This window comes from Rattus norvegicus, chromosome 1 (assembly GCF_036323735.1).
Source record: "Rattus norvegicus strain BN/NHsdMcwi chromosome 1, GRCr8, whole genome shotgun sequence".
NCBI classification, from domain to species: Eukaryota; Metazoa; Chordata; class Mammalia; order Rodentia; family Muridae; genus Rattus; species Rattus norvegicus.
This window is the reverse complement of record NC_086019.1, coordinates 47,454,366-47,526,454: the sequence shown is the minus strand read 5'-3', so window position 1 is coordinate 47,526,454 and position 72,089 is coordinate 47,454,366. Positions and strand designations below refer to the sequence as shown.

Here is a 72,089-nt window from a genome sequence, read left to right as displayed (position 1 = left end):
TTATTAACACAAACATTTTAAATCTGATCAAAATTTCAGAACAGTTTTAAGTTCCTAGCAAAACCACCAAGAGGCAGGTTCAGAGGTATCTTTTCCTTCCCACAGACGGCCGGCGTCCCTCAGGCCAAACCCTCGTTTCTAGAGTCTGCTGCAGACCTCGGCTCTCAACTGCATCATTTATATCAGGCTGTATGTTGGTGTGCGTCCTGCAATTTTCAGCAAATGTGCAATGATATATCATCATAGTTCTAGTATTACAAAACGATCTTCATTGCTTTAAAGACCCTCTGGGCTCGCCTGACACTCTCTCTCACTCTCTCTCTCTCTCTCTCTCTCTCTCTCTCTCTCTCTTTCTAGAAGAAAGTCTTTTTTCACCTTTAATGGACTTTTTTAACTTACATTTTAAATGTTATCCCCTTTCCCGGTTTCCCTTCCAGGAAACTATCCCATCCCCCCTCCCTGCTTCTATGAGGGTGCTCCCTCCCTCACTCACCCATTCCCTTTCTGACATCCCCCTACATTGGGGAATCAAGCTGTGACAGGACCAAGGACCTCTCTTCCCACTGATGCCTGACAAGGCTATCCTCTGCTACATATGCCGCTAGAGCCATAGGTCCATCCTGTGTACCCTTGGAATGGTGGTTTAGTCCCCAGGAGCTCTGGTTAGTTGATATTGTTGTTCTTATGGGGTTGCAAATCCCTTCAGCTCCTTCAATTCTTTCTCTAACTGCCTCGTTGGGCACCCCATTCTCAGCTCAATGGTTGGCTGCAAGCATCCACCTCTGTATTTGTCAGCCTCTGGCAGAGCCTCTCAGGAGACAGTTATATCAGTCTCCTGTCAGCATGCACTTCTTGGCATCAGCAATATTGTCTGGGTTTGGTGGCTGTATGTATTTGGGCTGTATCTTCAGGTGGGGCAGTCTCTTTCCTTCAGTTTCTGCTCCACCCATTGTCCCTGTATTTTCTCCTGTGGGTATTTTGTTACCCCTTCTAAGAAGGACTGAAGCATCCACACTTTGGTTTTCCTTCTTCTTGAGTTTCATGTAGTCTGTGAATTGTACCTTGTCTATTCCGAGCTTTGGGGCTAACATCCACTTATCAGTAAGTGCATACCATGTATGTTCTTTTATGATTGGGTTACCTCACTCAGGATGATATTTTCTAGTTCCATTCATTTGCCTAAGAATTTCATGAAGCCATTGTTTTTAATAGCTGAGTAGTACTTCATTGTGTAGATGTACCACATTTTCTGTATCCATTCCTCTGTTGAAGAGCATCTGGGTTCTTTCCAGTTTCTGCTATTATAAATAAGGCTGCTATGAACATAGTGGAACCTGTGTCCTTGTTATACGTTAGAGCATCATTTGGGTATATGCCCAGGAGGGCATAACTGGGTCCTCAGGTAGTACTATGTCCAACTTTCTGAGAAACCTCCAGACTGATTTCCACAGTGGTTATACCAGTCTGCAATCCTACCAGCAATGGAGGAGTGTTCCTCTTTCTCCACATCCTCGCCAGCATCTGCTGTCACCTGAGTTTTTGATCTTAGCCATTCTGACTTATGTGAAGTAGAATCTCAGGGTTGTTTTGATTTGCATTTCCCTGATGACTAAGGATGTTGAACTGTTCTCTAGGTGCTTCTTAGCCATTCAATATTCTTCAGCTGAGACGTCTTTGTTTAGCTCTGTAGACCATTTTCTAATAGGGTTATTTGATTCTCTGGAGTCTAACTTCTTGAGTTCTTTGTATATATTGGATATTAGCCCTCTATCCCAGGAACCTAGTCCCTGCCTCCAAAGTTAACGCTTCTCTGTGGTGCTGTCCCCTTGGAACCACAAGGTATACAGATATTTCATGCCACATCTGTTCACTTAGTGTTTAGCACTCTGTATCTTAGCATAATATCCCATTGGCTGGACACTCCACAGACATACTTATTTCCTGCTCACAAAACCTTTCTTTGTTTCTTTCTGGAGGATTTTCCATTGCTTCCAGCTTTCAAAATGTTAAATCTTTGCACAGACTTTATTTCATGGAGACATGGATTTTCAACTAATTCGAGTAAATTGTAAGGATCATAATTCTTGGATCATTTGATAGGAGTATATTCAACTTCATAAGAGATTACCAGCACTCAGGAGGCCGAGGAAGGAGGATCTTGGTTTTGAGACCAGCCTGGGATACAATTGGAGGAGAGCTTGGGCCAGCCTTGGCTACAATAGGAAAAGAGGTTGGACTAGCCTGGGCTACAGGAATAAGGTTGAGGACATAGCTCATCAGGCAAATGCTTGCTGTGCATTTGTGTGCACTGATCCTTTTAGTGTTTATGAAATTGATAGCAGTGTTCCCTTACGTCCTCAATATTAATAATTTGTGTCTTTTCTCCTTTTATCATAGTCTGGCTAGAGGCATTTAAAACTTTATTAATCTCTACATACAACAAGTTCGTATCAATTAATTTGTTCTGTTGATTTCTATTTGTTTAATGGATCTCTGTTTTTAGGATATATTACTTATTTCTCTACTATAGATTTCATTTAGTTTTTGAAAGTTCTTACATTTTGCTGAACATGTGTCAGTTCTCCATATCAATGTGGATCACCACGGTTCTCCTATGTAATCATTCGAGTCCTGACCACATCTCGTCTCCTTTTCTCCACCCTACTCCATGGGCTCTATAAATCACTGTAGCACACACAGGTTAACTTGACTCAGAACAATGCAGGTTTCCTAGGAGTGTTTTCCAATTACGCACCCCACAGAGTGCAGATAGCACCCCCAAAGACTTCACAGCAAGGCCCTCATTGCTTGAGTCATTCTTTCCTAATGAATTTGCTAGGTCTCTGCCTCTCATTTTAAGCACTGCTTCAGCCTCATCTCATAAGTTTTGATCAAATGTGTTTGTGTTTAAAAATGCTTAAAACATTGTGAGACTCGAGGCCAGTGAGTTGATTCACCAGTAAGGGTGCTCGCTATCAAGCCTGACGACCTGAGATCAAGTCCCAGGTCCCACATGGAAGAAGAGAACTAATTCCCACAAGTTGTCCTCTGATCTCCTCACATACTGTGTGGCATGCACATGCCCCCATACAAAGTAAACAAATGTAATAATTTAAAAGTTTGAGACTTGCTACACACACACAGCTGTTGAGATAGAACTCTGTGTAGCCCTTCCTTTCCTACAACTCACTCTGTAAACTAGTTAGACCCCAAACTCAGAGATCCCTCTGCCTCTGCCTCTGCCTCTGCCTCTGCCTCTGCCTCTGCCTCTGCCTCTGCCTCTGCCTCTGCCTCTGCCTCTGCCTCTGCCTCTGCCTCTGCCTCTGCCTCTGCCTCTGCCTCTGCCTCTGCCTCTGCCTCTGCCTCTGCCTCTGCCTCTGCCTCCTGGGTGCTGGGATTAAAGGGATTAAAGGTGTGTGTAAATGCATATCATATATGTTTTTGGGAATTTCATACACTGTATGTTGATCACCCTCACCTCTACCTGGAAGTCCTCCCAAATCTGACCTGTTCTCCACTGACCCAACCTTACATCCTCATTAAAAAACAAAGCAAAACAAACTCACCCAGTTCAATTAGCATTCGCTGCATACTCCTTGGATCTCCTTCTGGCTTATCTTTTTATTCTTGGATAATTAATTTGCTCTCTAAGCACTTTGAAATCTCCAGTTCTCCCTCTGTCCTGATGCCTAGACTGGTTGTATGCTGTTTCACTCTGTTCGTGTGTGTTTCACGGCACAGGGTGTGGTCTGTGAACCCTCTTCGTAGACACAAGATCAGTGTTTACTCTGCTGTTACTGGCTAAACAGAAAGTGGTTGATCAATCAATGGTTTGTTGAACAATGGTGCTGCTGAGTTAAACTATGTCTTTGCTCATTTTCTGGACACCCCCTCCCCCCACTTGTAACCAAGGAGAATTGATGTCCCCATGTCAAAGGTAGATTCTTTCATTTGTCCTTACAGATAAAGCAGTTTTGGCCTTGCATGCTTTGGTGCACTCGATCCATGCCATGCACATTAAAAACGCTTATTTTTTTTCCCGGGTATTGACTCCTTCATTGAGTTTCTGCTTCCCCCATGGTCACTGCTCTGGACGTTGTTCTGTGTGAAATCAACAGCTTCACATTGCACTCCCGTTAGTCTGGGACATCTTCTCTCCATCCCTTTACCTCTAATCTGTGTGTAGCTTTATCCTCGATGTGTATTTCATGTGAATGACATGTGAGTTTTTTAAATGTCCTGACACTTTTTCTTTAAATTGCTGTATTTAGACTCCTGATCTTTGAAAGTTATTGTCGCTTTAGTCAGTGTGACATAGGTCACTTGTTGATTTTTGTTTGTCATTCTTAGCTTTGTTTTAAACTTTAATTATACACAAATGCACAGACATATACACATATACACATATGTATACACACATATATACATACATATATACATATGTATGCATGTGCAGGTGTGTATATGTGTATGTGCGCGCACGCGCGCGTGTATGCCTGCATGTGTGTAGGTGTGTATGTGTATATGTGTGAGAGCAGGTGCTTGCAGAGGTCAGAAGAGAACATGGGATTCCTGGGGTTTTTTGCAGCTCTACTTAGAGGAGGTTGTGAGCCACCCAACGTGGGGCCTGGGAACCAAACTTGAGTCCTTTGTAAGAGCAACATGCGCTCCTAACCACTGTTCTGACCTTTTCCTTCCAAATTTCTCTCTTGTGGTTTTGCTGAGTATTTTATTTCATTAGGTTCTTTTGCTTTATGCTGGATCAGTTGTATCTTAAACGGTTTTAGTGGTTGTCCCAGAATATACAATACATATTTATACCACACCTGAGTCCACTGTCTAGTTAGAGCCCATCAAACTACCCCAGATAGCTTGAGTCCCTCAAAATAACAAAGTAGCCACAGTTCCTCCCTCCCAGGCCATGGATCCTGTCTTATGGTATTTTTTTCTAGATACATGGAGTGCAATGTGATTTTATATGTACTCAAATATGTTATTATCTTTTTACCTAGCTTAGATAATTTTATATAGGAATAAAAAAAATCATATCATTTCTTGTCTGATGTTCTTTTCATATTGGAGTTTTATGTTCCATATTTTTTCTCCCCTCCCTTCTCTTTCTGAGTAGAATTCTCTGAGCATTATTCCTTGGAGACTCCTGTGTTGGCCATCAGCCTCTCAGTGTCTGCTGGCCTGGGAAGGTCTCATTTCCCCCTCACGTCTGCAGGGCAGTTTCTCAGGGCATGCCACTCTGGCCTGGCCTTCTCATCTCTCAACACTGTAGATACTTCATTCTCCTCTCTTCTCGCACAAATAAAATTGTGAAATCTATCCTTGCTTCTCAGCATATAAAGTTTCTTTTTTTTTTTTTTTTAAATCTGGCTTCTGTCTATATTTTTTTCTTTGCTTTATCTATAGTTTGAATATTATAAATGCATGTTGAGGAATTTTATAAAAAAGCCTCTTTTACCAGTCAGTTTAAAGTTACCTCAGGGCAACGTACAAGACGAGTGACTCACAGAAACAAAAGTACTTAACAATAGTTTGTGTTTAATAGCTCAGCGTTCTGAAGGTTCTCGGGCAAGGTCGACTTTGGGCCCTGAAGAAGGCAGTGGATAGTGTCATCGAGCCTGTCTCAGAGCGTCCTGAGCCAAAAAAAAACAAAGAGAAACAGGGACCAGGTCCCAACTGATTTGAGAGCACACTTTGAATGATCTAATAACCACCAACCTGACCCCACCTTCCAAAGATCCCACCAACTCGTAATGGCACCGGTGTGGAGACCAGGCCTCATTTGGGGACATTCAGCCAAACTGTAGCCACCCTTCTTGGTTTTCTTCAAGGTCCTCCATCGATCTGTGGTTTGGTATTGAGTGTTCATTTGGGAAGTGCACAGGCCACAGCTCTCACTAATTTTTGGCCCCGCCCCTTTCTCTTTATCCTCTGGCATCCCCATTGTATACAAAGCATTTGTCCTTGTTGTTGCTGCTGTCATTGTTGATGTTGTTGTTGTTGTTTTGGTATTTTATTCATAAACACATCATGCCACTGGGGTTTTTTTTTGTTTTTTGTTTTTTTTTTTTTTCCCTTTTTGACTTTCTGCTTTGGAAGCTCTGGTTAAAACCGTCTCTAGGTCAGAAATTCTGTGTCTAGTCGCCTAAGGAACCTGCCTCCCTCTTTCGTGGTGTTTCTGAGCTGCTGCCCCCACTCTGCTTACCCTGCCCACCTGTTCTTAAAAGCTGCCTACTTTTTACTCATTATGGCCCTTGACACGCAGGTGAGTCCTTTTTGCATGGCTATCACAGGATACCCGAGACTGAATAATTTATAAAGAATCGACATTGAATCTCTCACAGGCTTGAAAGCTGGCAAGTCTAAGGTTCAGGCACAAGGATCAGGTGAGGCCTGATGGCTGCTTCACATGGCAGAAGCTGCATGAAAGTGAACATTGTCTGCAGTCCCAGTCATTGCATTCATTCATTCAGGGGCACAGCGCGCCCCCACCCTGTGAACCCAGCACCTCCCATTAGGCTTCACATACCCATACTGTTGGACATGAATTTTGGGATGGATGTAGAAGTTAACCAATAGCGAAGAATTAGTCATGGTTGTTTTGAATTCCCTCACAATCCTGCATCAGTATCAGGCTCTGGTACTTCAAGTCTTCCAACTGGGTTCTCCTGTATGCCTTGTGGTTAGGTAAACAGGTCTTTAGCGAGGTAGGGTTGGGACATTGGAGAGGACAGGACTCCTACAGTTCTGTGAGCATATTTTCATTTTTTTCCTGAGCCTGTTAAGCTGGCCCCTGAAACTTCCAAGTGCTTCTAAGTCTGTCCCTCACCCCCAGTGGGGTAGGCTGGCCAGCATGGGATACTGGGTCATTTCTTTCTTTCTCGTGGGAGTGCAGAAACCCAAAGCTCTGGGATACTTTAAAAGGGCTCATTGCCCACTTCTCAAAGCATACGGAGTTTCCCCCTAATATTTACTGCGAGAATTTGAGGGAATAAACCCTTACAAGCCTGGAGTCCCCCGTAACTGACCTTCCCAGAACTTTTAAAAAATTATTTTTTTTATTTATTTTTACCCCTCCCCCCTCTCTCCTTCCATGCACACGTGTGTACTCACGTGCTATGGTATGTGTGTGTAGGCCAAAGAGCTGCTTCTCTTCTTTCCACGGTGTGGATCTTGGGCAGTGAACTCCAATATCTGCCTACCTCAACACAGGTCTCTGTCTAGTACACCGTGGTTCTCTGTGTCTGATCTTCCCTCTTGCTAAGTCTAGGGGGCAGAAATACATCCTGTGACTTCCCCTACCGGACAGATCTGAAAGGGGCTGTGTTTTTTCTCATTTCATTCAGCTTTTTGCGGGTTGTTGGCACGGCGACAGCTGCCAAGTGTCTCACAAACCAGAAATCCCAAGTCTCTCAGACCTTTTTATCTCCATATTTAAGATGAGAGCAGATGCACATTATCTGAAGCAAAATGCAATTAGTTTTTGTTTACAACCTACCTTGTGCGCCTGCGTGCACTTGTGGGTGCTCATGCACCCCAGCATGTATGTGGCAATCAGAAGGTGAGAGTGGACACTTTCCTGATCTTGTGGATTGAACTCGGGTCTTCACACTTGGCGGCAAGCTCCCTTCCCCACTGAGCCATCTCACCAGCCCGGCCCTAGAATGCAATTTAAAAATTATCATCTACTGCTGGGCCTTGACTAGGAGCTCATTAGGTATAATGCTAGCTTGGATTAAAACAGCAGAAAAAAAGGCATCTTGGATAAATTAATTGCTACAGGAAATAATCAAACTTAATTCATCAAAACAGAACAAAAATAAACTGGGTAAATTTAATCAAGTACATTTTACTGAGAGCCAAGAGTATTTAGACCTGGTAAAACATTTTTCATATTATTTTTTTTTGTGTGTATGTGTGCTCTAGTATGTGACTTCCAAAAATATCTCCATATATCCTTTTTATTTTTTTGGATTACAGTCATCTACTTATCAGCAGCCAGGTTGGACGGCTACAATAGCTGCAGACTCAGCATTTTGTCAGCCTCCCAAGCTCATTCTGTCTCTCTCTGTTTCTCTCTGCTCTGTCTCTGTCTCTCTCTGCTCTGTTCTCTGTCTCTCTCTGCTCTGTCTCTGTCTCTCTCTGCTCTGTTCTCTGTCTCTCTCTGCTCTGTCTCTGTCTCTCTCTGCACTCTGTCTCCCTTTGCTCTGTCTCTGTCTCTCTCTGCTCTCTGTCTCTCTGTGCTATGTCTGTGTGTGTGTGTGTGTGTGTGTGTGTGTGTGTGTGTGTGTGTGTGCGTCTTCCTCTCTTATTTTTAACTCAAAGGTCTCTCACTTCATAGAATCTTTGCTCCGTTGGACAGAAGTGCTGCCTCATGCTGCATTTACGGTAGTTGGGTTCTTCGCATGTACGCTGCTCCAAACATTATTACCCATTGTTTCACCCTGTGTCGCCCCTTTCCCGACTTCCTTTCCAGGGTGAAAAGTTGTAGTTTTTCTCCACTGGGAACTTCCAACACTGTGTTTGTTACATTCAGGTACTTTGAAAATAGGATATGACTTTATCATATAAAATGTTAACATGATGTAAGACATTTTTGCATGTTAGGAATATTTAATAAAAATGTCTGGTATGAAAGGAGACAGAAGCATCTCGGATCTTTACTGGAAGTCTAGGATGCTCAGCCAGCAGTAGGTATATGACGTTCGTATGCCAGGGCGTTTCCTGTGCTGTCTGTGGAGGTGGATTGCACTGTAAGCAGACATCCACACCTTCGGAGGCCAAAGAGAAGTGCATTTAGCATGATAGAAACATATGCATGTATATGAATATATACACATTATAAACACATAGGTATGTAACATGTGCATATAAATTATCATGTCTGGAATTTTTTAAACCTTTTATCTCCCTCCCTCTGCAAACAGTTTGGTTGATAAAGTCAATGCAGAGACTTATTACCAAGGACTGAAGATCCTCTTCAACAGGAAGACTTACGGGGGTTTCTTGTGGCGGCAATATTTCTACAAGCCCAGCAAGCTTATATTAAAATATTATATAACGCACATAACAGAAATGTTATATTTCCACTTCCAGAGAATCACAGCGACAGCCAGTAATTCGTACATGATTATGTTAAGCCCCATAATCCGTACTTCCTCTCTGGCGTCTCTGAGTTGTCTCTCGGTATTTTTACTTCCCCTGTTTAAAGTAACGCTGGCCACATGACTGCCCACGGCTCTGTTAGGTATCCATGTGAGGCTGCGTGGGATTGGGTACTGGCCAATTTCTCTTGATGGAGTGTCTAGAAAAGACTCCTGCTTTTCAAAATTGGGAACATCTCATCTTCAGTTCGTCTCATAGGTCAGAGTGGATAGTCGACTGTCTTCCCCAGAGGGCTCTTTGTAAAACCGACTTGCCTTTACCTTAGAGGCAGGAATCAAGACACTGCATTACTGAAGCTGGGGAGATGGTTCAGTCAGTAAAGTGCTTGCTTTGTGAGCAAGTCCGGGGACCTGAGTTCAGACTCCAGCACCCATAGAAAACACTGAACAGCCCAATGTGTACCTGTAATCCCAGCGTTCAGGGCATGAGACAGGTGGATTGCTCGAGCTTATTGGCTAGCAAGCCTACCTGAAGTCATGAGCTCCAGGTTTAGTGAAAGACCACCGGGTCTCAAAATAAATTAGATGGAGAGTCATCCAGGGATATACTCAATGTTGACACACAAACTTGCATATATACCACATATTAAAAACACACACACACACATGCACGTATACACATGTATACACACACGTATGAACACACATGTATATACACCAAATAATGCATATACGCATATACACACATGAACACCTACATATACCATATAACACACATACCATACAAACACATGCACATGAATATGTATGCATAATGCATCTCTCTCTCACACAGAGAGAGAGAGAGAGAGAGAGAGAGAGAGAGCACTAGCATCACCAGTTTCTATTTGGCTTGGCACCCAGAGTCGCCTCATTTGCTCATATTCCAGGACTCCTTGGTTCTGAGGAGGCCCATCTGAGAAGCCATAACTAAGTTTATGAAGGACTGAGGTGCTGGCCATCACTTTAAGCTTCTCCTTGCAGGCCTCTGCATAGAGCTAAGAGAAACTTGCCCAGGCTACACATATGGAAGAGAGGAAGGGAGGGTAGGGAGAGGACATGTGTAGGGAGAGGAATGGACCGCACCTCTCCCATGAATCTCCTCTTCTGCTTGACAAAGACAGGTGAGGACAGACATTCTAGGTAAACATACACTTTGCAAAGCCCAGTGACATAGTAGCGGATGGTTCGCTTTGTCCTATATGATAAGTGTGAGATCGTTGAAGGGTGTCTCTCTGGGTTTCTACCTCTGCCTCACCCCAATAGTGACTTTACCATTTACAAAGTGTACAGTTGCTGGCTGGCCCAGCTTCTGGACCTCGCCCTTCTGTCGGTTGTGAGGACTTGAGGAGTGATGGAGGGCTGCGATTTCCCACTTAGCTGTACAGCAGCTACCTGTGGCTGAATTAGGCAGACTTGCCAAACCACAGATTGTGTTTAGCAACAGCAGATAAATGGAATGCACAGGGTCAAAACAGTGCAGACCTACACATGCACAGCCCCTGTGCTGACTAAGGCACTTCCACGGCCAGACCCTCTCCCCCTCCCTGCTCCCTCATGCCCGGACCTAGGCACGCATGGCCCCTGTGATGACCTACACACCTACACACGCACGGCCCCTGCTTCAGATATTTATGGTCTGAAAAATATCAGAATGACATTGTTCTCCTCTCGCCTCAATCTTTTTTCTTTTCTCACATCAATATATTTTCTGTATAAAGATGCTGACATGGGAGAAATGTAGTTCTGATAGAATGTCCATATTCATTCAGTAGATGACTTTCACTCTCTATGATGTAAGCGATGGGGGGGGGGAGAAAGAAGAACTTGTCAGGGAAGACTCTCTCTCTCTCTCTCTCTCTGTGTGTGTGTGTGTGTGTGTGTGTGTGTGTGTGTGTGTGATATTAAGATAAGTCACTTTTTATGTTATCCTTCCCATTCTGTGATGTATCAGTCTGAAATCCTGGATGATGAAGATGAGGATGAGGATGATGAAGATGGTGATGGTGGCGGTGGTGGTGTTAACGATGATGATGATGATTTTCCCCATTTGTCTCAGAGCCCTCAACTAGTAAAGGGACTGGGATCCAACCTGGCCCTTGCTTCCTATCCTACTCTCCCACCATTCTCCTACTTATTTATCACCTTCTCTGGGCCTTGACCTGTTCTGTCATGGGCACAGAGTGGAGCACATGTCCCCTAGACATGCCAAGGTCCAGGCACATGTCTCACCCCAGCCCAAGGCTTGCCTCCCCTTCATTCTGAAGGATCCAGATGGGCATCAGCTTTTAATTTTTTTTTTTTTACAGAGAATGAAAGGTCCACCCTCAAAGAATACATTTCTTTCCATTTTGGGGGAGACACTGACATTCTTCTTTTTTTTATGGAATATTTATCTTACAGTCTGGTGCTGATTTCTCTAGTCAATGTTGCCTTCAAAGTTTTTCCCATGAGGCAGAGAAAATGAAAGAGATGGAGACAGGAGGAGAGGGAGAGGAAAAGAGGGGGAAGAGGGTAAAGGAAAGGGAGAGAAGGGGGAGAGGGGGAGGAAGAGGGAAAGGGAGAGAGAAAGGGAGGGGGGAAAGGAAGAGGGAGAGGGAAAGGGAGAGAGGGGGAAAGGGAGGAGGAAAGGGAGAGGGAAAGGGAGAGAGAAAGGGAGGGGGAAAGGAAGAGGGAGAGAGAAAGGGAGAGAGGGGGAAAGGGAGAGGGGGAGAAGAAAAGAGAGAGGGAGGGAGGAGGAAGGGTGGAGAAGAAAAGAGAGAGGGAGGGAGGAGGAAGGGTGGAGAAGAAAAGAGAGAGGGAGGGAGGAGGAAGGGTGGGGTGGGGAGGGGAGGAGGACGGGGAGAGGGAGACTGACTTTGCAGGATTGAGAAGATGAACACTACAAATAATTCTACAAATGTCCACCACCAACCATGCATTACCCTGGTGAGCACGCAAGCTGTTACATCTAGGACTGAGTTCTCAGGAGCATCTGGAAGAAAGACGAGTCTCATCTGTACTATGTGTGGTGATGTCAGTGCACACGTGTATCGAGCATGCCATTCCAGTCTCATTATCTGTTTCTCAATGCCAACCCTCAGCTCATGTATGCAACACGTGAGGAGGCTACACCTGCCATGTACTGGGCCTGCATTCTGTGCTGGGGACACAGAAAATCTGAACCTGACCTAAACAGCCTTGTGGCCTCCAGCCTTTAGATAGCATTAGAATTAATTTCTTCATACCTGCCCATCATTTCCATGTAGGAATATTGCTAAGACATGGTGCCTCTGGTTTTCACGCTAAAGAAGAGTACGATTCTGAAACACAGAGGAGAAGCCATTCAGAGGGGCACCGATGTGGTGTGTCTAACAAACATTCAAAGTTTCTGTATCTGGTAATTTGCAAATTACAAGTTACTCTGTAAGCTTATTAAAGTAGATGGTTAATTTTGATATCATATACCTGTTTTGTACACAAGTGCAGTGTCTACAAACACGTGGGTCATTTGCGGAAGTTCTTTTAGTAGGTAGCATGTTTGCGCTGTGGAGACCGGGGTAATATCTTTTCTGGTTCCTGTGTTTTACTGAGGGGAAATGAAGCAGGGTGAACAGGCTGGGTCACCCCTACCTCTGCTTCAGCCAGAGGGGTGTAATTGAGATCAGCTCAGGCCAAATGACCTCAGCACTGGCTTCAGCTATAAAGGGAAATTGCAGAGGAAAACTAGATCTTGGAAGAGGCTAGGCTGTCTCTGGAGAATTGGTGGAGCGCACAGCCTTGCTCTCTAGGAAGGCGTGCAGCAAGAAACCTGTTAGAGAGCCATTGCTTGAGAGATGGCATGCTGGCGACTTCCAGCAAGGCAAGACAGACAACTTTGACACCTTCAGAAACAAGCGACCCGTGGGCAGTGCTCGGACTCCACTGTAATGATCGCAAGCTATCGGGAGGGATTTTCACCACTGAAGAATTAGCTCTAAAAATATTTTAGAGAGAAAGACAGAATTAGTTACAATGCATTTATAAAAACCCAGGTACCCATTTCATCAATTCTAAGCCAAAATTGATTCTAAATGCCCTGCTACTTTCTATAGCACCAAGAAAGCAGTCATTGCTCATCGAACTATGATTTGATGCTGTCTCCTTCATCCAGAGTGTATTTTCTGCTTGTTTAAAGGACTCTGGGAACTTAGATACAGCTTTCTCTCTTTCGCTGTTCTTCTGCCTGCAAAGAATTTAAAGGAAACAAAAAGGCTGCAGTTGGTGAAAGCATCCTCCACTTCTCTGCACCTACAGCCAGTTCTCGTGTCTCCACTTTTATTCCTTGTCCACCGTGGCTATGATGTTGTATGTATTTGTGCTTTTAAAGACACCATGGAATCTATGGTTCCTCAGAATCTATGAGTAGCACAAAGCCTAGGGAACCCAGACCCTTCCCTGGCTGGAGCTGCGGAAGGAGGGAATGCACTGAACACCCTGTTGCTGCCTCCTGGCATCTGCTTCCCACAGCTGCGTGATTCTGAGTCTACAGCATCTCTATTTCTCCAGGAGTTTTCCTCTCTAGCTGCTGATACTGTTCATGCCTGGAAGAGACCCTACCCTGATCGACATGACTGACAGAGACAGTCAGAAGCCAGCAACTCTGACCCATCCTGATTTTGGATTTCAGATTTATAGAAAAAGAAAAAAAACCTGAAAGAAATGTGTGTCCTCTGGATGGACGGCAACATGTCCCAGGCCCTTTGGCTATTAGACTCGTTTAATTGCCAACAAACTAAGTCAGCCGCTTTGCTGTATTACCTTAAGTGTATTGGAGTTGGGTAGAGCACCTGCCTGCTGCCGTCTGGGGTCAGTGTCCTCTGTGCTGTGTTCTCAGGAGGCTGGCAATCTCTGAGATCTTAGTGGTGCTCCTTGCACAGGGAATTCTGTAGTGACAGAAGCCTGGCAGATGCTATGCAGTGCTTTCTGTCTTGGAGAACACAGTATCGGTGAACGTATTTAGTCCCCTGAAAAGTCCTACAGTGAAGAGTGAGCTTCAGATGTGTGCTTGCTGTTTCTTACCTCAGCTGCCAGTACTTACTTTTAACCCCTATTCTATGCTCATGCAACCATGGTATGTGTGTATATTGTACGTGTGTGTGTGTGTAGTCTGTGTGTGCTTGTATGTCTCTGTGTGTCTCTGTGAGTGTCTCTATGTGTGTCTCTGTATGTGTGTTGTCTATGTGTGTGTCTCTCTCTGTGTATTATCTGTGTGTTTCTGTTTGTCTATGTGTGTTGTCTGTGTGTTTCTGTCTCTGTGTGTATGTCTGTGTGAGCTTGTTGTATGCATGTGTCCTTGTGTATGTCTGTGTGTGTGTTATGTGTGTGCTGTATGTCTGTGTATGTCTGTGTATGTATCTGTATGTGTTGTCTCTCTGTGTGTCTGTGTTCATGTTTGTGTGTTTTTGTATGTGTGTATTTGTCTTTGTGTATGTCTGTGTATAAGTATCTCTGTGTGTTGTGGGTGTGTGTTGTATGTGTGTGTTGTCTGTGTATGTGTCTGTATGTGTGTTATAAGTGTGTGTGCTGTCTGTGTTTTTGTCTCTGTGTGTTGTCTCTGTTTCTGTGTGTGTCTCTGTGTAGTTCTTTGTGTTTGTTGTATGTGTGTGTCTTTGTATATGTCTGTATGTATGCATCTCTGTGAGTTGTAGGTGTGTGTTGTGTGTGTGTGTACCTGTGTGTATGTATCTGTATGTGTATGTGTCTGTGTCTCTGTGTATGTGTTTTCTAGCATGTTCTGGTGCTTGGTCCTAGAATCCCTGATGTTTGCCATCCAGCCAAGCTTCGTAGTTAAGCTCTGGGTCAATGAGAGCCTCCATCTCATAAAGCAAGGTAGATAGCATCTAAGAAACAATAATAGAGTCAGGGGCAGTTCTGGCTTAAATCTGAAATGTCCCTGTAGGCAGGCTCATACTTTGAATGCCTGCTGTTCCTTTGGTGGTTTTATTTTGGGAAGGTCTGAGAACACTGGGAGGCAGGGCTTACCTAGGTTGGCTCTTGAAGAAATAGCACCCAGACTTCTTCCCATGGCTGTTTCATGGTCTTTAGTGATGTGGATAACTCCAGTCTAGACTGCACTCCTACCTCCAGGATGATTTCAAATGCATGGAACCAAGCAGCTGTGGGCTGCATCTCCAAACCGTAAGGCAGACTCTTCCGATCTTTAGGTTTCTTCCATCACAAATTTTGGTCACAATAGTGAGAAAGAAGACCCTACCTTCTCCTTTATTTTTAAATTATCAGTGGTGGTCCTCAGGGAAGGGGTGTGTCCACAGAAAAGCTGACAAGCCCTGTGAGGTTTCCCCAGTTCTCAGGCAGCATTTATTAAACACCGTCCAAGCCTCTTTTCCCGGGCCAGTTTCTTCTGATGTTCCTGTCAGAGATGTTCCTGGGTCCATCTCAGCCTTATCAGGCTGGTTCCTCTGCTCGACAATGGAGGCTTCCGTTTGCATCAGTCCTCAGTGATAAGCTGCATGTTATCTGGAGCTAGGACTCATTGGGGACAGTTGTGTCAAATGAGTGACGAATTGCCACACACCCATGTGACACGTGTATTACTATCTTGAGGTGTTCAGAAATGGACTCAAATTGCTATATCTCCTTAGCTCACTGCTTCTAAGTTCACACTGTCTTAATGAATGAGCATCAAGTAGTTGTGGGTCCCACCAGGCATGAACCGTCCCTGCCCTGCTTGCCCACTGGCAGCCATCTCTAACATAAACTCATGAATCCCCAGGCTGGTCCCTCCCTTATTTGCCCTGTTCCACCTTAATTTGGATCGTCCAGCTTTCCGGCAGGAATACTGGCGTCCTTGAATGCTCCTCAGTGGTCCTCATCTCACACCCAGCCTTCATGCTTCTTCATCATCAAGCCAAGACATCCCACCTCTTAAACAAATCTCCCACTGAAGAAATAGGTTCAGCATAACCCTGCGGGAAACCTTTAAAGAAACAGGTTAGAAAAAATGTGTATATGTTTGATAGAATACTGTGCAACCTCTTAACAATTTGCCTTTAGTGTGTTATCTCATTACACTTCTATTGTATTACATATTAATTTATTTTGTGGGGGCACATATCTAGGTACATATATGGGTACAGGTATGTGTATGTGTGTGCATAGGTATTTGAAGATTGCTTGTGTTTCTCAGGAAGCTACCTGTCTTGTTTTGTTGAGACAGGGTCTCTCATTGGGCCCAAAGCTTTCTAAGAAGGCTGGGTTGACTGGGCATTGAACTCTATTGACTTCAGAAGAGTTGGGATTACAAGCTTGTGTCACTATACCTGGCTTTTTAAAGGTGGTTTCAGAGAATCAAACTTGGGTCTTCATGTTTATACGTATTTTCCTGACCCAGTTATTCTTGTACTTAATTAAAAAAATAATGGTTTATGGCATCTTTTAAATTAAAGAAATTGGATTACAAAGTTGTCTGCATTACGTAAAGTTCTTTAGGGAATACATATATATTTCATGTGTGTATTTATCCAAACAGTTCTGGGAAGGTCCAAAGTACCAAAGTTACTTATCTCTTTACACTGGGGGTTGAGGGATTTGTATTTCTTTCTTCTAATGAGCACAAATATATACTTTTCCAACTGAAAAAATAAGAATTATAACTGAAAAGCTTGAGTCCCAAGGTCATCTGTCCTGTGTGTTAGAATTCCAATATCGGATCCCAGGGAACTCACAGCCTGTTCATCTTATTCACACTCAGGAAGCCAACTGAGCTGTCCTGAAGTGATCTGCTTACCCCATGTCTGCTCCCTGTGGTGTCAACTCTTTGGACCAAAGACCACCCCTTATTCTTCTAACCATGTTTCCTCTGGTCTGGGCCCCAGTGAGTGCTCAGTAGTCTGTAATGATGACCAAAGCTGGGTTTTGTGTGTAGAAGATGGTTATTAAGGCCACCTCTTTGATGGTGTCTCTGCTGACACACATGTTTTGTATACTTGCAAACCTCCCGACATGGCCTGTTATAGGCATGGTGCCTACATGATCCCAGAGGTAGGTGTGCACGTTCCTGCCATCAGGGGGTGGAGGAAGACTTGAAGTTCAGTAAGTGGACTGAACAATGAGCATCTCACTAAGAACCCCAAACAGGTGACTCACTAAAGGGCCCCGGGATATTCGTCAACTGTCTGTTGAAGGGAAGACTGGGGATAGTGGAAGGTAGTCCCATATCCCAGCTGCAAAACTTTGGTCAGGGTTGGTTTAATAACAGAGTGTAACCAAAGGTTCTAGAGTTAGCCAGAAGTCATGCTTGCATGATCTCTCTCTCTCTCTCTCTCTCTCTCTCTCTCTCTCTCTCTCTCTATCTCTCTATCTCTCTATCTCTCTATCTCTATCTCTATCTCACACACACAAATATATATACAAATACACACACATAGATAACCATAGACAGAGATATACACACAGATACATACATGCAAATGGACATACAGACACACATAGAGACACAGATACCAGACATACAGACACCTACACACACACACACACACATACACACACACACACATCTGGACACACACACAGGCACACATACACACCACACAGACACACACACATACAGACACACACACACATAGATTTGTTAGAGTAGTTATTATATCTGGGTTTATTAGAGTTGTTTACAGGATATGATCCATATAGTCCAACAGTGGCTGCCTCTCATTGGAAAGGCCAAAGATTTGATACTTTCTTCGTCCATGAGACCTCCTGTCTCAGCAATCCCAATCTGGTGATAGAGTCCTGGGTAAGTTCTCAGATAGGCATACACACTCAGACACACACACACACACACACACACACACACACACACACACACACTCAGATATATACATATTCAGACATACACAGATACACACACTCAGAAATACACACTCTCATACACATGCACAAACATATACACACTCAGACACACACATACTCAGACACACTCAGACACACACATATTCAGACATACTCAGCTACACACATACAGACATACACACACTCTCAGACACATGCACACCCACACATATTTAGACATACTCAGATACACATACACTCAGACGTACACACATACATACACACTCACACATACACATTCAGACACACACATACTCAGACACACTCAGTGGTGTCAAGTTCAGGTTTCCAGCAGTGATGAGAAGGCAGCGTGCTGCTCTGAGGTTGGGCGCTAGCCTCAGTAGGCGGCACTGACCTGTCGCCAAGTTACCTTCCACTGTTTTTTCCAAATTACATTCTTGTTGCTCTTGCCTGAGAGTGAAAAGACAGATTCGTGGAATGTAGAGGGTATTTTAACTGGGGTTTTAAATCTTGCTTGTTTTACAGGGGACTGTGTCGAATCTGCACAGCCTGCCATATCACTGCACTCTCTTGCCCTTGGCTGATTTGTTCATGGTTTTAATTGTTAAAAAATATTTAGCTCAAAACTCCTGGTTCTTCCTACTCTTATGCACACCCACGTGAGGAGCTCCGTCAACGTGAATTATTGTATCCAGCAAGACTGGCCCTTGCTATAGAAGTTGGCAGTTTAGGGAGTAAGTTGGGTGCTAACAATGTCATTGAAAGTCACACAAATCAATTGGGCAAAATTATTTTCTGTGATTATCTTGTTTTTGCAGTTGTGTTTTTAATTTTGACAGTTTAAGTGTACGCAGGGTTCATGGCAGTTAAAGGCCAAGTGGAATGTGAGTCAGGTCACCGTTGAGATTTCCCACTGCTGGGCTAATGAGGCTCGCTTTAGATGCTTGGTGTCATTTCCTATCATTAACATTGAAGAGCAATACTTTAGGACAAAACAAATGAACAAAATATATGTTGGGCGCCTATGATATGCAGGGCCTGGATTGTGGAGCCCTTTCTTTCCTGAGTCCCTCTAATCAAGAACAAATGAGTAGTAATCAAAGAAGGATTTAGACCTTGTAGGAAAAGGGTCCACAAAGTGGCAGAAGATTAATTGTTAATAAATTATGCACGTGAAAAGTACTTGATTTTGGAGACAAAATTACAGGCTGTGGAAGGCCCTTTTATTCTATGGGGTATTAGTTGTTTTTTGTTTTTTGTGGGTTTTTTTTTTGTTGCTGTTGTTGTTTTAAAAAAAATTTGGAGGAATAGAAAAAGAAAATTCTAGAAGATTTGAGGAGTTGGCCGGAGAAAACAAAAGATACACTTAGCAATCAATGAGCATAGTTTTTTGGAAATCTATGAGTATAATTTGGTTTTGAAAGCTTGCTGGCTTTGTTTGTTTGTTTGTTTATATTGTGAGACAGGTTCTTAGGTAGTTCCCTCTGTAGCACTCTTCCTACCTCCGTGTCCATGGTGCCGGTATTGCAAGTGTACACCACCACATTCAGTTTATGTTGTCATTGGGGACAAAATCCAGGGATGCACGCATGTCAGGCAAGCAGGATGTCAACCAAGCTGTAGCCTCACCTCTGGAAAAGCATTTCTGGCAGAACCGTAGGAAACTTCTGGAGAGTTCCATTCCACTTAATAAGCATTCACTTTCACTGTTGTGTATCCTGTCGGTGCAAATATGAAAAGAGCAAGCCCCCTTCCTTCATCGTTATCTTCTGCGGCTCAGACATGCACATGTCTAATATCTAATACAACTGAGCTCTCTGCTTACACCACTGAAGTAAATCAGTCAGCTAGCTATACCTGAAGGTTCTAGAAAGACTCCATTTCCATTTCATTCCGCTTAGGGACAGAACTCAGGTCCTTGCAGTTGTAAGTAAGCTCTTGGTTTTGATCCCAATTGGCCAGGGAGCCCTCTTCCTCCCAGTAGACCCAATCTGGCTCTGGACACACAGTGCCCTCCATATCAGCCACAGAGAACCTTCGTCAGCTTGTACATCTCTTACCTTGTCTCCTGGCAACAGCTGTGAAAGCTTCCCTGATTTTAAAGGTGGTATGTGATTAACTGGGACCTCTCACATAGGCTTTCTTTTGATTAATTTAGGGTCAACTGATTAGCGACCTTAATTACGTCTGGGAGACCTTTTCTGCCTTGCAGTAAATAGCAAGTATCCTGGATGTGACCGGGGAGGCTGTAATAATGGCAATCAGTCAGCGCTGTTCCTGCTATGTCAAACCTACAGAATAGTGCTACAATGTCCCCTCCTGTCACCTCAGACCTCACACCTTGGGAAACATGTGGTGGAATTTAGCACTTTTGACAACTCGCCTTTATTTTCAATCAAATGTTCCTTTTTATTTCTTTTTGGAAGAAAAAATGAACCTTTAAAGAAAGGGCTTGGATGGTCTTCCATTCATCTTTCAAGGTTATCAGCATGTAAAAGTCTCCTTATGCCCCCGACATCTCTTGACCTAGATGGGATAAGGGAACAAACTTGAAAGGGAGAGCAAAATTCCACCAAGGGTGTGAATGCTAGTCAGAAAACCTTCTCTTCTTTGTGCTAGCCCTGGTCTCTCCATGCTTACCAGGCTTTACCAAGAGTCGTGGTATTCCACAGAAAGGGCCAGACCCCATTTCAAGGCCGGCTCAGTAGAGCCGGTGTCAGAATTTAAGGAAGAATGTTAAAGAAGAAAAACATTAACTCTGCTTATAACTAAAATTGACCACACTAGTGGTATTCTCTGGTTCAACACGGGCACAACATGTTGAATCATTCAGGGAGAGAAATAGCTTTTTATTTATGACTCTCTCAGTGAGACATTCCATTCACGCTGAAACTTGACAGCCATCTGAGTGGGCAGCAGCAAGGGGGGAGGCTGAGTGTATAGCACAGCATAATAAGAAAATCTCCTTTTCTTTCTTGGACAGTGTTATTGGACTCATTTGTCCAGGCAGGGAAGCCGGTTCCTTGCCAGCAGAAAAAGCACCGCCAGTCAACACATTCCCAGCACCCTTACCGGCATCCACAGAGCACTGAGTGAAGAGTTTCTGGTTTCAAAATGGTCCAGTTCTCGTTAGACCATGAAAGCCAGCCCTTGTCTTTTCTGAGGATTCTTCACTTTATTTCAATAGAACGTTAAGACTTTACTCATAATCTGTGAATCCTGTGCTCGTGGATAAATGCAAATATTGCCATCACCTTCTACTGACAGAAGACTCCGGTGTTACCATGGAGAACAGTGTTAATCCTTTTGTAATTAGAGCTTTATTTCAGTCTTCGTCGGGCAAGGATGGAGTCGGATTTTGGTAAATTAACTTTGAAATCCTTTCCTTAACCCTCACTTTTCTTTTACCTTAAAAAGTAACCACTGCATAGATAACCGTGTCCTTTTTCTTTTTACCAGTAATAGAAGACCCGGTTTATGTGCTGAGATGGATCCAAGCCAGACAGAGAGTGATCGTGAGGACCGAAAAGTGACTTTGAGGACCAGGTAGGTGGTCCTGACTATGCCAGTGAAGGAGACAGAAAGTCTTCAGCAGAGGATGCGCCATGATCATACCGTAAAGAGTAACTATTGCTTTTATAATGTACACAGATTATATTGATATCCCCAGCAATAACGGGGAAGAATATTTCTTCTGTATCCCATGACATCTTTCACACAAATGGAAAGTCAATGTAATAAGTTCTAACAAGAAGTGAGTGTGCCAGTGAGTGTGTGTGTCAGTGAGTGTGAACTCGTGAACATCTACCCTGTCAAGGATGGTGTCACAGAAGAAAGAAATCAACAACAAAAGAAATTTTCTCTCTTGGGTGCAGCGTGCAGTTGGAATGCTTTGTTCCATGTGTGTTACGTCAGTTCAGAGGTAAGAGGCAGGTACAGGGTGCAGAGGGAACCTGGGTCAAATTCACTGACGGCAGACCTCAGCACACACAGTCTAGGGAAGTGGGGGCCTGAGGAAGGCAGAGGACTGTCAAGAGCAAAACAAAGTAACAACATTGTTACAGTTGACAGCCTAATACAGGCACAAAGACAAAGCAGTGAGAGGTGGGGGTCTGGGGTAGTGTTTACACTGAGGAACCATTGAACCGCTTTGCCTTTCAGTTCCTGATACATGAAAACCAGTAGTTAAGAGTTGTAAGAACGGATTGAAGGACTGGGAAGATATAGACTGTTTTACGATGTAAAAATAGCTATCAAGGGTAGGGATGTCACTCAGTTTGCAAGGTGCTTGCCTAGCACGCACGAAGTCTTGGGTTCAAGTACTACATAAAGCAGAGTGTGGTGGTTTCTGGGGGTATTCTCAGCGTCTGAGGGCGGAGCAGAAGGATAAGAAGTTCAGGGTTGTGGTGGTTTGGGTGAGAAATGTCTTCCATTTGCTCGGGCATGTAGACACTTAGTCCTTGGTTGGTTGAGCTATTTGGGGAGTCTTTAGAAGGCTTGGCTTTCTGCCAAGAGGCGTGGCCTTGAGGCGTGGCCTTGCTGCGGGGGGTGTGGTCTTGCTGCAGGGAGGCTTGGTCTTGCTGCAGGGAGGCTTGGTGCTGGAGCAACTTTTGAGAGCCTCGCCCTGCCTTACTTCCAGTTTGCTGTCTCTGCTTCAAGCTCACAGTTGAGATACCAGCTCTTTGCTTCCTGCCCTGCTGTCCATACCTGATGATTTCTGCCATGCTAGACTATTTCTGTAACCACAAGCCCAAACAAACTCTCCCTTCTATAAGTTGTTTTGGTCACAGAGCTTTATCACTGCAACAGACACTTAACCAATAGAGAAGCATCAGGAACAGGAGGGGAGGCTGCTCTCCATGAGGCCCTGTGTCAATACAGAAGAAAACAAGAACAAACCCTCATTGAAGTGATCAGCCCAAAGGTTAATTTAAAAGGCAATAAAAGTCATGGACCTGGAGAGATGGCTCAGAGGTTAAGAGCACTGGCTACTCTTCCAGAGGTCCTCAATTCAATTCCCAGCAACCACATTAGTGGCTTGTAGCCATCTGTAATGGGATCTGATGCCCTCTTCTGGTGTGCAGTTCTTGCTTTTACGAGGCCTGGTGCTACTCCACATACCATACAATTATTGAAAACAATCGGCATGTCTTATCTCATACGTGGGAACATTCAACATTATTTTCACTAAAGATGCCTCCCCTTTATTAATTATGCTAATACATGATAACGGGTACCAACATGTTTGAGTAAATAATCAGCAGCTTTTCTGGAATAAGAAGGTGTAAAGTTTTCTATAACAAAACGTGAAGAGAGGCGAGAGTAATATTACACACTAATGTTTATAAGGCTCGTGTGAATCTGTATTAGGTCTGTTTGTTGATGGTTTTAGAGTAGTCTCAGCAGACAATCAACAAATCCATGCAGAGCCCAGTCATAGGCTGGAGTCTCTGAATCTCAGGAGTGGCTGATCTTATACAATGTAAAGCATCATAGAAGATTCTATACAGACTCAGAACAGAACCACAGCTCTTTGATGTAACAGATGGATTACTTAGACCCTGCTGTTTCCTGGTTTGCACTCTCTTTGGTAAAATGGGCACGGCATCACCTGTTACCTAGAGGCTGCTGCTCAGTCTGCAAAACACCCAGTACAACCCCTAGAAGTGGAACAACATGGATTATAATAACTGTGACTATTATTTTGAGATATATGTGCAAGAAGATACCAGCCATGAGGAATACAAAGCAGGGGTACAAACAATAATTGCACATCTGATTCAGAGTGGGGAGGGCTACGAGTGGTGTGCTCAAACGTGTCTTTCTGAATCCAACAAGGTTTCAATTAGTGATTTTTCTCTGAGCGGTCTCCAGCAAAGTTTAGATATCTGCCAGGAGCAAGCCTGACAGGGTTCCAGAGTCAAATCACTGTAGGCGCCACTGGCTAGAAGATTCAACAGATTCTCTCACTCTGAGAAGTCTCGAGACCTTTTGGTGACACCTCCTAACTGTCCCCAAGGATGGCTCAGCATGCACCGTGTGCTAAGCATACTTGCTCTCCAGCTGTGGGAATGGCCCTCCTCTAGCTGAGGCTAGGGCTCACTCAAGCTGAGGGAGTCAGGTCTTTGCTTTGCAGGGTGAGCAGCTCGGCTTAAGTGAACTCTGATAGGTAAAAGCTGGTGACTGTGAGAAGCTTGGGAGGAGCAGTGTGCCATCAGGGGTCAGATGAAGAGGTAGACCGAGGACCACTGGGAAGACAGGGCTGGTCTATGTAAATAGTGAAACGAGTGACGATATTGTTCTGAAATGGAAGCTTCTAATTTCTTTGGAAAGTTAGTTATGTCCAATGATAGTTTATTGGGGCACACAGGCGAGAGGATCTCTTGCTAAAGCAGACATGTGAAAAGATAAACACCAGTGGGGCTGGAGAGATGGCTCAGAGGTGAAGAGCACTGTCTGCTCCTCCTGAGGTCCTGAGTTCAAGTCCCAGCGACCACATGGTGACTCACAACCATCTGTAATCAGATCTGGTGCCCTCTTCTGGCCTGGAGGCACACATGCAGGCAGAAAGCTGTACGATGTATACATAATAAATAAATATTAAAAAAGAAGACACCGGTGAAAGGATGTTTTCCTATAACAAACATGTGAAAGGACCTGTGACGAAGGAGTTTAACCCCACAGACAGTGGGAGGCAAGCATTGAACATTGGTTTGGTTTGCTCCGCATAGATATTCTTCACTAAGGACATGTATGAAATGGTTTGCCTGACATAGGATTGTTGATCTCCACTAGTGGTGACACCAGAGAGAAACTGGACAAAGAACTTCCCGTGAGGTTCCTGTGGCAGCTTACTGCTTCCTTGGTCTTGCCTCAAGCCAGTTAGCGAGCCTATTGGTTTCTTCAGGATTGAGCTGCATTGCTGGTTCCTACCGGCTGTCTGCCTGCAGAAAGGACAGGATTGTAGCTCCTGTTCTGGGTGTGGTATCTTCCTGCTTAGAGGACTGGTCTGCAGCTGCTGAATTGTATTTGGTGTTTGCTATGGGACTGAACTGCTGAGAAAGAAGATGGAGCTCGCCCCTGAAGAGCTATTGCTGAGCTTGTCCACTTCCCCCATATCCTGCTAACCTTGTTCTTCTACTACCTCTGCTGGGTGGTGGGCTAGAGAGGTGAACTCTTATTTAAAGTAAGTTGCAAAAAATGTTCTGCCTACAGTGTTTCATTGTGGCTCTGTATTTAAATAGCATGAAAACAGAACTACCTGTGCTAAAACTGAGGATAGGAAAACTTCCTGTCGGTCTAAACACTGGATGAGCAGGCACCTTCTCAACACCTTTTCCAGCGAAGCCATTCCCAGATCTACACGAGCTTCCCCCTGATGACAGTGTTCTGTACTGTACCCTGGGTTCCTCACCGCCACGTGTTTCAGGAACCCAGCATCTGTTCCAGGTCTCCAAGGCAACACCTTCATTAACTGACAGATAACTCCTTCTAACATTTCCTTTGTTACATCTGCCTTTTGCTTCAAAACCATTCCTTACAGGACAGGCTAGTAGGCTAGGCATGAGGCTCAGGGCCAGAGCTTGCCTAGTACAAGCTTGGTCCTAGGTGTCTTCCCCAGAACTGAAGCCAAAAATCTGGAAAGTGCGGGGGCACATGCTGATGCTTGCCTCTTGGTGCAGCTTTTCTCATGAAGCACTGGCAGGAAACCACAGCCTGTCACAGTGCGTGTCTGCGTGTCTGCCAACTAAGACGCTTCTCTAGAGAGACTGAGAGCTGACCGAGCTGGTACACAGCCCTCTACCTTTCAGGATCCTTCCCGTTTGAGTTATCAAAGAAGCAGAATGTTGTGGCATACATGACAGTTAAAAAGAATGTGTGTGTGTGTGTGTGTGTGTGTGTGTGTGTGTGTGTGTGTGTGGTGTATGTGTGTGTGTAAGTATGTGGTGTATGTAGGGTGTATATGTGTGTGTGTAAGTATGTAGTGTGTGTGTGTAAGTATGTGGTGTGTGTAAGTATGTGGTATGTGTGTGTGGTGTGTATGTGTGTGTAAGTATGTGGTGTGTGTATGGTGTATATGTATGTGTGTAAGTATGTAGTGTGTGTGTGTGTGTGTATGTGTGTGTGTTTACATGAATCTGAGTATTTGCCTGCACATGGTTACACATGCATGAAGAGGTGAGCTTAATGTCAGGTGATTCGATTACTCTCCCTGGTCTACCACCTTTATTTACTTTTATGAAATAGAGTCTCTTTGACTGAAGATCACAGATAGGCTACTGTGACCGACCAGATAGTACCAGTGATTCTCCTATATCAAACCCTGCAGGACTGGGATTATAGGCGTGGGGATAAAGTATGATGTGGGGGGGGGGGAGAGAGAGAGAGAGAGAGAGAGAGAGAGAGAGAGAACAAACAAGACAGAATGAGAGAGAAGACAAAAGAAACAAGTACACACACACACACACACACACACACACACACACACGAGCACGCACACACAGAGATGGATGGGGCCTTTTAGAAGCAGCACTTGATGTCCTTAGTGGGTGCTGATGTAAACAGCTGCCACTAGGTTCCTGAGGGCAGGCTAGTGAAAATGCCAGATTGCTAACAATGGCTGTGAGCCCAGCTATTTTAAGTGGGTGTTGGAAATCTGAATTCAGATCCTCAAGGTTGTGTGGCAAACTCTTTATGGACTGAACCATCTCCCAAACCCTGCTTTCGTCCTCCCTCCTCCCTTCCCTTTCTCTTTTCCCTGGCTTTCTCCCCTCCCCAGGTTCATAGACCTCTGTGTTGAGCAATGGTTGGCCACACATGTTCCTTCTCTTTCCATCATGGCCTTGACCTGGACTCAGATAGTCCTCCTCCAGCAGAGGATTGCCTGTCGGGTTTGCTGTTTGATCACAGGCTGCTGTTTGGTAATTGCATGTATGAGTTGCTGTTCTAAACGGTATGCAGAGAACACTTTGTATCTCCCCGTTTAACAAATGAGGGTGAAATAAAGGAGCCGCGATGAGCAGAGACGTTAAACGGAAGAAAACCAAAAACCCGATCCCAACCAACCACAAAGTCCATCCGCCTCACAGCCAACAGCTGCCCCATAAATGTCACGTGCACTTAAAGCAGCCGTGGTCAGTGACAACAGGGTGGGAGGCAGCTCAGGTCACAAATCCAGAGCAGGAAATGTATTTTCATCTCGTTATTTATGACCGAGCCTTAAAGGAAAACAGATGGCGCTGTTCTTAGAGCTGTTTTGCTCTTGTTTCAAATGGCTAATTCAAATCAAACACGGCATTCTATTCTTAGTCAAGGCAGCTGCTGCATTGTCTGAGCTGGGCTGTTTTTACCAACACAGCTCCCCCCAACCCCCCTCCCCGTTCCCCCGGCCCCCAACAGAATGGCCAGAGAAGACCAAGGCAACTTAGTTCAGGCTGTCACCATTGCTCAGGCTCAACAGCCCTGAGGGAACCGCCCCTGTCTGCAGCAGCCAGGCCGTGTCACCTGGTTCAGCCTGCGGCTGCAATGTGGGGTCCCCTGACTCCCACTACTTTACCTCTTGCATTTGATCTTGTCAATGGGCTAAGTTTCCCTTTGAAAGCTAGGATCTATTCCAACTTTAGAGTGACCTCTCAGGGACTCTTTGGGGGGCAGGGAAGATCCTGCAGCTGGGAAAGGAAGTCAAAGCCTTCAGACCGGGCGGAATGTGGATGCTCCTCCCACCCAAAGCAGATAGCCTAGCGGTTTAAGAGCTCTCTGTCTCTAGCTGGGTGGCCATGTCTTCCTGCAGATTTGCTTTAGTCTCAGGGTCTAGCTCCTGACAGCTTCACTGACAAGAAAGACTTAACCCTTTAGATAATATCAAAATTCATTCATAATAAAATACATAGACTCAATTAAAAATATTTCCTTTTTTTTTTTTTTTACGTCTTCATTCTGTCAGGAATCCTTGTGTTTGTTCCACCCCCGGCTCCCCTCTGACCTACCAGAAGACACGAGTTCATCAATCTTATTGTTAAGAATGACAGGTGTGTGCCTTTTCCTTTCTTGTTGCTTGGTACTGGGGATCAAATCCAGGGCCTTGCCAGTGGTTGGCCAGTACTGTACCAGTGAGCCTATATTTCTAAGAATGATGCCTGCGTTTCTGTTTTAATTTAACTGTACTCTTCTCCAATGATAGTTGAGGAATTAGCCTGTCTACAATTCCCTCTTGGGAACCCACTCTCTGCACTGAATTGTAGCATGTTCTTGGTGAATTATCTGACAACTTTTACATTATTATGAATAGGTAAGTGCTTTATATTTGTAAACTATGTGGCACATTGTTATTAGATTTTCTCTCTCAAAATTTTTCCTGGAATTAGTAATTATATTATTTTTCATTTGCTTATTTTTATGTATTTCTTTAAATGTGTCTGTTACAGAATTAAAAGTTTCTAACTGCTCCTCTATAAACCTTTAAAACCCCCACAGGGATCTTGAATTTTCTTTTTTTTTTTCACTTCTCTTCCTAAATTCATCTTTCTCCCCTATCTCTTTCTACTCTGATCTGTGAGATACTTCTTTTGATCAAGGCTTAATCTAGAATTTTTCTATTACTTCTCCCTTATATCAGTTCACTCAACAAGGCTCCACATCTTCTGATAGTATCTTCAACACAAATGTATTAGAAACAACATTTTTTTTATTCCTTCTGCACTGGTGACTGTTTTTATGATACTCTAATGAAATATATGAGGCTGGGTATTGCATAGAGAAAAGAGATTTATTCACTTCATAGTCTTAGAGGCTACAAGTACAAACAGCAGCACACTGCCTTTATCCTTCATCACAATGGCAGACACGTGTGTGAGAGAGGGATCATGTGACACAAGAGGAAGACAGGAGTGAGTCAGTGATGACCTTCCATTGGCCTCTACCTGGTACAGGTCTCTAAATCTCTTGCCAAGCTTGGGAGACCAAACTGCCAACCATGAGCCTATAGGTGCACACTCAAGCCACAGCACCTGGCCTTCTTCAGTGATTCGAATTCTACTTTCCTTACACCATCACCGTTGTTATTGCAGCGGCAAGAAACCAAGACTGGGAAACTTGAAGACATGCCGGGGGAGACTCTTCCACAGGAAATGCAGCCCTACATGTAAAGCGAAGCTACAAAACTCCCGGGAACAAATCAAAAGAGGAAGAAATCGCTGTGATCTTGGGTTGGTCCAAGATTTCTTAGATCTTTCACCAGAGGCAGGCTTCATTGCCCAACAGACTCCTAAGCGAAATTGACCAGTTTGGGTTTTCATTACCAGCATGAAATGAAACCATACAGCTTAGAAGGAAATGTTTACAAAATACTCATGTGATAAAGAGCCCAAACAAGCTGCACAAAGAACCCTCAGAAACACACCACTGAGAAAACAATCCAATTAAAAAAAATGGGGTCGTAGATATCGTTACCAAGGAGAGAAACCATCCAGCTTTCTTTGTTCTTCATTGACTTAAAGACCCCAACTCTGGAGGTCATACACCTGGATAATGCATTATTAGTGTTCTCGGACATTGCTGAAGATAACTCCTTTGATGCGTGGATTATGATGCCAACAGTTGCCTAGGTTACTTTTCAGAGAGAGAAAGAGAGAACTGTGCTTACAAATTACTCTTCTTGGGCTACCGGAAAAAGCCCTCCCTCCCCACAGTACTTTTCTCATAGATGTTGATCTTTGTGAAGGACGTGCTTCCTGACCTGGGTTGGATAGCCATATGAATAAGTAATTTACTAAAGAAGACACGTAAATGGCGAATAAAGACGGGAAGTAAACGCTCATTGTTGTAGTCACCAACAAGATGCAAGAAAAGCTGCAGGGGGAGGATGCTTCCTGTCAGTTAATGAAAAATAGATTGACCATATCAACTAAAACTAGAGGAATGGCGGTCTCTGTTCGCTGCTGTTGGCAAAGTAAGATGTTACAACTTCAGAAAGCTTTCTTGCTGTTTGCTACAAGGTTAAACCCACTGAGATTGCGCAGTGGCTGGTACTTACTGCTCAAGCATGAAGACCTACATTCAGACCCCAGGACCCAATTAAAAGTCAGTTGTGGCAACAGATGCCTGTAACCTGGGTGCTAGTAGAGGAGGGAAGAGACAGGGAGATCCCTTCTGATGGCTCGCTGGTAAGCCAGCCTAGCTGCAAGGGAAACGGGGAGTTCCTGACAAGATCCAAAAGCAATCAAGAGGGAGATTCCAATGTCAGGCCTTGGTCTACAAATGTACCCAACATGCACGCATACATGCTTACGTCATCACACCCAGATAAAAGCTCAACACTCAACCATCCAGCTGACAAGAAGAAATACATCCGTGCAAAGGTCGGAACTAGAGGGTTCTGAGCACCCATTTTGTCCTGATCAAATCCTCAGAACAACTCTAATGTCTCTGGGGGTACCAATAAGCAGAATACTCTTATGAACAAAAAAGAAAGAAAGAAATTTGCAAATCAGCATGCTGAGTGAAAGAAACCATACTACATAAGCCCATTTGTAGATAATTCTAGAGAGGGAGAACCAAATTCATTTTGGCTGAAAGCCTGTAGCCATGGCAACAATTAATCCAAGGGGGTGGGGATTATGAAGAAATATCTCTGTGAGGTAGTGACAATCTATAGATGTAGATATTTGATTTCATATTTATATTTATCATATTTTATTCTTAATGTACAGTTTTGATGTCAATGCTATCTCAACAACCTTTTTTTTTAAGAAGGCCAAACAGCATGCTGTATCCTAGTGAGCAAAACTAGCGTTCTTAACGTCACTAATAGAGAATTGAAGACAGAGAATAATGATAATGATATAAGCCTCCACTGAACCCATCCTGGGTGCTCAGCCCTTTAAAGTCAACCTTATCCTCGTACTTTGTCACAGAAGAATGGACTTCACATTCCTTAGTAAGCTCTGATACCTAACTCTGGCAGGTTGCCATGGAGCACATGTCCAACCACAGTCTGAGATGTGAGGCACCAACACATTTCTCAGTTGGCCTACTGTGGAACCAGGACAGCTGTGGGCTGGGAGGAACGTAGGAGGGGCTGTGGTCTGTGAAGTCTTGCTGGGACTGGGATTGGGGGAATGTGGCCGAGCCTGCTGAAGAGCAGGAAGGTAGGAGCCTTTGAACCACATCATCTTACTTAGTCATTGCATTTCTTTCTCTGCCCTTATTTTCATTTTCTGCATCCTTTTCTGATAGGGTCGAGATGGAAAACTGGTATGTCTACTGTGTTTGATGGCCACAGAATACAGCTGAGCCCTGGGCCTGGGAACAAATCTACCTTTCCTGGTGGCATTCACTTGTGCAAGTGAAGCCTCACCGATTCTTAAGATAGAGGGAGTCCAGCGGCTGCTCAGCACCAGCCCCAATCTACATTTTTTTACAGGAAAAAACCCACAAGTGATTATGATTTGGTGATCTGTCATTCACGATGCCAGTCTGATTTTGTGCTAGTTCGCATCAAGCAGGGCGATTAGACCCATAATCTAATCACAACTGTAAAGAGGGACTGTCTCCTCCCCAGTTCCCAAGTCTCTACCCTAAACACACTGTAGAATGACAATCTAAACTAATTGCCAATTAGAGATGGTCATAAGGAGTGTGGGGTGTTGTTGTAAAGCCGGTGTAAACCTCTGATATTATGATAATTGTTTTCAAGGAAAAACGGGATTAGAGGCGAGCCATGAAAACATGAAGGGCATTCAGTGTTTGGCGGCTCAGGGGCCTCGCTAATCTTTAAGTCTCTGAAAGGAATATTGTTAATACTACATGACAGATAAATTATATCTTGAACCTCTAGAAATGCCTGGAGGGAAATAAAAAAAATGCTGTTAGCAGACAGACTTCTTAGGATATTCCCAGGATGCTTCTGGGTTTCCAGAAACCCAGCTATGGGCCTCAGTGAATCACATGCGTCACATTACCAAAACAGTCACATGAGGCGGCCAGCAGTTAGAGGTAGCAAAGTAACAGATGTGTCCGTCTCCTGGTCACCCCACCTGGGAAGTACTACCATCATTTCCTCCTTTTATTTTATTTTATTATTTTTTAAGATTCTTTGTTATTTTGCCAGGGCACCGGAAGACATATGTCACTTTTCCACCTTAACGGGGCATTTTCTGGTTTGTTTGGATTTATGTCGCAAGCTTAATGAGATTTAAATGGAATTTTTGTATGTGAATAATACAGAGGCTTAATGCAAAACTCTCCTCTGCTGTAAGGCTGGTGTGCATTTGCATAAAGGTATTTAAATATGAAAGAAAGATCTTGGAGATTCTATAAATCACCAGGCCTTAGCTACGCTGGAGCAACACAGGGACCAGTCAGCCTAGCCACAAATAAAGTACTTTCTGGACAAGGGCCATGTCTTTACTTTTCTGCCATAGAAAAACAGCCAAGGTGGGCTGGCCCTGAGAGGAGATGGGGAACTAGTTGGCCTCAGCAGCTCCTATGGAATATCTGGGCCCCTGTTGTCACCAAATAAATAGTTACCTCTGAGTTCCAGTTAGAGGCCATGATGAGTTGACAGATTGGCAGGTGGAGAGTACACGGAAGAAAGAGTGAATTATGAACCAGATGTGGCAGGGTCGTCGCTGTCATTATCTTTTTAAATAACAAGTGGTGTCTACTCCTGAGACCCATCTGTATGGACAGGTGAATGGAGGTCACCCCTCTGTTTCTCTTTCTGAGCCTGCCTCTTTCTGCCACCATCATGGGGTTTGGGGGGATTTTCTGAGGTGGCTCTGAGTCAATGTACAGCTCCCCCTAGCCTGATTCTGAGGACTCTGGGATTTCCTGGCATGGCTCTGGCTTTGCAGTCACTGGGGGATGGCTTTTCTTACATTGGGTCACCACACGGTTGTCATCTCCCTTATATTTGACCTCGGAAATGAAAGGCAAACTGTGACCTAGAAGCACTAAGTCAGATGGCTCAGTGGGTAAAGGTGCTTGCTCTTAAGCCTTAGGATCAGAGTGTGATTACTGGGGCCTCTAAATGGGAAACCCAACCCCCAAAAGTTGTTCTGTGACCTCCGAATGCACACCATAGCAATCTCAGGGTGGTACTCACAACCGTACACATACACACTGTAATGAAAGCCTTTTTTTTAAAAAGCCCATTGTAAACCTTTCTTTTATCCTTAAGTGAAGCCTGCTACCCTGTATTGAGTTTGGAGTGACTGAGCTGACCAGATGGGTAAGGGCAAACCTCAGCTAATCTCGGAAAATGTCAGTCTGTTGTACAGCTGACTCTATTTAGGGGACAGGGTGACACCAGGACAGCTTGGTAGAATCTGTGCCCTCTCCTGGTTCTCTGGATAAGGGAGAGGCCTTGATTTTGGTTTTTGTCTTTATGGAGTTCAGTATGGCCCTCAGGGAGCAGTATGATACAGGTCTCCCTGGGAATATGATTTGGAAAGTTAAAAGGAAGGGGCCTATTAGCCACTCTTATAGCTCAACAAATAATCACAATGGGCTGTGGTGCTGGGCTCCAGCTAAGCCTGTGGGATTCTGGAAGAAATGGAGGGATTGTCATATTACAGGCTGCTAGATATCCCACTATACAGGGCCATGGCAAAGTAGAGGGAAAGGGGTCTGAGTATGCGCAAGGCATAGAGTTGGGTCAAGAGCAAAGGGAAAGAAAGCAGCCACCCCGAGATGGTCTCCATGAAAGAGCTCTGTTTGCTCTCTCATCTATACATTTGTACTAGTTTTATTTTTTACTCCTTATCACCTGTGTGCCTTTTGAACCTGAAATGAGGTCCTTACGTGGCCCTCCATCTCTTGCATCTCAGAACTTCAGGCACAGACTACAACGAGAACTCTAGGTGGTGGGTGATCAGTGCGGGTGTAACCTGGTTTGTTTTCACCCTGCCTTCTCTTTGTTTCATCACACCGTATTTCCACTGGCAAGGGTCTCTCCCACCCCCTTTTCTGTTTTTGATGAAAGAAGCCATTTCCAAGAGTCTAGAGAAAGTTTCCTAGCAAGTTGAGGGCCTATAGCAATGGGTAAGGAGGAAGTAGGGAGAGCTGAGAACTTGAAGCGCTGGGTGGGGTTAGGGAAGAGGAGAGCCTGTTACAGAGTGGTCCCTTCAGAGCTGACTTTTTCTGTTGCTACAGGTTATCTCTTCTGTTCAGAGTCAGGTCAAGCAGGGTCTTTAAATGGCTGCTTCTTCAGATTTATAACTGTTTTAATTTAACTCCGAGAGCTCAGAGGGACACTTTGATTTGACTTCAATAGAGTACGGCTTTATTAAAGTCAAGGAAGAAATGGGGTGGGGGGCGAACCTGGTGAAAATATGCCAATGGAAATTCTTATTTGAGAAATGACCAGATATTACATGCCTTTCATTTTAATTTATTTCCTAAGCATTGAATGAAATTTTAGGCCCACCCAAGGAGCAAAATAAGATTAGCCTGCTGAACAATAGGCGACCAGGTTATTTTATTTTTTTAAAAGACAGCAAAATTTGCAGAGATAAAAGTTTAATTATGTCCTAGTTGCTAGCTGAGATCTGGAAATCAATGTGGTTATTTCAATGTAATTCATGGTGGGCTATCAAATGACACAGGGGATCTTTGTACCCCTTCTGTTAAAATATAGCCACCATAAAATAATTAACAATAATGGAGTTGACATTAGATTAATGTCGCTAACCTCAGGTTGGTGGTGGAATTGCTTTTTGAATGAAACAGAAAAAAAAAATTAAGAGCCGACCTCTATGACGAGGAAATAGAAGGAACGTGCCCAGAACACTGAAGACCTCAGATTCTTTGTCCCTGCGTAGAATGAAATGCCCTAGAACCTGCTTAATACAGTCTTTTAGAAGGAGTTTAAATAAAAAAAAACCCTAAGAGATTGATCACTTAAGAAGTTTATGTATATTTTACATACTTTAGACTAGACCCAGAGATTTATCAAACCCTATTGCAGAAGCTGATAGATATCTTTCTCTATTTTAAGGGAATATTGAGAAGGTGGGAGGGAGTAAGAGTTGGATAGGAATGTGGATTCACTTAGTAGCTACCCAGCTGAGCCTAAGTATACTCAAGGATACAGTTGGAGGATTTGCAACAGTCAGTGTATCAGTTACTCTTCTCATGGCTGTCATACAGTAACCTGAGCAAAACATAGAAATGGAAGGATTTTTTCTCTCTCTCACAGGTTCAAAGGGTGTCAGGGTCGTAGGAATGGCTGGGCAGTTGAAATAGCTTATCTGATGCTAGCAAGAACTTTCCTGAGGCTCATTCCCATCTTGGTGAGTCCAGAGGCAAAGCCTGCATTGTAACTCTCAAGGCTTTCTCCCAGTGGCCTTCATCTATCAACTAAGTCTTAGAGGGTCCACAATACCCTACGCCCTGCCACCAACAGTGACAACAGCTGAGGACCAAGTGTTCAAAGACACAAACCTGGGGGAGGCATTTACATCCTTATATTCATTTCGTGACACCAATTTAGTTAGCTGTTGTAAATGACTTGGGTAATTCAAACTTTCTGGTAGCCATCGTGAGTGAGATTCATGAGTCTGAGGAAGAGTGTGCTATCACAAAGGGCAGAGAAGCTTTGTTGGGACCTCCCTGTCTCTGGAGCTTGGGGTGGTACTCAGTGGGTCAGCTGGTCTCCATTTTGAATTTTTAAAGTTCCTTTTTTTCCCTCCCAGTCTTCCTCCTAACTCCTTATCAAACCTTCCTGATGTTTCTACATATTTCCAATTTCAGGTCTGCTTTTTTATTTTTAAATATTTTTTCTTTCATTTCTTTTGGTTTAACATTTTTAAATTACAATATAATTATATTACTTTAATTTTCCTCCCTTTAGCCCCTCCTAAGTACCATCACCTCTCTCCAAATCCATGTCCCACTCAACTCTACTCTGATTATTACACACACACACACAGACACACACACACACACACACACATGCACACATGCACACACACACTCGAGTGCGTGCGTGTGTGTATGTATATATACATGCAGATGTGTATATACAGCCAGCTGAGTCTACTTTTTGTTTTTTTGCGTGTAGATGGTTTCAGGGCTGACAGGAATATTGGTTATTTTCTGCAAACCTCCGATCTGGCTTATGATTCTACATTTTATACTCTGAAATTTATGAAATTGGATTCTTCCATGGTTGTTCTGGAAGTAACTGCTTTAGCTTCAACGCCTAACTGAGAAAATCCCTAGGGTCCCAGATAACATAGTGGATCTTGGTAGAAATTCCTTACTCTGGTTTCTTGGTTTGGATTCCTTCAGGCATTTTTGGTTTTGATAAATGTTTGGATCTGCTTTTTTTTTTTAAAAAATGTGGCATTTATACCCTCGTTAGATGTCATTTGATCAATAAGAGGGGACTGTCATGACACATAAAATCCAAAACAGTAAAACCAAGGCTAGGAGATACCCCAACAGCTGCACCAGGAGTCTGAGAATTGTTGGTCCTTAAATGACTCATATTTTACAAGTAGTTATTGAGAATCATCTCTAATACCAATCACTTTGCGAGGGGATGGGATGTATTTTTTGGAAAAATGTTTAAAATTATAATCTCTTTATTAAAATGTATTCTGATGTGTCCCTCGTTTCATTTATTTATTCTTCCTCCCTCCCTTCTTTCTTGCTTCTTCTATTTATTTAGAAATGTGTAGGTGTGTATGTGTGTGTATGTGAGTGTGTATATGTGTGTATGTATGTGTGAGTGTGTGTGTGTATATGTGTATGACTGTATGTATGTGTGTGTATGTGTATGAGTGTGTATATGCTGTCTGTGTTTGTGCGTGTGTGTAGATATGTGTATATGTGTGTGAGTATGTTTGTGTGAGTGTGTGTGTGTATGTGTATGACTGTATGTATGTGTGTATGTGTATGAGTGTGTATATGCTGTGTGTGTTTGTGCGTGTGTGTATATATGTGTATATGTGTGTGAGTATGTTTGTGTGAGTGTGTGTGTATGTGTATGACTGTATGTATGTGTGTGTATGTGTATGAGTGTGTATATGCTGTGTGTGTTTGTGCGTGTGTGTATATATGTGTATATGTGTGTGAGTATGTTTTTGTGTGTGTGTGTGTGTGTGTGTGTGTGTGTGTGTGTGTGTGAAGGTCAGTCTCCCATTTGATAAAGAACTCCATGATTGACAGGTGAACAGAGGTCTGCTTGACCTTAGAACTTCTTAGGACCCTTCTTCCAGTCTTCTGGGACTTATATTTCCATGCTTGGAGCAGAAGCGCAGAAGGGTAGGGTCCGTGATATTTAGGAAACACGTCTGTAAGGTGCAGTAGGAAGAAGAGTCTCACCAGGGATTTCTTTGGACAAGTTTAGGGGAGCCGAGCTTACTATGTGTTTACTTTCTATCCTCCTCAAATCAGTTTACTTAGGGATTTCTGCAAGCTTGCAAGAAGTAAGGCAGACATATATGAGGCTCTGCAAATTTCATTAAAAGACAGCAATGTCCTTACCCTCCTGTATTCACAGCTGGATGGCGGGTTCTCTTTGGACTGGCACTGCACACTCAGTTTGTCATTTTCCTTCACATGCTTTTCCCAAAAGTGCTTCTGAAGGTGCAGTTGGGACGACCACACGTCATTACAGTGGGCACCGTGGAAACTCCCATCCAGTGGACTTTCTTGCACTGTTTGCATCTGCAGGTTTCTGTCTACGGAAATCTGAGATTTCGCTCCAAGCTACTGGAGCTTCGGTGTGATCTAAGAGGTGTGGGACATTTCATCCTTTCCCTTTGAAAACAGGGGTTGGAAAGTTCAAGTGACACTGAATCCAGAGGCCCTGAGCACCGGCTGTCCTAGGGACTGGAGGGATTGTCTGCATGAGAACTTGAGGGTGGCAGAGTAGAGAGTCCACTATAAATGTCATCTCTATAGCCCTGCTGAATGGTGGTAGAATTTAACCTCTCACTTGTAGTTCTAGAATGCAGAGGGAGCAAAAAGTCTCTCTAGCAGCAACTTTAGAAGTTCACCTCTTGGACCGCCCAGCAGGTCTTCTTTGATAAAAATCAGAAGGACGTCTCCAATGGGGAAATATAAAGAAAAGTGGGTGATGTTCTCATGCCTAGCATAAACACCCCTCAAGCCCAGATTTATCTCTTGGAAACAGAATGGTATTCCTATATGAACCTTTGATTGCCTCCCTGTTTTCCTTATACACATATGTGTAGTTACTTATTTACTGTAAGAAAAGAGACATCTTAATTTTGAAAAAAAAATCACCACTTCTACTAAGGCTTGATCTCTCTGCCTTCTTATGTAAACTTTAAAAAAGAATTCTTTGGTGCATGATGTTTCTCCCACTTGATTTCTCACAAGCTGTCTAAGCTCATTGTAAAACCCTTCATGCCAAGGCTGCAGTCATTCTAAACCAGAGGTGAGACCAAGGGAGTAATCTGAGTTTTATTTAATATTCCTAGTGTCTGTCTCTTAAGCATCCTAGCAGTCTTTGAGATACTCTTCTTTGATTCAAAGGAGCATACTTTAAATAAAATAATAACAAACACCCTCACACATATAGATAGATGTATATTCATGTACACATATAGACACACACATATAGATTGATATACACATATAGATACATACATGAATAGATACACACAGAGACACACATATAGATAGATGCATATGCACATACTCCTATAGGTAGATAGATACACACACATATATACACATGTGTATACATAGAGATAGGTACACATATATAAACATATAGATACACATATATAGGCACTTACATATGCACGTATAGACAGATACACAGAAACACACACACACACACACACACACACACACACACACGCATGTATCAAGCCCATTGCTCGTTTTGAAAATGTCCTAAAGCAATACATCATTGGAGCAACTTATTAAGTGTAAGTATCGGTTCCATTTTGGGCATTCTATTCCATGTATGAGATTCCAGTTTGAGATGTCATTCTTATAGCTGATTTTATTTAATTTTTACATGTGTAGGGCATGCATGCATGTGACTCTATGTATTCACATGTTTATGGACTCACATATGTCAGTATATGAATGTATACATACAAATATGTGTAGAGGCTGGAGGTCAATCTTGGGACCCTTCCTCCACTGGCCTCTACCTTCTATATGGAGGCAGGGCCTCTCAGCTAAACTAGAAACTGGAGTTTTGGCCAACCAGCTTGCTCCATCGATCCCTTGTTCCTGCCCCCGTGCACTACCAGTGGGCATGCCTACCTTGGTTCTTCATGGTTGCTAAGGGTCTAGGCTACAGCGATCACACTAAGTGGGACAATCACCTTAGAGGATGAGCCATCTCCAGTCCCCTGAAATGGCATTCTTCATTTGCAAGTTCTCTTAGTGACAGAGTGTTCCCCTCTCTGTCTCTGGCTCCCCTATTACAAGACAAAGCTATAAATCTCCATATTTGCTTAATAACTTAAAGATATGAGACCATTAAACCCTGCATTGAGTCTTCATATGGCTCTGCCCCTTACTACTTTTTGCTCCATAAGGAACATAAAGACTCTGTCGTTACCTTTTTTATTTGAGAGATCTGTCACAGGGCTGTCATATTCCAGCCTTGCATTTTGCCAAACTTCCTTTAAAAATATTTTAACCAGATGAATATTTAATGTGTGTGTGTGTGTGTGTGTGTGTGTGTGTGTGTGTGTATGAGGGGGAGGGGAAGGAGAGAGAGGGAGAGAGAGAGAGAAAGAGAGAGAGAGAGAGAGAGAGAGAGAGAGAGAGAGAGAGGGAGGGAGAGATTCTAAGCCAATGGTTCTCAACCTCCTTAATCCTGCAACCCTTTTACACAGATCCTCATGCTGTGGTGACCCCCCCACCCCAACCATAAAATTACTCTTGCTACTACTTTGTAACTGTAATTTTGCTACGACTGTGAATCATAATGCAAATATCTGATATGTAGGATGTCTGATATGTGACTCCATGAAAGGGTCAAACAACCCCCAAAGGGGTCTCAACCTACAGGTTGAGAACCATTAGATCTAAGCCATCCTTCAATGTGAAATTTTGTTCCCATGATTCTGATGCTGCGGCTATCCATTTTATACAATGACTGAATAGCTCTAAGAAGCTAAGGTAGTCATCCTTTCCTTTCTATGTGTTCCCAGGCTTTGCTCTTGGGAGGCACCTGAAAACCACAGATGACACAAGCGAAGGTGTCACTTACAATAACACTCACTGTCTACGTCCTTGCTCTTGTTACCTGAGAGAGTTGATTGTTTCCAGGTGAATCTTGACCACTAGTTATAACTTCCCCACGTGAGCTGTAATTGAGTACCTGGAACCACCTCTGCCACCGCTGGGTCCTGCGAGCGAGCGATCAGAGCTCCCAGGCTTTTGCCGGCCCACCCATGCTACGCTTCGGTGAGACTTTCAAAGGGAGGACGTTCTGAAATGATTTTCTAAGATAGCGCCTCATTGGTCAGTGTTTGGTTTTGTACCCCAGGACAAGGAGAAGACCCAGGAGCGGATTTACTAGAGGGAGGTAACAGGTTGGTCTTGGACCCTGGAAAATGTGACTTAGGTGCATATTTTACATACCAAAGCAGAGCTGGCCTCCAGCTTCTCCCAGCATCCTTCAGTGGCATACTTCCCTATACAATCCAGACAATATAGTCTCCCTCTCCCTCTCCCCCTCCCTCTACCTCCTTCCCCATGGCAACTTCCCTAGCTTGGGGCCAATGAACTCACCCACCTGAGAGCAGCTGCCAATAAGCCTGCTTTCAGTATAATCTAACCTGGATTAAATTGGCTCTCATTCAGGTAGAACAGGGTGACACGAATAAACTTATTGAAGTGTTCCAAACGGGTGTGGGGTGGGGAGGGGAGGGGATCGAGTCCTCGGGTGAGTTAGAATCTCAGTCTCGGCTCACTTGTTGCTAAATTTAAACTCTTGAGTAAAACTCAGATTTAGAATATTTATTGGCATCGAGCAGAGGAACCCTATATGACTGTGACTCATGAACGTTTCTCTTTTGCTGGGATTGGAGGAAAAGGACTTAGTCAACCATCAAACTCACTGGCTTCACAATAGGCCTTCTCTCTTACTCCCCTCACCCTCGGGTGCAGGTCAGATGGTTTTCCTAGAAGTTATTCTCAAGAGTTTGCTCAGAAATCCAGGTTCCCTTTAACATCTCTTGCTGCCAATCTAAGCACCAGGCCCTTGGGAATGCTGAAGGACCGAGCTGGTGTGGGAAGCCTGTGGCTGTTTTCTGGCTCGGTCTAGAAAAATAATTGTGTTGGTGGAGGCTCAGCCTATGTTCAAGAGAGACTGGGAGCTATGGTCTTCCTGTGCGCTCCTCCAGAACTGCTAATGGTGAGAGCTCGCATCATCTCTGAGGGGAGTCAGGCAACGTTTTCAGAATAAAGACGTTATGAGCCTGTTTCCATTTTAAACAGGAAACAAGGAAATTTAGCTCGAAGTGAGGAAGTTTGGGGTTTGCTTGGGAAAGAAAGTCTTTGGGAGTTGGCGCCTCTGAGTTCTGACTCTTGTCTTTGTGTTTCCACCCATGTAATTTTAGGTAAGTTTATAAAATGGGAGGGGAGGGGGGAACCCATCAATATTCAGTTAACAGAATCAGCAAGAGAATTAAATGAGTAAATGTTTGGACATGGTTTATTTGCTCTCAGTGTACCTTAATAATCATTGCATTATTATTATTAAAGATCACTCCCTAACTCGGTGATTCTGCAGAGATTCATAAAGCAATATATTCCAGCCTGATTATTTAGCAAGGTCATTGGAGGTAATCACGGGGTAGAGTAACACCCACAGTGTGCTGAGTCCATGCTCTCTGCATCTGTACACCTAGAAAGCCATGCATGCTGAGCTGCTACAAACCTAGGCTCAGGGGGAAGAAGGGGAGGGGGAGGGGGAGGGGAGGGGAGGGGGAGGAGGAGGAGAGAGAGAGATACCACTTCCATGGAGTGGCCTTGGAGAGCACAAAGACTTGACTAACTGGAGTTTCTGAGGAAGAACTCCCAAAAGTAAGTTTCTTCTCTCCCTCTAGGCTCTCTTCTGATAGAAGGCCCCAAGAACATGTCAACAGAGACATTCAAAGAAGTTGAAGGTCAGCAGGGCCGAGGTTATGCCATTTTCACGGCTGAGGTACTGGCATTTTGGTGTACCACACTCACATCAACAACATGTTTGCTCAGTAGATGATCCACAATCTCTGGTCAACGGAGGAACTCAAAACAGTTGTGTATTGGGATGGTTTAGGCTGTGCGTGATAACAAACAGCTCCTGTTCTCAATGGCTTACATGGGATGGAGTTGTTTCTTGTCCTTGCCGCATGGCCTGCAAGGTAGTCTGGGGTCTCTCTCGGCTTGCCTTTCCCCCACAGGACCCAGGCTGGAAGGCGGAAATGGAAAGAAATGCAGACAATGAAAGGGTCCGGCATGAAGAGGATTGCTTCAAGAACACATTGGCCTGAGCTGGTCATTTTCCTGCTGCCTCAGATTCCCAAGCAAGCAAGCCAGGAAGTAAGATAGTTCAGTGTTTAGAAGGTGCAGAGAGCTGAGAAGGGGAAGGGGGAGGGGAAGAAGGGGTGGAGCTGCCACAGAGAAACTTGTCTCCACACAGCTCAGTGAGGATGGAGTCCTGGCTGCCACAAGTTGGCCTGTCAGCAGATTTGTCTCTTCATTGTCTCAATGAGCATCTTTCAAACATCAGCCTCTAAATAGAAATTTCTGAAGTTCATGAAATGGGGTAAACAGACTGATTATTGATGATGACTTGTCCCTTTGGCTACTAGCCAAATTCTTCTAAAAATCATGTTTCTATTTTGTCTGATTATTTTTCTCTAGAGTTTCCCCAGAAGTATTAACAGATTTGGGCAGATATCTGAGTAGATTTTTTTCTTTTGATTTTGAAAGCAAATGAGTAGACATTTTGCTGTAGGACATGGTTGTTTTCTGATCGGGTGGAGGCTAGTCTGAATTTTTATTTGTGTCTTTGATGCCTGTCTGTCTGACTGACTGTACCTTGCTTGGAATGATCTCTTCATGTTGGTTATTGTAAGCATGGAGAGATGAATGAATAAAAACAATCAAGTCAACACTGGCTTTATAATGCCTGCTTCAGTTTATCTCCCAAGTGTTTTTGAGGAATATACAAATTCAATTTGACACTATTTTGATTTAAGAAACAAAGTAAGACTATAGCATTTTGATATCAAATAGTAAGACCATAATTATCATGTATTTGTTTGGATGAGCATAATATCCAGAGAATTAGGTAAAGATTGGGCTACATCTTTACCTGGAGTGTTATCATCTAACGTCTGTATATGCCTGTAGGCACATGTCAATGTTAGGTCCTAATTGTGTTCTATTTATCACATAAGTTTCTTACTTAGAAACGCTCTTGAGAGTATCTGTCGATGGGATTCAATTTTACTAATTATTTGAAGTGTTCTTTCTGAAAGGAGTACATTTCTGAAAGAGGGAGAGGAAGTTGTCATAGGAGCTTAGTTCTGAGAATTATGTCTCAAAATCAGGATCCTTATATGTGGATTAGTGGGGAATTCATTTAGTATTCAGGTTGTGAGGCAGGTTTAATACTTGAAGAGTACTCCACTCAGCCCTTGTCTTTGTTTCAATTGTAGTTCAGTTTCTCACTAATTTTTAGAAGTTGGTTCTTCTTCTTCCTCCTCTTCCTCTCCCTCCTTCTCCTCCTCTTCTTCTTTTTCTTCTTTCCTCTCCTCCTCCCTCTCCTTCTCTCCATCTCCCTTCTCTCTTCTTCTACTCTTTCCTCTTCCTTCTTCCTTGTCTTCTTTCTCATCCCTTCCTTCTCTCCTCCTCTCTCTTCCCTCTACTCCTTTGTCTTCCTCCCCTTCCTCCTTCCCTTTCTTCTCTTTTCCTCCTTCTCAATATTATTATGTGCCTTGAACATTTCATAAGCTTCCTTCTTTACTTCATGTGAAAGGTTCCTTCAAAATGTAATCATGCAGGGGCTGAGGATTTAGCTCAGTGGTAGAGCGCTTACCTAGGAAGTGCAAGGCCCTGGGTTCGGTCCCCAGCTCTGAAAAAAGGAACCAAAAAAAAAAATGTAATCATGCAGCCCTACATAGGATACCTATATCAATCTCACTCCCATAAAGCTTCCAAAAAGAGACCATTGGGGCAGGAAGAAGGGACGGAACAAATGTTAGAGCCAGAGGATGTAGAGGAATGCCATGGACAGCCATCTTCTAGGCACGGCACATCCACTGCACTCATGAGCTCACAGCTGTTATGGTGATCTACACAGGATCTACCAAGAAGATCACTCAACAATGCAGTGGGCAGAACTGCTCAGACTCAATGGGTTATTAGCAAAACCAGGAGGTGACAGGAAGGGGGGAGAGGAGCATGTTTGGGATGCCTGGGGGAAGTTTTAGGGGACAACTGAGAGTGCGTATGATGACGATATATCATTACATATGTAAAGCGGCCCAAGGATAAATAAAAGTTATTGTATTAAAAATTTTAGTCATGGTTCTGCAACACCCACCCAGGCGAGTGGCTCCTTCCTTCCAGTACTAGGCTTATTATAACCATTGTCTCATTATTGGGGACAGTGTCTCTGAGCCCATATCACACAGTCTGGCCTGAATAGGAGCCCTCTGAGTCCCTGCATGTGCTGACACACAGGGACAATAATCAACACCAGAGCCAGGACTTTCTCATTTTGTTCCCTGACTCCCGGCTTTCATACGGTTAGAAACACATTGCTACTTAAAGAAGGGGATGCCTACATCGGCCAAATAAAGATATGTAACCAACTGTATTTTCAACTACTGTAAGCTTGAAAAATTAAAAATAAACTCAGTGAAATTAGTTAAGAATGCTTATTTCTTATTTCACAACACACCATGCACCACCATGGGTGAGATTTAACATTTTCAGGTCCCTCTTTAATTACCAGCTGCTAGAAGCCAGTGGAAAACACAGGCTTTGATGTATAAAATAACCGAGAAATGGGGTGTGGAACCTTTTAGAGCACAGAGTTTAATCCTGACCAGCCAGGAGCAAGCCTGGAGATCCTCTTACAGAGGCGAGTGAGCACAGGCATGTTTGCCTTTTGAGGCACAAAATAAAAGAAACCTATAAAATTTGTGTGGCATAGTGTCCCAGAAATCAATTATGTAATTTTGTACAATCATATCAGGTAGAGTATCAGCCCATTAGTGAAACCCGGAGCTTTCAAACCTAATGGAGACTATTTGACACTCCTAGGCGAGCTGCCAAAGGCCCCTTTCCAATTGCCGACATGACAATTATTGACACGGACACGTGCAGGCAGAGAAGGGTTTTCAAGAAAATAATGTCAATAATTTTCTACTGTGTTTTAAGCTAAAAATCAGTGGAGGGTGAGTGGCTAGAATCCTTATGGAATCCACATCTATGAACCCCTTGAGACTTGGAAAAGAAATCTATACCGTGAGGAGCAGCGAGGAGCAGAGTGTGGGAACAGGACTCCACGTGAAATCCAATTAGCTTGGAAACGGGGAGCTGGGCTGTGTGTTAGAAGTAGCTGGAATTACTCTAACCTACAGATTAAGCCCTCAAGGGTCCTCACTCCATCCACCCTGCATCTCACCACAAGGCTGATCTTTGCAACTTAAATTTCATCTCCTCCCTCAGCCCTGTAACCTACAGTAGCTGCTTTCAATTAGCACCTGAGCCGCCATCTTGGGATTTGGGCCTATTGTCTCCTTATCTCGGCTTCCTTTCCACCTATCCCTCAGAATGCTCATGCAGGCCATGTTTCTATCTGGATTCTTACACTCTCACTTCACCCTGAAATAGCTTCTTCATTTGCTAACTCCATTCTGCCTGCTCTCTGAAGACAGACCTGAATCCAACTGTCTGTATAATTCATAGGAGTACTGGACTTACTCCTCCAGAAGGCCAATGACTATAAGAAGAGCAATCTATACATTACATGCTTGTACTCAAGGCTTCTATATTTATCTGATAGGTCCATATGTAAAAATCTACGTATGCCATGAACAAGAAGTTGTTTTCTGCCCACAGATGAAAACTATGCTTTGGATTGTAAAATTTAACGACTTTTCATTGAAAAGGTAAAATTATATGTATTTATTTTTGTATATGTGCACACTGTAGTGTGCCCACGGAGGTCAGGAAAACAACTTGAAAAGTCAGTTGTTGCCTTCTACTGTGCGTGTCCCAGGAAATGAACTCAGATCCTCAGGGTTGGCTACCCCTCAATCAACTTACTACTTCTTAAAGATTTTTATTTAGAAAAAAACAGAATAAATCTACATGGACAGTATTAATACTGTATGTTACAGGCAATGAACCTGATGTCTACAGGAAAGGAGACTCTGTTGTAAATTCACTTAGATTATCCAATAGAGGTGTGGATTATGGGTCTCTCTGATTCAAGGAAAAACAACATTTTCTCTATTTCTAGCATCTTGTGCTTCTCTTTCTGTGAAGTCTCCTGATACCTAAGTCATAAGAATGATAGTAACAAAACAATCCAGGGAAAACTGGGTTAGAGCTGCCCACATGCCTGACTTCTGTTACCTTCTTCATACCCAAGTCTCAACCAGCTCCCCCAAGCAAAGAAAGATGTATTAAATTCCAGTTGAAGATACCGAAGTGCAAAGATATAGCAAATTTGTCCAAAGCTATTCAGCTGGTAAATAAGACCTAGAACATAGCTCTTTCTGGTGCCATCTCTCTCTCCCTCAGATCTTGTATTTTTTAGCTTCATGCTGTGTGTGTGTGTGTGTGTGTGTGTGTGTGTGTGTGTGTGTGTGTAATCTCAGCTGCTGTTTCTCAAGTGCCATCTCCCCCCTTGCTATTGAGACAGTGTCTCTCACTGGTCAGAGACTTGACAATTAGGAGGTGGGTGGGGCAACCAGTGCTGAGAGCAGCAGGCTCTGAGCGGGTCTCTGAGCAATGCTATTTTTATCTAATGCTTTCCTTAAGAAAAAAGTAAGATCTTTTAGGTTCCTGTTCATGATGTAAAACTTTGCCAGGTTGGATAGTGGTGGGCATTGCCCAGACACAGCCCCAGCCAGCCTCATTCTTTTAATGCTGTTCACTAGAGAATTAGGCAATCAATCCTTTTCCTCACATGATGATAAACTGTAGAGTCTTAGATGAGACACGGTGGTACTTTATTAGACGGATAAAAGTGTAGAGTTATGTAACTCCCCTGCTTTTCCTCTTACTTTGGGTTCTTGGAAATCCAGAGATCAATTTTATACTTGACAGTATTTCAAAAATCACGCTTAAACTTGGTTTTAGGTACATTTACCTCCCTTACTGAGATCCATGAATAAATTGATATAGTCAGTAAGTAGTGTTATTTTCTCACCACGGTAGGTTGCTCATTGTTCAAATTAAAGGACCTTTTCTCCCTTAAAGAAAACCAGTTTTGAGTTATGTTTGCAGTGTGACGTATGTACCTCTTTTACCAAGAGCCTTTGAGGAGGGAGAGTATGCCAAGAACACAGCGGGCAGCACCATTCATTCCCTAGGCAAGGGGTTCGCGCTGTATGAGTGGAGACATCGAGCTAAACACAAGCAAGCAGGCGTGAACTCAGCTCTTCATGCTCTCGACCCTGAATGTGACTTGATGAGCTCTCTCAAGCTCTTGCTGCCTCGATTTCCCTGCTGTGACTGACACTTGGGATTGTAAGAGGAAACAAACCCTCTCTCTTTGAAGTTGCCTTTTGTCAGGGTATTTTACCATGTCAATGGACGTCAAAGCAGGGAACAGGGGACTTAATATGATTTGTGTTTTTGTTATTAGTATTACACAGGGCTATATAATGCTTTTGACATGCACGGATGTAATCAACTTTGAACATATTTCCCTTCATACCTCCCTTTCTCTCCCTCCCTCCTCCTTCCCAGGAGTCCCTTTTTGTGCCCATTTTCACTTTTACTTTCAAGTCATCTGTGCGGTTTTATATATCATGTGAATATACGATTTATATCTGTAAAGCCCAGGACTTAAAAATGAGAGACAATGTGTGTACTATTTGTCTTTTTGGGATGACTTAATTTGCCTAATTTGATTATCTTTTGCTGCATCCATTTTTCCTCGAAAAGGACAGAACTCCAGTCTTCTTCACGTTGAGAAAAACTGCATTCTGTGAAATGTCCTGAGGATAGCCTCTACGATGCATGTTAATGCAAATGGTGCCGGTACCTAATGGATAAGTGGTGCCGGAAGATGAAGGGCAGCCATGCTTGATCACAGAGCCTAGCATAGCAGCCAGACACCTTCAAGACCGAGGACCCCGAATCAGACATCACAATCACAGTCTGAAGTGCAAGCCAAAATGAAGAGGCCAGGTTTTCCCCAGCAGCAGTACTATAGAGACTATCTTAGTCAAGGCCCTGCCTTGTGACTTCCAGGGCCCTGTACATAAACAAGGTGTGAGACACACAAGGCGAAGATTCCCAGAGGGCAGGAAGTTCTGCATTAGGTGGGTGTAGATGCCTGTGTTATATGCCTGATTGCTTATTTGCTTTATCTGATTCCATTCATAATGCGATCTTCCTCACAGCCGTGAGATGTAAGCATCACCAGGAGGACAACCATAGTCATGGAAACTCATCATTTCCCCCCTTTTGTTTTATAAGTGTCCTCTTGAGCTTATATAGCTTGTCCAATGTGGCTACAATGAAGCCCTGGGCCAGTTCTTGCTCTTTGAGGTGTATGAATATTTCTGTCCCTTCCACCCTATGATTCCATTGTTCCACTAATGCCAGAAATAGACAAAGACGGAGCTAAGGGAAGGTATCAGTCAGCATGGACGACTGTAACAGGATACAATAGCTTGGTGGCTTCAACAGGAAACCCTCATTCCTCACTCTGTGTACTGGAAACCGATGGCAAGGAGTTAATAGATCTGGCACGTGCTGATGTCCCACTTCCTAGTTTGTAGACATCTTCATGTAAACCCATGAAGCCTTGAGAAAGACCCAGCTCTCTGACACTGATTTCCACTGATGGCCTCCCAGGTCTCCCTGCAAATGCCACCATATGGGGAGTTTGGGTTTTGCATGTGGATCCTACCCATGAAAGGGAATAAGAAAAGCAAAGCAGAAGTGAGATCGATGTGAAGGGGCAGGGAATAGATCGTTTGCACCTTTTGACCTTGGACGTGATGCGCAGCCAACCACCTTACACACGATTTTCCTGACTTAGAGCCTGAACGTGAATCCTCATTTCCAATGGGGTGAGTGGGGTGGACGTGTGTGTTTGTGTGTGAGCATGCATGCTTGCCTCCCTGCATCAAGTCCGTAGTGAGTGGCGTGGTTTTGACTGGAGACCCAACACTAGCCCACTAAGTTTTAAGCCCTCTGGTGGTGGCTAGAAAACCACCGGGAAAGGGTAGACCCGATTTTGCTGAGATCTTTTACTGCCATTTTCCTTTGCCATTTAATACTGGCACTACAGAATAGTTCAGGAGCACTGCTTCTTGTGCCTAGTAGGTGCTGGCAGCTTCTGTACACAGGAAACAGGAGAAGGAGCTAGCAATTTAATTCTCTCACCTCAAAGAGAGTCAGGAAACCTTACCAGAACCAAAGGATATGAGACCTTAATTCTCCGAGTGCTGAGTTATCTGACTCATGCTGTTTCAAAGATTCAGGCTCAGGGCCTAACTTGATAACAAATTCTTTCCATTAAGAAATTGCTGTCTCCAGTGAGCCTGCCTTTTGAAGCAGTTCAGAGTGCAGACTCCGGCAGAATGATAGGCGTACCCAGGAAATGGTTGCAGCCAGATCAGACCACCCAAACAAAAGCCCAGTGCTGCGCCATGCCAGGAACAGAACGTAGGGGAGACCCATCATTGCCCTCTTTGGAGCCAAGGAAGATGATAGGGTGTATGCCTCAGCCTCTCCACTGAAGCACTCAGGAACCCGATTTTCTGGGTGATCTTCCATTCGTGAATCTTCACCTAGAGAACCCTAACAGAAACACGAGTGAATGGTCACTGACAAACTCACAGTCAACATGGACCAACACAGCTGTCAACCCAACAGTCATAGAAATACCCTGACCTCATGAACACGTAAAAGTAAGCTGGGTTTTTCTGTGTGTATTTGGAGAAATGTTCCAATTCAGCTTTGTCTGGATAGCAGAGTTGGTACAGTTGGGGAAAGCAATGATAGGGACAAGGGAGGAAGAACTCGACAGCTGTGCCCTCTCAGAATCCTTCAGGGTGGTGTTCTTCCAGATTTTTGCCTATAGTACATTTGCAAGCTTCTGTCAAGGGTTTTCTTTCTCTTTTTGGTAGTAGCAAGGCCTGCAGTTTACCTACCAAGCCACTGTTACTTGATTACACACTTTTCTTTCCTTGTCCAGTAGCAGGATGCCGGGTCGGTTGTGCAGCCTAGGCTTTGCTGGGGACCTTTGGGATTCAGTAAATTTCCACCCTCTGAAAAGCACAGATACCCTCGAATTATGAGCACCATGAGTTGTGGTTGTTTTTATTTTTTATTTTTGAGCTCACCGGGGGAAAGGGGACCTTCAAGGTTAGAGCCACGGCAAAGGATCGTCACTCCGGACTTTTATCCACTTCTGAAGCACTGCATCGCTTTTAGCCGCCATCAAAGGCACAACCCTTCATTCAGAATCTTTCATCATTTTAAATAGTCCTCCTGCCTTTGTTGACATCTTCTGCCTTTAGAGAGATGAGGTCAAACCCGTTCTGACAGTGGAAATAAAATGGGGAAGAGAAGCAGCTACCTGCACCCTTCATGCTCAGAAGCCCAGGCATGGAGAACATCTTCCTTTATTTTAGAGAGAAAGCTACTGTTTGGCTACCCCGATCTCTTAAGGCACATCTAAAAAAAATACGTTTTTATAAAAAAAAATAGAAAATGTTAAGAAAAAGGTCTGTGCTAATATATATATTTCAACAAGTTTTTAGAGAGAAAAATGATCTTTAAATTGTCAGAGAGAGCCGGCCTGGTTCTATTATTCCTGTGTAACAGCAGGGTACAACAGAGCTTAAGATTTAAGGCAATTTTGACACCTGAAAGCGGAACTGCACAGCTTTTAAACCCAGAGAGGATTCGGCCCGCTCACTTATTACTTCCCTCATCTTCAAAAGGACAATGTCTGGTTTTTAATCTTTGGCTTCGCAGGAAATCCATGGGAAGTTATTGACTTTATGAGGACTTCAAGTATACAATCAGGCAGCAAAGGGATGTGGCTGCACTAGGGGGCTGTGAGTTCAAATTCTCATCTCTTTGTCGCATTCTCCTTTCTGTTCAGATAGGCTAGAAAAGGGCAGAGCAAACAGGGACAGCCTGCCTTGCTTTAGATGGGGGTCTTTGCCTTGCATTCCAGGCTCCTGAAACTGTTTGGTGGGGGAAGAACCCTCCTTTCCTGGCCTGTTATTATTTTGGAATCTGACAGCTCCCTGGGTTCTGCTGGATGCTATGTTCTGCCTTCCTGTAGCCCCTGCGAGCTAAAATAATGAACAAGCAATTAAATCTCATGCTTGAGGGCCTGTGCTGATTGCTTGCGGGAGAGGCAGGCCTGCCTTGTTCACTCCCCACCCTGGCTCTGTCTCCCTGAGAGGAAAAACATCACTGTTGGCCTGGGGTGGGAGCTTGGTTGTTAGAAGACAGGGACCCAGTAGTTAGAAGTGTTCTTCAAATGGGTGGGAAAGAGTGTTCTCCCTCTCCTTCTCCCGCTCCCTCTCCCTCTCCCTCTCTCTCCTTCCCTCCCTTATCTCTTTCCCCTCTCTTTTTCTCTCCCCAGTATGCTGCTCCTCTCTCTCTCTCTCTCTCTCTCTCTCTCTCTCTCTCTCTCTCTCTCTCTCTCTCTGTGTGTGTGCATCTACATGAGCACATGAATGTATGCATGTGAAGTCAACTTCATGAGTCCATCCTCAGCTGTCTACCTTGTGTTTTGAGAGAGGAACCTCTCCCTGGGATGCAGAATTCCCCAACACCTCAGTGCTGGAGTTCCCAGCATGCATCATCAGAAGAGTTCTGGAGATGGAGTTAAAGTCCTCCTGTTTACAGGGCAAACGTTTTCCTGACAGCTATCTCTCCACTCCCCTCCTGAGATTGAAAACACAGTAGGTGTTATCATTCTTCCTTTTGAATAATGTCCTCTAACAAATCCGTGTTTGCTATGACCATGGTGAAAACTGGTGTCTTGGTTTGGGTTGAGGACTGGTTTTATCTAGTAGAGGTGAGGCTGTTGTCTTTCTGAATTTCTTATGCTGCTCAGCTTTGGTGAGAGGCTGTTTGGGGACAGTGCTAAAAGCCCCAAGGTCACAGAACTAGTAGTAAATGGTAGAACCAGAAATGGATCTGAGTAGCTTATGGGAGAACCAGGCCTCTTAAACTTTACTATTAGCCCATCTCCATCTTAATTTAAACAGGAACTAATAGTTTAATAAATAACTCCCTACAGGTTGAGTAGAAGGTATTGTTATTCTTCTGGGATCCTCCCTTAGAATTGGAGATTGCAAATTATACTTTGGTATTGTTTCCTGCCTTCTGGATCTTTCAGGCTCTTGTGGAAGTTACCAAATGAACTATACTGTCATACAAGAGCACACATGATAAGAACCAGCAAAGAAAATCCTCCAAGTGATGTCAAGATGTCTAAACAAAGAGTCAAAGGTAGCTTGACGGTATCCTGGAGAGTACTGTTCTGGGGGAAGTAAACTCAAACCAAAGTCCATGGGACAGAGGAAGGAAAGGGGATGATGCATGGAGGGTAAGGCTGGTGGTGGGTAGACAGGGCCAGGCTGCTCAGGGTTGCCTAGGAGCCCTATAGAGTCAGTGACTGGGGATAAACAGAGAGGAGTGGCATGGTACCTGCATATGGGGAGGAAGTGAGCAGACTGGATGGGTTAGAAAACATAACTCAATGGAGCAGAGTATTGAATGGACAGGTAGCAATAAGGCATATAAGGTGTTTACTGGGGGGACAGTCTGGGGGTGTGATGACTAGAGCTGGGGCAGATATGAGCAATGCCAAAGGTGATCTTTTGATTTCTGACTTGCACAGCTGGGTGGATGGGGAAAGGGTAACAGTGCTGAGATGAGCTGGTCGTGGTGGTGCACACCTTTAAGCCCAGCACTCAGAGGCAGGAGGATCTCTGTGAGTTTGTTTGATGCCATCCTGGTCTATAAATTGATTTCCAGGTCAGCCACGGTTACACAGAGAAACTCTGCCTCAAAAAAACAACCAACCTACTAGCCAATCAACCAACCGACCAACCAACCAACCAACCAACCAACCAACCAACCAACCAACAAACCAACAAGCACTCCTGAGATGGTGCTCTGGGAATGTCTTTTAGATCCACAGAGGGCAAGGGACCCAATATGGGGGGTATAATAAAGGTAAAGACCATTATGCATGTAAGGGTTCAAAGTTCAGCTGGAGGACTCTGGAAAGAAAAGCTGCTAGTGTGGGTCAGATGTCCAGTAGAAAAGCTATGACTTAGAAATGGGAGATTGTAGGACCATAACACCATAGTGCCATCTTGCCTGGAGTAGCACATTAGGAGCGGCTAGGCTTGGGCAGCAGATAGTCTTGGGGGTATGGGGCAGCGAGGTGGGAGAGGTGATGTTGGTAAGAAGGGCCAACTGAGGGGATGCTATGGAGGTCACCCAGATTAGACCTTCAGTCACCCTTTCCATGTGAACCACACAGTAAGGAAAGGCAAAGCAGGATATGAATCAAGTTCTCCATGTCTACAGCTTTCCCTTCCCTAGATCCTCTGTATCCTTATGCCTTTCAATTTAATTCATTTTCTAGAAAAGGGATGGGATAATGGATGGCATTTTGGTTTGTTAAAGAACCACGATGAGAAAGAGAATAACACAGGGCATTGAGTGGAGCCTTATAAAATGATTAAAGGTTTTGAATATATGATAAACAGGCTTTTAAGACCCATGGATCTGACCCCTTATTAGACTGTTTATTTCATGACTGACAGATCAGCTAAAACAATTGCCGAGGGACCGCATGCATCTTCTGCTTCAATTACTTTCAGGGCCAATTTGCTAAAGATGATTTTTCTGAAGTTAGCCAATGTAATTTGAAACCAGAATAGGTAAAATACAGGCCAGTCATTGAGGATGCATGCAGAATATCACAGCGGGGGCTAAGAGAATTAAACTGAATAGGGGAGTTTTATTTCTCCCATCTTTATAAAGACCGGAAATTGAGGCAAATGGGTCAAGTGAATGCTGGCTGACTGTAAAGGCAATCTTAAGAAAATGACATAGAAACTCACTTTCCCCAGATCACATAGGCAGCAAGAAAATGGAAACCCAGACAGATGTGGGTTGGACTTGAGGGTCTGCGATGTTCTGGTGTTCCTGGTACTGGGCATGTACCATCCAGTGTGTCTTACTTGGTGGCCTGGAAATGACAGAGTGACCCAGGATGGCACTGACAAGGTCTTCTGACAAGGGGGATATTTAAATAGCTCAGTGAAACAAAGGCTTGAAAACACTTTCAGCTGCATGGGATGGTTGTGTTTTGAGGGTCTTGTATGTCCTGTGCTAACTAGCTTTGATTTTCTACCATACTCTCTCATACTCCAGTGAGCAGGTGCCTCCTAAAAGCAAGCATGGAGATATCTCTCTCTCTCTCTCTCTCTCTCTCTCTCTCTCTCTCTCTCTCTGTCTCTCTGTCTCTGTCTCTCTCTCTCTCTCTCTCTCTCTCTCTCATATTACAGACTGAGTCTTTACATCCTTATATCCTGTCTGGCACTCAGTTACCTGGCCCATAGTAGATGTTAGGTAAACACATTAGAAGACTGAAGAAGTAAATGATCATCAGAGAACTCAAGAGTTAAGAAGGCGAGGAAGAAAGAGAGAGAGAGAGAGAGAGAGAGAGAGAGAGAGAGAGAGAGAACTCAGTGGAGTTTTACTGGTGATTTGGCTTGAGTGTGACCCTCAGAGCTGAAATGACTCTCTCATAAAGGAATTGTAGCCTTCAAGATTAAAGTATGGTGATGCGTACTTTAAGAGGGACTCCAGTGGTAAGAGAAACTCTACCATGTACCCAATATAGCATGCCTCAGGGCCAAGAGCTTAGCTGAGCACCATCATGGTAGAACAAGCCAACAAGAGGCAACACCCATTCAAAATCCAGTTTTTAACAGGCTAGGTTACCTCAGCGCTGGGAGGTGCTGCCTCTCCATGAAACTTAGTCTGGAGGTTTCTACCTGGTGAGTTGCTTGAAGGAGGCTGAGTGCACGGTAGTTAAATCCAGGCACTGAGCAGGAGATGCCCAGCAAATGAAGGGGAAGACTGTTCTCAGGGGAGGAGGTCCTTGCAGCTTGGCTTCTTCTCATCATCATTCCATTGCTGTGGGTCCTGGGAATGAAATGGCCTAAACGTGAGTGGAGCAGGAAGATCGTAAGGACCAGAGGCAATGGAAATCTTTATCAAAGCAGAGCTGCTGGATATAGCAAGGCCGTGACCCCTGAACTCACAGCAGCTATGGACCCAGGCTCAAGACCTGCAGAAGATCAATCAAATCAGCCAAAGTCTAGTGTAGATGCAGAGGGACTCATGAAGCCCCCACATACTGAGGAGCGATGGGCCCGTGTTGGTTACTGACAACGTGAGAATAAGTTTTGCTCAGGGGTGTGACTCCAGAGAGATGTCACCTGTTCCGGTAGAGGATGCCATGTCCATGCCACACTGACAGTACCAATTAGACTCGGTGAGCTTAAAAACAATGCACGGGGGTGCGTGTGGGGGTGGGGGTGCTGGGAAGCTGGGGCAGAGAACAGATGTGGGGAGGTATTGGGGGGTGGATTTGATCAAAACACGTTGTATAGATGTATGAAATTCTCAAACCATTAAATAAAAACAAATCTGGTCAACAGTGGAAACTGGAACAAAAAGTCAAGCAAGGGCTGGCCAGTCTGGTGTGCTTCTTTGTAACAACGACTCCGTTTTCTAATGGATTCATTTGGCATCTCTTGTGCAGATTCCATGGATATTCGTGCCGGCCTGATGGTTTTTCTTTCTTCCCCCAATCTCACCTAGGATGGGCATCATCCTCAGAAAATGGCTGTCTGATTTTTCCTGAAGTTCAGAAAGGTTACAGGGGTTCCTATATTTTCCTGTCCTTTGCAGGTCAAGCCACACTCTGGTTTAAAAGCTTTACCTGCCAGGGGCATTAATTAATTAACTACCTAATTATATTAATTAATTAATTAGAGAAGCATCATTATAATTTGCTGAGATCTACATAAATTAGATGGTTGAAAGAGTTTTTTTTCCCCACATGCTCGACTTTGCAGTGCACAGCCTAATGGATTCCCAAATGAGTGGAATGGGGAACTGCACAGAGCAGAACAGCTATCCTATTGTCAAGCCCATGAACAGCACAGGGGTGGCAGTATGTGGTCTACAGGCTTTAGAAAGTGCTCCAGGAGATCAGCTTTGAGTGGATTTCTGACTCCCAGTTTTTAATATTCAGAACGATGGTTTCAGGGGCTGGAGAGAGGACTCAGTAGGTAAAGGCGATTGGTGCTCCATCATAAAGACAAAAGTTCAGATACAAGCAAATGCTTCAAGACTACCCATGTTGGGCAGCTCACCAATGCTTATAACTACAGCTTCAATGTATCTTCTGGTATCTGGAGGCTGCCCCCACTACACACACACACACACACCAACACATGCACACACAACCACACACACACACACAACCACGTATACAGACAACTACACACATACACATGCACACATGCACGCACTTAAAATCTTAAAAAGCAATGATGGTTTACAGTTTTTCTTCAGCGTGTGGGAAGAAATGAAAAGTAGGAAGGACTCTGCTCTCTGTACAAATTGAGAAGCAAAAAGCCAGGCTGAATATCAGGCTTGGAGTTAGTTGGATGTCTCTCTGACCTCTGTCTGGCAAGGATACAAACCCCTTTCAGTCTATAAAATGGGATTCTTTACAAAGGAGTGTGTGTGGGCAAAGTTAAGATACGTAAGTGATGTTAACTTGTCTTGCAGGATGCACAGACCTAGCACACAGGAGAATGAAATATCACTGGTTATTTTTTGTCTAATTTCCCACACTATCCAAGCTTGTTACCAGAATGTAATACACGTCTTTTGTTCATCTCCTTAACTCAGACCTTGCCACGTGGGAACTTTTGTCCTTTCTGTCTGTATGACTGTCTCCCGAGATTTGCTGATGCTGTTGAAAACAAGGATGGACCTCAAAAAGGTTTCCCACTATGTTATCAGACAAAGACAAGCAAGTGGAGAGTGCAGTTTGGATGCCACGGAGCTCAGAGATTGCAACACCTCCTTCTCAAAGACAGGCACGTGTATGTGAAATTCATTTACTTATTCAAAATAAACTTTCAGGCTCCAATGGAGGTCTATAGTTTGTGCTTTTAATCCATTGTGATAGCTTTGAAAGTGTCCTGGGATCGCACCACGCCCACTTCCCTCCCTCATTAACATCCTTCTTTATGCAAGAATTCCTGTGCTACTCAGGTTGAGTTCCCGCCTACAATGATAATTTGTTTGCTACGAATGCATCCAATATACAGGGACGGGTGAGCAGAGGCGTCTTTACATCAACTGATGTAAACCATGCCAGACCTTAGTGAAAATGCTTCTGTGGGACTCACGCCTGAGCAGATGTGTAGAGCTAAAGTGATGTTCAAGGTCTGGACATTATTTTTAGCCTCAAATAGTTTGTAGTTCTGGGCTTGCTCCCATTAGCCTCCTGAGTGGGCTGGTATAAACCTGTTTTTCCTCCTCCTCTGTTCCTGCTTTCTTGTCAGCACTATTCAAACTAGCAGTTAAAAATTTCAGAGGAAAGTGGAGGTAGAACCCAGTGGGTACGAGGTTGGAATGTTCTGAGCCTCTGGCTTCCTGTGTGTGCCTTTTCTCTTCTCCCCATGTGCATCCTAACTTTCTAGTGATTCAAACTCAGTCGCAATGTTGCTACTTACCCACCTGTCAAGCGTGGTGTGGGAATGAGTAAGAATATCCGAGCCATATTTTTGCTCCTTGGAAGAAAGGTGCTATATAAATACACAGTGTGATTTCATTAAACGTTCTCGTATGATAACAGCATATGTTAAGCTCAATTTCCTTGACCAATTTTATAAATAAATTTTGGTGTTACAATATGGTTGTTTTTATGGTGAGTATGTGTGTATCCTACACTCGGCTGTATTTTCTGTCTGGGTGATGGAACACACCAATGTTTAAGAAAAACAAAAGCTTTGTTCTAGACAAATCAGGCAATTATTGCTCGGAGTCCTTTGCCTTTTTGTACTTACGGCAAATGTGAGTTTCCTACCGAATATAAAGGAGAGAAATGTACATCCGTGCAATACATTGTAAAGATGTAGTGTGGAGCTGGAGAAGTGGCCCAGTCCTTTACGTGCTTGCCTAGCATGCATGCAGCCCTGAATTTGGTCCCCAGCATTACATAAATAAGGTGTGACACTGCACAGTGGTGACCCCGGCACTTGGGAGGCAGAGGCAGGACTTTAAGGCTAGTCTTAACTACACGGTGAGGTTGGGATCTGCCTGGGGTTCAGGGGAGCTAGTTTGGGTGAATGGTCTGTTTTTCTGATAAACCCGTGTGTTTTGCAGCATGCGTGATAAATACATCAGTTACGGGGTTAAACATAAACTGTTGGGCTTTTGTGGCCAGGGATGGCGTTGATTGTGTCCCACAGAGGAGCATCAGAACCCAGGCTTAGTCTGAGGAAAAGGTATTACTTCCAGCCTTAGACCACCAAGGCAGGTGGAGAGGTTTGCTTTCCCTACAGTAGAACACAGGAGTGACAGAATCCCAGAAGCCTTGCAGTCACAGCATGGTGCAGGCATTTAGGGTTGATCGGTCTGAACACAGAGGACACGTTCCTGGGAGAGGTAAGCGAGCGTTCTTAGCAGATTCTCATCCACTTCTCACTTCCTTTGGCAAGTTCATTTCCTCCTTTGTGGGCAAGGCTTCCCTCCAGCTGTGTCTTCTAGGAAGTCACCTCAGTCTTACATGTTTTTAAACATGTGAAATGGTTTTAGATGACTGAAGAGTTACCAAGTACAGGGCGTTTCCATAGTGATCCCTCTGATGGTATCACTATTGTACAGTGTACTTATCAAAACTAAGAAGTTAACAGTGCTATAACTCTGCCAGTTCCACCACAGACCTCATTTGGATTTGTTAGTTTTTTTTTTCCCCCATTAATGTGCTTTTCTTTCTTTGCCAGGATCCCATGATGCACTTGGTCATCATGCCAACCCAGCTTCTTCCAATCTCTGACAGTTTCTCTTTCTTTGTCTTTCTTGGCTAAAAACAAAAAAAAAAATGTTTTGAGGAATTCTGTACAATGTCTCTTAATCTGAAATTTATCTCCTTTTTTTTTAACCAAAAATATGCTGTACTAGCTCTCTGTTGTTATGGTAACGTGACTGAAAAATCAACTTGAACGAGGAGGGATTCAGTCTGGCTCCTGGTTTCAGGTTTTTAGCCTCGTTCTGTTGCTCTTGTGCCTGCGCTGAGGAAGCATATCATGGTGGGGAATATGTAGGAAGGCAATGTTGCTCACTTTGCTTACTTTGTGGTGGCCAAGAGGGAGAGCGAGGGGTGTGGGGAGAAAGCGAGGCGGGGCAAAGAGAGACAGAGTCACAGAGATAAAGAAAGAGAGTCACAGAGATAGAGAGACACAGGGACACAGAAGGACAGAGACACAGAGAGACAGAGAGACAGAAAAAAAAGACATAGAGGCATAGAGACACAGAAAGAGAGAAACACAGAGAGACAAAAATCAGAGACATGGAGAGATAGAGACACAGAAAGAGAGAAACACAGAGAGACAAAAATCAGAGACATGGAGAGATAGAGACACAGAAAGAGAGAAACACAGAGAGACAAAAATCAGAGACATGGAGAGATAGAGACAGAGAGAGGCAGACAGAAGAAGAGAGAAGAGGAGAAGAAAGGAGAAGAGGAAGAAGGAAGGGGAGAAAGGAAAGAAGAGAAAACAAGGAGAAAGGAAAGTTCAGTCGAATTGAGTTGGGTTGGGTCTCTAATGAATGAACTCCCTCCCACTCACCTTGCCTACTAAAGCTCTCACCACCTCTCAGCAGCTCCAGCAGGTGACGGCCTAGGCAACAATGAGCATCTGGGACCTATTTAATACCCAGACTATACCACATGCTGAGGTCATAGGTGTGGGGGAAGGATAGCACAGAAACACCATGTTCCTGTCATTGAGCATGTCAATGTGCACAATTTATCAGAAGACATGAACCTTGGTCACTGACGTTAAGTGAGATCTGCTAGTTTTCTCCCTGGGAAAGTCAAGGTATTAACTCTTCCCACTCATCCAGTTGGTAGAAACAGGTCACTAGGTTCAACCATAGGGGAGGAGTAACAAAGGAGTTTGTCATCATGTTCTGAATACTAGTTATACTAGTTAGTGAATGTACAGAAGGGTACAAATATGAGATACAAATAAGATACCCAGTGCTTATTATGGTTTGATGTATGGTCTTTTGGCTTAAAATGTTACAACGTGTTCAATAAAAACCGTACTTGAAAACTTGAATTTAAGCCCTTTCTTAGATGGTGGTTGATGTACTTTCTTGATGCTGTACAATGGCAGCTTTCACAAGGAAAGAAATAGATGCTTTTTGCCAGGCTATACTGCCAAGCTGCCATGTATGGAGACACAGTGAAGGCTCTCAGCTTCCCATGGGCTGGTCAACCTGACTCCACTTACCTGGAGGAATGGCTTTATCCCGTCTCTTTTGAAAACTTGTCCACCCCTTCAGCACTTATCCAATTTCACTTTTTAAATTCCTGAGGATAAAAGAGTTCATCTATTTGCTTATTTAAACTAATTATGTAACTTGGATTGGCTTTCTGAGAGTTAAACTTCATTATGGGACTTTTTTCAAATAAAACTCATTTTGTCATTTGCCTATATGCTTCTTCTTCCCTCCGTCTTATTTTCTAAATTAATTCTTTGAGAATTTCATACAATGGGGTTTGATCACCTATACCTCTCTCTCCTCAACTCAACCCAGATCCATTGCCACTTCCCTACACATCCAACCTTGTGTCCTGGTTTTCTTTTTAACCTATGTACGTATTGCCCATGTATTCTTAGATGTGTGGTCTTCCAGTGGAGCGTGAATTGACCTATTAGGGGCTATAGTCTTGAAGAAAACTGACTCTTTCCTAGAAGCTAATAGTTGCCAATAGTTCCTGATATAGGGGTGGGACTTTGCCCACCCCCCGTATGTTGAGATTTGATCTGGCTTGAGCTTGCAAAGGTCTCAGGTATGCTGCTGCAACTACCGTAAGTTCATGTGCTCGGCTGTCCTGCCATGGCTGAGGGACACTATTTCTTTGTAGTCACACACAACTGCTGGCCCTTCTAGTCTTTCTGCCTTATCTACAACCAAGATTCTTGAGCCTTGGTAGGAGGAACATAATATAGATGTATAGAAGCATCTAATATTCCAAAGTGTCATATTCTCTGTACCTGGGTCAGTTGTAGTTTTCTGTATTAACCACTACTTATGCAAATAGGCACTTCTCTGACAAGGCTTTGGGAATGCATTGATTTGAATAGAGGTTGGGGCAGAGGTGGAGTGGAACGGCATGCGCCAGGACACATGGTCCTCAGGCAGGTCTCTGGTGGCTCCTCTTGTGTTTATCAGTCAGACTGTGTTTATCAATCAATTATGTAAGAAGGGCTGATCCTTTCTCTTTTGTTTGTTTATTCATTTGCTCCCTTGTCTATTTATATCTGTATGGGTCTATGGGTATTGATTGCATTCATTGGGTAGCCATTCAATTTCATTGTGATTTATTGTTGTGATGGATTGATTGTACCCTCTAGCACTCATGTTAAAATTTAATTGCCATTGTGATGATGTTAACAAGTGGGACCTTAAAGAGTTGGCTGAGTCCTGGGGAGCTCTGCCCTCATGAATGGATTAATGCCATCACAGTGGGAGCGGGTTAGTTACCAGGAGACTGATATTATTGTAAAAGTGAGTTGGCCTGATTTCCTCTCTCCTTTTGTGCTCACTTGTCCCTCTGCCATATTCTATTCTGGCATGAAGGCTCTTGCTAGATGCTGGCACCATGCCCCCAGACCTCTCAGCCTCCTGAACTATTAGCCAAATAAATATCATTTGTTTGTAAATTACCCTGCGTGTAATACTCTGCTACTGTGGCACAGAATGCTTAGCTATTATGTTGCCCGGATCACATTAGCACTGGCCATTGAGAGCTTTTCAGATTAGTTCATGGGTCCTTTTGACTTCCCCCTCATCTTAACACAATGTGTTCCTAGACCCTTTGCCTCTAAAACATATTCTAAGATATGTATTCTCTTTGCCCTGTTCTTAAGGTCTTGTCAGACTTGCTTTGAGGTGATTCCCCAGCCTTATGGGCATGATGAAAGGCAGCCAGAGAGAACTACAGAAGTGTTCTGAATTCCTGACACAATGAACCTGTGAGATTCGGTGGTTGTTTTAAGCCATGACATTTTTGGGATAATTTGTTATACCGCCATAGCTTACTGATGTATTTTTATCAAATGCCACAAGAAGGCATTTGGTGTTGGAGGTAAAAATAGGACCGATCCCAGAAGGATATCCAGTAGAGAGAATAGTCTGAAGATACAGCTAGGGCTTGAAACAGAGTAAAGAAGACCTGACTGTGAACTGCACAACGTATGTGGGGACGGGCTTGTCAAAGTTGTTACCTATGCTTTGTGAACCTGGTGGTCTTCTTGAATGAGATTTCAGGTAGACATTGTGCTTCCTGGATGCTTTTATGAGTTTACACTAAAGCACAAGAGGAAAGAGAGGCAACCAAGGAAAGACTGAATCAGAAAAGGAAGCAGTACTTTATGAGTCACAAAACCCCTTGCCTCTCTGGGTGAAAGATGATGCCTGAAATTAAGGAATGATGCTCTGGCAAAGACCTGACTGAGCATTACTGGGGAGACATTCTCTGGAGAAGCCATGACCTTGCCCCCCAACATCAAGAGCTTAGCAAACATCTGCCCTTGTATCTGGCTTCTGATTTTAAGGATGAATCCAACCCTTGGCTTTCCACTTGAATCCAGAAGCTTCGCTGCAAAGTAGTCTGGGCAATAGTGTTCTGATTAGACAGCTTTGTGCTTTTAGCATTGTGATAATAATCTGTTACTATGTAGGATGTTGTAGGGGAACATGTGGTTGAAGATAGTCTCCATCTTCAGAAGGATGCAATACAAGAAATCTTGGTGGATTAGCAAGAGGTAAAACAGAGTGCACACATCAGAACCCACCTCCTGCATGCTATGTGGCCTATGAGGACAGAAGAGTCCAAAGAGAGAGCTTCTTGGGAGAGCATAGGGGTCCATGTCCACAGGGGAAGCATTTGTCTTTTCTTTCCCTTCCCATGGAGAATTGCTAAGCCAATTGAGAACAGCTTACCAAATCTGGGCTTCTGAAGAGTTGCCTAAGCTACCCAGGCTGAGAGAAGTAAAGGGGTTATCAGGAAAGCTTTTTCTATGAACCCCGAAGTCAGAGAGAATGCAGAGGCATGCAGACTGTCGTGTTTCCTGACCGAAGGAGACAGAAGTCCAGAGCTATATAGAAAATGCATTGCATGATGGAGGAGGAAAATTCGCAGAGAGCATATCTTATGCTCAAGCATCTGGGTCAGTGAGGTTATATCCTGGGCCCATTTGCTGAAGAGAGTTGGGATAACCTACCTCGTGATCCCTACCCAGATGGGATGGCATAGTATATAAGCTAGACCTCAGCCTTGGGGTGGAGGCCAACCAGAATTTGGAGAGAGGTTAATCAAGTCATCATGTCTGGGTTAGAGGTTCCTATCAGGACATAAATGGGCTCTAGACTTAGACAACATTGGGAGTCCTTCCAGTAGCAGGAGAAGATAGCCAACTGGCATGGGGATTAGATACTCACAGCTCCTATATAAAATGAGCATAGAGTCTGTTTCTTTCCACCTTTCTTCTGACCTTCTCAGAAGCAGATGGGGATGGGAGAAGAAGATGAGATGAGCCAGGAAAGAAAGTTCCAGAACAAATGATTCCCTCTCCAGCCTTGAGCTAAGAGACCAATCTAGACGGAGAGGAAGCTGTGGATTGAATGTCATAGAAAACCTCTGACTTATGCTAGACAGTCAATGCTTATTTGTTTAATTTTGTTAGCAGATAAGTCATTGATGCCATTCAAAAAGCTCACACTATCCTTCCCCAAGACAAAAATGTTTTAGTTCCCAGAATTGTACTGAATGGTCAGAATAAGATTACTGTGGAAAAGACTCCCGAAGGTAGTAAGTTTGTCTGTGATGGTGGGTGGTGACAAAAGGGAGAGGCCCAGACTTGTGTATTTTGAGGTTGTGTGGGAGAAAATGGTACCTGTTTTTCCTGTGTTTCCATGAACACCAGCCCAGTTCCTAAAGGGGTTACAGAGTTTAGGTAGGTCTCTTTGCTTCCTGGTAGCCTTCTGACTGTTTTCTCACATGATCTGATCAGGATTGACAGAGGGTCCCTTAATGTTGGCACCGACCATGGAGATGTTACTTTTTTATTTAATTATAGCCTAAGAGTGCTCATACTGAGTTTGCAAGTCGATGGAGTGTGTGTGTACTTTTTTATTTAATTATAGCCTAAGAGTGCTCATACTGAGTTTGCAAGTCGATGTAGTGTGTGTGTGTGTGTGTGTGTGTGTGTGTGCATGCACGCGTGAGTGTGCGTGCATAGTTAAAATAGAAGGGATACTTCTATACCTTATTATTAAACTATTTTTGCATACCAAAAGATTATTAAAATAGTTATGTAAATATGACACTCATGTTTGAGCCATTATGATTTACTTGGCCTCCTGACTGATGGGTACTGACCATGGCGGGGGTCTCATCTCCTCTCTACATTCTCTGTCCACTAGCCACATTTTCTTAATTAGGAAACAGGTTCAGGGGCTTAATATAATCATGAACTAAGAAAGATGGGACTTTATTTCTCTTTGCTGAATGTTTGGGTGAAATACATCTAGGACAGCAAGAAGGCTCCATGGGGTCTGAGAGCTAGGTGTCCTTTAGCATGACTGCACATCCCTAGAACTAAGTTGCTTTCCCAAGTTTGCATCCCAGGCTAGGGACACACTTTACCAATGGGCTCTGTCCCTAGGGCAGGCATTATCCTCCAAGGCATTACTTCCCAGAGACATTATCTGTCAGCATCCTATTTTAGAGAATTTGATCATATGGACACATCAGCGCAAGAAGACTAAAATAAGTAATGTTTCTTTTCCATTTTCTGCATATTTCTCTATTCAGTTCAAGACTCTCCGTCTCTGTCTCTGTCTCTCTGTCTCTGTCTCTCTGTTTCTCTGTGTATGTGTGTGAATATATGTGTGTGTGTATGTGAGTGTCTGTGGTGTTCACATGTGCTCACATGGGTATAAATATGTACATGTGTATACCCATGTGTGATTGGACATGAATATAGGTGCACATGCATGTGGATGTCAAAGGTCAATGTTGGGTGTCTTCATCTATCACTCTACATTGTTACTAAAGATGGAGTCGAGTCCCACACCCGCGGATCCCGGCCCGCAGCAGCTCTCTGCTCCCAGACCCTGTGAGAGAGAGACCCAACCGCCTGGTCAGGTGGGCACTCCTGAGGCTGCAGAGCGGAAGAGACCACCAACACTGCTCACCCCTGCCCACATCCCTGGCCCAAGAGGAAACTGTATAAGGCCTCTGGGCTCCCGTGGGGGAGGGCCCAGGAGCGGCAGGACCCCTGCCTGAGACACCGCCGGAACCTGAAGGAAACAGATCGGATAAACAGTTCTCTGCACCCAAATCCCGTGGGAGGGAGAGCTGAACCTTCAGAGAGGCAGACAAGCCTGGGAAACCAGAAGAGACTGCTCTCTGTACATACATCTCGGACGCCAGAGGAAAACACCAAAGGCCATCTGGAACCCTGGTGCACTGAAGCTCCCGGAAGGGGCGGCACAGGTATTCCTGGTTGCTGCTGCCGCAGAGAGCCCGTGGGCAGCACCCCACGAGTGAACTTGAGCCTCGGGACCACAGGTAAGACCAACTTTTCTGCTGCAAGAAAGCTGCCTGGTGAACTCAAGACACAGGCCCACAGGAACAGCTGAAGACCTGTAGAGAGGAAAAACTACATGCCCGAAAGCAGAACACTCTGTCCCCATAACTGACTGAAAGAGAGGAAAACAGGTCTACAGCACTCCTGACACACAGGCTTATAGGACAGTCTAGCCACTGTCAGAAATAGCAGAACAAAGTAACACTAGAGATAATCTGATGGCGAGAGGCAAGCTCAGGAACCCAAGCAACAGAAACCAAGACTACTTGGCATCATCGGAGCCCAATTCTCCCACCAAAACAAACATGGAATATCCAAACACACTAGAAAAGCAAGATCTAGTTTCAAAATCATATTTGATCATGATGCTGGAGGACTTCAAGAAAGACGTGAAGAACTCCCTTAGGGAAACACAGGAAAACATTAATGAACAAGTAGAAGCCTACAGAGAGGAATCGCAAAAATCCCTGAAAGAATTCCAGGAAAACACAATCAAACAGTTGAAGGAATTAAAAATGGAAATAGAAGCAATCAAGAAAGAACACATGGAGGGGCTGGGGATTTAGCTCAGTGGTAGAGCGCTTGCCTAGGAAGCGCAAGGCCCTGGGTTCGATCCCCAGCTCCGAAAAAAAAAAAAAAAAAGAAAGAAAGAACACATGGAAACAACCCTGGATATAGAAAACCAAAAGAAGAGACAAGGAGCTGTAGATACAAGTTTCACCAACAGAATACAAGAGATGGAAGAGAGAATCTCAGGAGCAGAAGATTCCATAGAAATCATTGACTCAACTGTCAAAGATAATGTAAAGCGGAAAAAGCTACTGGTCCAAAACATACAGGAAATCCAGTACTCAATGAGAAGATCAAACCTAAGGATAATAGGTATAGAAGAGAGTGAAGACTCCCAGCTCAAAGGACCAGTAAATATCTTCAACAAAATCATAGAAGAAAACTTCCCTAATCTAAAAAAAGAGATACCCATAGGCATACAAGAAGCCTACAGAACTCCAAATAGATTGGACCAGAAAAGAAACACCTCCCGTCACATAATAGTCAAAACACCAAACGCACAAAATAAAGAAAGAATATTAAAAGCAGTAAGGGAAAAAGGTCAAGTAACATATAAAGGCAGACCTATCAGAATCACACCAGACTTCTCGCCAGAAACTATGAAGGCCAGAAGATCCTGGACTGATGTCATACAGACCCTAAGAGAACACAAATGCCAGCCCAGGTTACTGTATCCTGCAAAACTCTCAATTAACATAGATGGAGAAACCAAGATATTCCATGACAAAACCAAATTTACACAATATCTTTCTACAAATCCAGCACTACAAAGGTAATGGTACTACTAATAAATGGTAAAGCCCAACATAAGGAGGCAAGCTATAACCTAGAAGAAGCAAGAAACTAATTGTCTTGGCAACAAAACAAAGAGAATGAAAGCACACAAACATAACCTCACATCCAAATATGAATATAACGGGAAGCAATAATCACTATTCCTTAATATCTCTCAACATCAATGGCCTCAACTCCCCAATAAAAAGACATAGATTAACAAACTGGATACGCGAGGACCCTGCATTCTGCTGCCTACAGGAAACACACCTCAGAGACAAAGACAGACATTACCTCAGAGTGAAAGGCTGGAAAACAATTTTCCAAGCAAATGATCAGAAGAAGCAAGCTGGAGTAGCCATTCTAATATCAAATAAAATCAATTTTCAATTAAAAGTCATCAAAAAAGATAAGGAAGGACACTTCATATTCATCAAAGGAAAAATCCACCAAGATGAACTCTCAATCCTAAATATCTATGCCCCAAATACAAGGGCACCTACATATGTAAAAGAAACCTTACTAAAGCTCAAAACACACATTGCACCTCACACAATAATAGTGGGAGATTTCAACACCCCACTCTCATCAATGGACAGATCATGGAAACAGAAATTGAACAGAGATGTAGACAGACTAAGAGAAGTCATGAGCCAAATGGACTTAACGGATATTTATAGAACATTCTATCCTAAAGCAAAAGGATATACCTTCTTCTCAGCTCCTCATGGTACTTTCTCCAAAATTGACCATATAATTGGTCAAAAAACGGGCCTCAACAGGTACAGAAAGATAGAAATAATCCCATGCGTGTTATCGGACCACCATGGCCTAAAACTGGTCTTCAATAACAATCAAGGAAGAATGCCCACATATACTTGGAAATTGAACAATGCTCTACTCAATGATAACCTGGTCAAGGAAGAAATAAAGAAAGAAATTAAAAACTTTTTAGAATTTAATGAAAATGAAGGTACAACATACCCAAACTTATGGGACACAATGAAAGCTGTGCTAAGAGGAAAACTCATAGCGCTGAGTGTCTGCAGAAAGAAACAGGAAAGAGCATATGTCAGCAGCTTGACAGCACACCTAAAAGCTCTAGAACAAAAAGAAACAAATACACCCAGGAGGAGTAGAAGGCAGGAAATAATCAAACTGAGAGCGGAAATCAACCAAGTAGAAACGAAAAGGACCATAGAAAGAATCAACAGGACCAAAAGTTGGTTCTTTGAGAAAATCAACAAGATAGATGAACCCTTAGCCAGACTAACGAGAGGACACAGAGAGTGCGTCCAAATTAACAAAAACAGAAATGAAAAGGGAGACATAACAACAGGTTCAGAGGAAATTCAAAAAATCATCAGATCTTACTATAAAAACCTATATTCAACAAAACTTGAAAATCTGCAGGAAATGGACAATTTCCTAGACAGATACCAGGTACCGAAGTTAAATCAGGAACAGATAAACCAGTTAAACAACCCCATAACTCCAAAGGAAATAGAAGCAGTCATTAAAGGTCTCCCAACCAAAAAGAGCCCAGGTCCAGACGGGTTTAGTGCAGAATTCTACCAAACCTTCAGAGAAGACCTCATACCAATATTATCCAAACTATTCCACAAAATTGAAACAGATGGATCACTACAGAATACCTTCTAGGAAGCCACAATTACTCTTATACCTAAACCACACAAAGACACAACAAAGAAAGAGAACTTCAGACCAATTTCCCTTATGAATATCGATGCAAAAATACTCAACAAAATTCTGGCAAACCGAATCCAAGAGCACATCAAAACAATCATCCACCATGACCAAGTAGGCTTCATCCCAGGCATGCAGGGATGGTTTAATATACGGAAAACCATCAACGTGATCCATTATATAAACAAACTGAAAGAACAAAACCACATGATCATTTCATTAGATGCTGAGAAAGCATTTGACAAAATTCAACACCCCTTCATGATAAAAGTCCTGGAAAGAATAGGAATTCAAGGCCCATACCTGAACATAGTAAAAGCCATATACAGCAAACCAGTTGCTAACATTAAACTAAATGGAGAGAAACTCGAAGCAATCCCACTAAAATCAGGGACTAGACAAGGCTGCCCACTCTCTCCCTACTTATTCAATATAGTTCTTGAAGTTCTAGCCAGAGCAATCAGACAACAAAAGGAGGTCAAGGGGATACAGATCGGAAAAGAAGAAGTCAAAATATCATTGTTTCCAGATGATATGATAGTATATTTAAGTGATCCCAAAAGTTCCACCAGAGAACTACTAAAGCTGATAAACAACTTCAGCAAAGTGGCTGGGTATAAAATTAACTCAAATAAATCAGTAGCCTTCCTCTACACAAAAGAGAAACAAGCTGAGAAAGAAATTAGGGAAACGACACCCTTCATAATAGACCCAAATAATATAAAGTACCTCGGTGTGACTTTAACCAAGCAAGTAAAAGATCTGTACAATAAGAACTTCAAGACACTGAAGAAGGAAATTGAAGAAGATCTCAGAAGATGGAAAGATCTCCCATGCTCATGGATTGGCAGGATTAATATAGTAAAAATGGCCATTTTACCAATAGCAATCTACAGATTCAATGCAATCCCCATCAAAATACCAATCCAATTCTTCAAAGAGTTAGACAGAACAATTTTCAAATTCATCTGGAATAACAAAAAACCCAGGATAGCTAAAGCTATCCTTAACAATAAAAGGACTTCAGGGGGAATCACTATCCCTGAACTCAAGCAGTATTACAGAGCAATAGTGATAAAAACTGCATGGTATTGGTACAGAGACAGACAGATAGACCAATGGAATAGAATTGAAGACCCAGAAATGAACCCACACACCTATGGTCACTTGATTTTTCACAAAGGAGCCAAAACCATCAAATGGAAAAAAGATAGCATTTTCAGCAAATGGTGCTGGTTCAACTGGAGGTCGACATGTAGAAGAATGCAGATCGATCCATGCTTATCACCCTGTACAAAGCTTAAGTCCAAGTGGATCAAGGACCTCCACATCAAACCAGATACACTCAAACTAATAGAAGAAAAACTAGGGAAGCATCTGGAACACATGGGCACTGGAAAAAATTTCCTAAACAAAACACCAATGGCTTACGCTCTAATAAGATCAAGAATCGACAAATGGGATCTCATAAAACTGCAAAGCTTCTGTAAGGCAAAGGACACTGTGGTTAGGACAAAACGGCAACCAACAGATTGGGAAAAGATCTTTACCAATCCTACAACAGATAGAGGCCTTATATCCAAAATATACAAAGAACTCAAGAAGTTAGACCGCAGGGAAACAAATAACCCTATTAAAAAATGGGGTTCAGAGCTAAAGAAAGAATTCACAGCTGAGGAATGCCGAATGGCTGAGAAACACCTAAAGAAATGTTCAACATCTTTAGTCATAAGGGAAATGCAAATCAAAACAACTCTGAGATTTCACCTCACACCAGTGAGAATGGCTAAGATCAAAAACTCAGGTGACAACAGATGCTGGCGAGGATGTGGAGGAAGAGGAACACTCCTCCATTGTTGGTGGGATTGCAAACTGGTACAACCATTCTGGAAATCAGTCTGGAGAATCCTCAGGAAATTGGACATTGAACTGCCTGAGGATCCAGCTATACCTCTCTTGGGCATATACCCAAAAGATGCCCCAACATATAAAAAAGACACATGCTCCACTATGTTCATTGCAGCCTTATTTATAATAGCCAGAAGCTGGAAAGAACCCAGATGCCCTTCAACAGAGGAATGGATACAGAAAATGTGGTACATCTACACAATGGAATATTACTCAGCTATCAAAAACAACGACTTTATGAAATTCGTAGGCAAATGGTTGGAACTGGAAAACGTCATCCTGAGTGAGCTAACCCAATCACAGAAAGACATACATGGTATGCACTCATTGATAAGTGGCTATTAGCCCAAATGCTTGAATTACCCTAGATGCCTAGAACAAATGAAACTCAAGACGGATGATCAAAATCTGAATGCTTCACTCCTTCTTTAAAAGGGGAACAAGAATACCCTTGGCAGGGAAGAGAGAGGCAAAGATTAAAACAGAGACTGAAGGAACACCTATTCAGAGCCTGCCCCACATGTGGCCCATACATATACAGCCACCCAATTAGACAAGATGGATGAAGCAAAGAAGTGCAGACCGACAGGAGCCGGATGTAGATCGCTCCTGAGAGACACAGCCAGAATACAGCAAATACAGAGGCGAATGCCAGCAGCAAACCACTGAACTGAGAATAGGACCCCCGTTGAAGGAATCAGAGAAAGAACTGGAAGAGCTTGAAGGGGCTCGAGACCCCATATGTACAACAATGCCAAGCAACCAGAGCTTCCAGGGACTAAGCCACTACCTAAAGACTATACATGGACTGACCCTGGACTCTGACCCCATAGGTAGCAATGAATATCCTAGTAAGAGCACCAGTGGAAGGGGAAGCCCTGGGTCCTGCTAAGACTGAACCCCCAGTGAACTAGACTGGTGGGGGGAGGGCGGCAATGGGGGGAGGGTTGGGAGGGGAACACCCATAAGGAAGGGGAGGGGG

At 43.6% G+C, this 72,089-nt stretch overlaps 1 long non-coding RNA gene across 1 annotated transcript; it reads left to right on the top strand.

Annotated features, from left to right (window-relative positions):
- The first annotated feature begins 20,983 nt into the window (after positions 1–20,983).
- On the top strand, positions 20,984–43,090 carry LOC102548198 (uncharacterized). The gene is made up of 3 exons (XR_349979.5): positions 20,984–21,345; positions 21,444–21,530; positions 42,041–43,090. It is a non-coding gene; the product is annotated as an uncharacterized LOC102548198 (long non-coding RNA).
- Positions 43,091–72,089: the final 28,999 nt, after the last annotated feature.